A 72,089-nucleotide genomic window follows, 5' to 3' on the forward strand; every position below is an offset into this window, starting at 1 on the left:
CATCTGCCTAAAACTTCGCACACGTCTCAAAGGGGTCAAGGTCATCATATACACCAATATTTAGGCGATTCCGACAAATTTCGCCACAGACATCTATCCAAACAACATTTTTTCAAAATTTGTAACCTGTCGTTAGAGGGCGCTTGAAGATTGCATGACGTCATCGGTAGATGATTTGAAGAATAATATTGGCCAAGAGACTAACATTTTTAAAAGCAAGTTGATATCTATTACCACTTTCAAATAATAAGCCACCTCCGGTTTTGGCCTTTTTCGACCGGAAACAAGGGTCACGTGATTTCACGCACACTGAATGAAATAAAGACCTTAACCTATTCTACCACTTGCCGGCAACAGAATGCCGCGGACGCATACGCTTGATTTCTTATGTATTTTTAATTATTAAAAGTGTCACAATTTAATTGCCTTTAAATACACTCCGGATGACGTCATCATTACACAATGTTGTTTGAATTAGGGTCTTTGCTTGGACAAAGATTGGTGCAAATGAATTACTGGCAAAGAGTAAAAAATGCCCTTTAAAAATTGACTTTCTTTTCTTAATTTCTGTGTATAAAGTCTATGGGAAAAATTAAATATTCAAAAATTTATAATAAATCACTTTATGACGTTACCATGACGTCACTCTTCGGGCAACATCTTTGCTATAGGAACTATGCCTGTGGTAACTTTCAATGATGTATGACAATGATTAATGCCAAAGGTGGCACTTAGAAAAAACATGTAAAAAGTCTATGGGATTTTAGCGACAAAAAGAAATAAAACTAGAGGTCTATGTCCGTTTGCAACAGAACATAGGGCTTTTCCGCATTATTTTTTTTTTAAATTGAGGTCATGTTTTTCTGTTTTGTGCAAAACTGTGTGCATTTACGTTTTGTCTAACAAACCTCATTCAAATGGAAATTTGATTTTGGCATATTGCATTTGTCATATATAAAATATTTATATAATCACAAGATGACGTCATTATGACGTCAGCTCAAGATTAATTTGTGACACATCCCGGCCTTCCCCCATTCCAAGTTTCAACCCAATATAAATTACTGTTGATGAGATATAGGGGCTTAAAATATACAAAAAATGACGTCACATGTCTAATGATGACGTCATTGTAACAATACTTGGCAGTGCTCATTATTTTAGTGCGGTTTTAGTCTGTACCAAGTTTGAAAACAATCGGATTAATGAAAGTGTTAAATTTTGTAAGCAGAATAAAGTTGGCAATATTAAAAAAAATGTACAAAAATTAACTGACGTTATCGTGACATCATTTAAAATGTTGTGTACTAGTGCTATAATCTACCCACCCACCAAGTTTCATGACGATCGGACATTATCTTATATGTGTTTCAAAAAAGCGCATGTTTGATGACGTCATCATGACGTCACATATTTTTCCAAATTGTGTACATATACATATTGCCTAACAAACCTAATACAAAAAGAATTGTAAATTTATCATATTGGGTTCGTGATATATGGCTTAAAGGTCCAAAACTTCACAAATCTATATAAAATTACACGATGACGTCATGATGACGTCACCCCAATACATATTTGCAACACATCCCGGTGTCACGGTCTCACTTCTCCGGCGTGCTGGCTTCTCCGCAGAGGGAAATTTCGCCTCAACACGCATGCGCAAATTGCGCAGTAGTGTACATTTCCGCCAACTTTATTTGTGTGCTGAGTTATTTGGGGTTGTACTGGTGCACGTGAGATCTTAGGATATTTGTGTGTATACGTTACAAGCATGGAGGTAGGAAACATCCTCCATGTTACAAGGTACCAGTCGAATCCAGAATATTCGTGGCGCGCACAACTCCCAATACATGTAACCAAAAACTTGAAGGATACACTTTTACTTTAAATATAACCATGGTTGCAAAAATAAAGACAACCACGAACGAGCAAGGAACACAGACCTTGCACAGACCATGGAGCTCGTTCTTAATTATTCCTCCATGAACACACACACACGACGCTGGGTACACAAATCAGAGTGCTTGCAAGACCATGGAATGCAATGACCATACTCCTCTCTACTAAGTATAAGCTCAATAGCTTGACCCACAGGAAGTGTTACATAACACATTCTTGTGTGTCCCTCACTGTGTTACATATGGACTTGTAGACTTCAGAACAGCCCGAGGAAAAGTAAGCACAGCGGACACATGAGCATGTATCATGCTCATGTAACGTGCACTGTAACGTGCTCAATTATCCACCGCATTCACCCGGAGAATCTAGCACGCCGGAGAAGTGAGACCGTGACACCGGCCTACCCCCATACCAAGTTTCAACCCAATCGGACGTACTGTTCATGAGATATAGGGGCTTAAAATATACAAGTTAACGATGACGTCACATGTCGAATGATGACGTCATAGTAACAATACTTGGCAGTGCTCAATATTTTATTGTGGTTTTAGTCTGTCCCAAGTTTGAAAAAAATCGGATTAATAAAAGTGTCAAATTTTGTAAGCAGAATAAAATTGGCAATATTTAAAAAATCTTTAAAAATCGACCGATGACGTCAACGTGACGTCATTCAAGATTTTGTGTACTAGTGTTATTATCGACCTACCCACCAAGTTTCAAGACAATCGGACATTCCCTTATGTGTTTCAAAAACTCGCATTTTTGCTGACGTCATTATGACGTCACACATTTTTCCAAATTTTGTGCACTTATCTATTGCCCAGCAAACCTAATACAAAAAGAATTTTGAATTTATCATATTGCGTTTGTGAGATATGGCTTAAAGGTCCAAATATTCAAAAATCTATATAAAATCACACGATGACGTCACCTCAATTTTCGTCTATAACACATCCCGATCTACCTACATACCGAGTTTCAACTCAATCGGACAGACTGTTCTGTAGATATATGACTTTGTAATATGCATATTAATGATGACGTCACGTGACCCATGATGACGTCATCATGACGTCGCTCGTCCGCACACATCTATGCTGTATGGACTATGTCTATGCAAACTTTGAACGATATGCAACAAAGTTTAAGGGCAAAAGTGGCGTGTAGAATAAACGTGTACAAAGTCTATGGGGTTTTGGAAAAAAAAGAAGAAGAGGAAGAAGAAGAAGAAGAAGAAGAAGAAGAAGAAGAAGAAAGAAAGAAAACAATCAGAACAAAAAGAAAGGCTTTTCCGCAACAATGCGGAAAAGCCAAAAAAAAATCAGAACAAAAAGAAAGGCTTTTTCGCAAAATTGCGAAAAAAGCCAAAAAAAGAAAAAGAAAAAAAACTAGAGATCTATGTCTGTTTGCAACAGAACATAGGGCTTTTCCGCATTATGATTTTTTATCAATAATACGTCTCTGACTATGCATGAACATAAAATCTGTCAAAGTTAGCCGAAAATCGGCTAAAACGGTCACTATGATCAGGACTTGAAATCAGCAACACGTGCGCTGCGGGCTGACTGACATACGATGTATGTGCGTATGTACAACGGACATGCATGTACATGTACATTGTGGATGTCCTGTGCATGTTTTGTCAAAGTTAGCCGAAAATCGGCTAAAACGGTTACCATGGTCAGGATTTGACCTCAGCAACACGTGCGCTGCGGGCTAACTGACATACGATGTATGTGTGTATGTACAACGTACGTGCATGTACATGTACATTGTGGACGTCCTGTGCAGAGGTATTGTCAACCTGAAGTTTTAAGCGTGCGCAAGGCATGTTCGAGCTCGCTTATTGCCTCGAAGCTTTGATATGTTTTAGACCTACGCTTAAATCGACAATTAAAGTAAAAACTAATATAAAAACTGCCAAATTTGATTTTTCATGAATTTTCAAAGGAAAAAAGGTCTTCTCATTATAACTTCCGGTCTGATGACGTCATACGCCTTAAACTTCTCACACGTTCTAAGGGGGTCAAGGTCATCATATACACCAATATTTAGGCGATTCCGACAAACTTCGCCACAGACATCTATTCAAAATACATTTTCGAAAATTTTTAACCTGTCGCTAGAGGGCGCTCGAATATTGCATGACGTCATCAGTAGATGATTTGAAAATACTATCAGCCAAGAGACTAAAACCGTTAAAAGCAAGTTCATATCTATTACCACTTTTAAATAATAAGCCACTTCCGGTTGTGGCCTTTTTCGACCGGAAGCAAGGGTCACGTGATTTCACGTACTCTGAATGAAATAAAGACCTTAACCTATTCTACCACTTGCCGGCACAGAATGCTGCGGACGCGTACGGTTGATTTCTTATGCATTTTTAAATATTAAAAGTGCCACAATTTAATTGCCCATAAATTAACACCGGATGACGTCATCATGACGTCATCATCACACAATGTTGTTTGAATTAGGGTCTTTGCTTGGACAAAGATTGGTGTAAATGAATTACTGGCACAGAGTCGAAAATGCCCTTTGAAAATCAACTCTTTTTTTTTAATTTCTGTGTACAAAGTCTATGGGAAAAATTAAATATTCAAAAATCTATAATAAATTGGTCGATGACGTCACCATGACGTCAATCTTTGGGACACATCTTTGCTATAGGGACTATGCTTATGCTAAGTTTGAATGATGTCTGGCAAAGATTAATGCCAAAAGTGGCACCTAGAAAAAACGTGCACAAAGTCAATGGCATTTGAAGTGGAACAAAAAGAAGAAGAAGAAGAAGAACTAGAGGTTGTGGTTGTGAACAACCACAGAGCTGTTCCCAGTTTTGATTCTCTATTGGACCGTAAACAAAATGATTTAATGATTAACAAAAAATGAAATTAATAAATTGAAATTATTACTTTGAAAGATTCCACTTCCGGTACAACCTTTAAAATATTCATGACGTCATAGCATAACAATAATTATGTGCACAGTAATAATAATTCAACATAATTATCTGTTAATATAGCTTTGTATTAATGTGAAGTTTCAACCTGATCAGATTAATAATTCATGAAATATGATTTAGGGGTCTAAAATTACCACTTCCGGTAAAACTGGAAGTGAAGGTCACATGACGTTGACATATCAATTTTTATGTATAACACATCCCTGTCTGTATACCTACTAAATTTGAGATCAATCGGTCAAATAGTTCTATAGTTATAAGACTGTAAAGATTGTCTCATTAAATATTCATGACGTCATAACATGACATTAATTATGTGCACAGTAATAATAATGCAATATAATTATCCGTCAATATAGCTTCGTATTAATGTGAAGTTTCAACCTGATCAGATTGTCAACCTGAAGTTATAAGCGTGCGTAGGGCATGTCCGAGTTTGTTTACTGCCTCGAAGCTATTAAATGTTTTAGACCTACACTTCAATCGACAATTAAAGTAAAAACTAATATAAAAACTGCCATGGTTGATTTTTCAGGAATTTTCTAAGGAAAAAGGGTCTTTTCATTATAACTTCCGGTCTGATGACGTCATACGCCTAAAACTTCGCACACGTCTTAAGTGGGTCAAGGTCATCATATACACCAATATTTAGGCGATTCCGACAAACTTCGCCACAGACATCTATTCAAAATACATTTTTGAAAATTTTCAACCTGTCGCTAGAGGGCGCTCGAAGATTGCATGACGTCATCGGTTGATGATTTGAAGAATACTATCAGCCAAGAGACTAACACCGTTAAAAGCAAGTTCATATCTATTACCACTTTCAAATAATAAGCCACTTCCGGTTTTGGCCTTTTTCGACCGGAAGCAAGGGTCACGTGATTTCACGCACACTAAATGAAATAAAGACCTTAACCTACTCTACCACTTGCCGGCAACAGACTGCTGCGGACGCGTACAGTTGATTTCTTATGCATTTTTAAATATTAAAAGTGTCACAATTTAATTGCCTATAAATAAACACCTGATGACGTCATCATGATGTCATCATTACACAATGTTGTTTGAACTAGGGTCTTTGCTTGGACAAAGAGTGGTGTAAATGAATTACTGGCAAAGAGTCGAAAATGCCCTTTGAAAATCGACAATTTATTTTTAATTTCCGTGTACAAAGTCTATGGGAAAAATTAAATATTCAAAATTCTATAATAAATCACGTGATGACGTCAGCATGACGAAAAGTGTCGGCACACATCCTCAGATGATGGTTAATAACTATGCTGAGTTTAAAGTTGATCGGATTTAAAATAATTGCCAAAGTGGCTTGTAGAATAAATACGTGTACAAAACCTATGGGGAAAAGTGGAAAAAGAAAAAAAAAAAAAAACTAGAACTATGTGGTTGTGAGTGAACAACCACAGAGCTGTTCCCAACATGTTTTTGATTGTCTATTGCAGAGTACAAAATGATTCAATGATTTGTTCTAAACAAATTTTACTATTAAATTGAAATTATAATATGAATCGGTGATGGTCTTGTTCGGGACACATTTTCCGAAGAGAAGCTGGTTGGGTTCTGAAAACATAAAATTGAAAATATATCTTTGGGAACAGGTCTGTTTGTACGAGATATAGACATATAAGTAGAGATCTATGTCTGTTTGCAACAGACGATAGGGCTTTTCCGTATTATGATATGTTATCATCAATAATACGTCCCTGACTATGCATGAACATAAAATCTGTCAAAGCTAGCCGGAAATCGGCTAAAACGGTCACTGTAGACAGGATTTGACCTCAGCAACTCGTGCACTGCGCGCGGGCTGACTGACATACGATATGTACAACGTACGTGCATGTACATGTACATGTACATTGTGGACGTCCTGTGCATGTTTTCAAGCAGAAGTATTGTCAACCTGAAGTTTTAAGCGTGCGCAGGGCATGTCTGAGTTTGCTTATTGCTTCGAAGCTTTGAAATGTTTTAGACCTACCCTTCAATAGACAATTAAAGTAAAAACTAATATAAAAACTGCCATGGTTGATTTTTCAGGAATTTTCTAAGGAAAAAGGGTCTTTTCATTATAACTTCCGGTCTGATGACGTCATACACCTAAAACTTCGCACACGTCTTAAGTGGGTCAAGGCCATCATATACACCAATATTTAGGTGATTCCGAGAAACTTCGCCACAGACATCTATTCAAAATACATTTTTGAAAATTTTCAACCTGTCGCTAGAGGGCGCTCGAAGATTGCATGACGTCAACGGTAAATGATTTGAAGAATACTATCAGCCAAGAGACTAACACCGTTAAAAGCAAGTTCATATCTATGACCACTTTCAAATAATAAGCCACTTCCGGTTTTGGCCTTTTTCGACCGGAAGCAAGGGTCACGTGATTTCACGCACACTGAATGAAATAAAAACCTCAACCTAGTCTACCACTTGCCAGCAACAAAATGCTGCGGACGCGTACGGTTGATTACTTATGCATTTTTAAATATTAAAAGTGTCACAATTTAATTGCCTATAAATAAACACTGGATGACGTCATCATGACGTCATCATTACACAATGTTGTTTGATAGGGGGTCTTTGCTTGGACAAAGATTGGTGTAAATGAATTACTGGCAAAGAGTCGAAAATGCCCTCTGAAAATTGACATTTTTAAAAATAAATCTGTGTACAAAGTCTATGGGAAAAATTAAATATTCAAAATTCTATAATAAATCACGTGATGACGTCAGCATGACGAAAAGTTTCGGCACACATCCTCAGATGATGATTAATTACTATGCTGAGTTTAGAGTTGATCGGATTTAAAATAATTGCCAAAGTGGCTTGTAGAATAAAAACGTGTACAAAACCTATGGGAAAAGTGGAAAAAGAAAAAAAAAAAAAACTAGAGATAGTGATTGTGAACAATCACAGAGCTGTTCCGTGTTTTTATTGTTGGTTTGTTACCAAAAAGTAAATGATATATAAATAAATTCTATAAAACATAACAGACTTGGAAAAAGATACAAACAGTGCAGTAATTATATTAAGAATGATTTGGGCAATTATTTGAAGTATAGAAAATTTGTCAGTATGTCTGTACATCGTTTATCAGAAATTAACCAAATTATTCTCCTCTGATGTTGAAATTCAACAACAGTAGTTTTGCTGTAAAAATGCTTTTAAAAACATAACACATCAAATTTGTAAAAGTTTTTAATCTGTTACAATGTTAACAAGAACAGTGATTGATAAGTCATTTTGATTTATTTTGAAGTGACAAACATGAAAAACAATGAACAAGTTTTCATAATAAAGGGCACTGTTGTGATGATCAAAGCAGGTCTGGGCTGTACATGGACTTTATGACCTCTCACCCAGGGCATGCACAGTTACCCTCAACAGATATATTACAGAGGAAGTGCGTGGATGGGCAGTAACTGGGTTAGAGGTCATAATTCGCTGTACATACCGGCCACATGCTTGCTTTGATCATGACGATGGTGACCCTTTAAAAATGATTTGGGGCAATTTTTGGAAGCCTGGAAAATTTGTCAGTTTGTGTGTACATCGTTTATCAGAAATTAACCAAATTATTCTACTTTTGATGTTGAAATTTAACAAACAGTAGTTTTGCTGTAAACATGCTTTTGAAAACAAAACACATCAAATTAGTGTAAAAGTTTTTAATCTGTTACAATGTTAACAAGAACAGTGATTGATAAGTCATTTTCATTCATTTTGTAGTGACAAACATGAAAAACAATTACAAAGTTTTCATAATAAAGGGTACTGTTGTCATGATCTAAGCAGATCTGGGCTGTACATGGACTTTATGACCTCTCACCCAGGGCACGCACACTTACCCTCAATAGATATATTACAGAGGGAGTGCGTGGACGGGCAGTAACTGGGTTAGAGTTCATAATTCCCTGTACATACCGGCCACATGCTTGCTTTGATCATGACGATGGTGACCGTTTTGGAATGATTTGGGGCAATTATTTGAAGCATGGGAAATGTGTCAGTATGTCTGTACATCGTTTATCAGAAATTAACCAAATTATTCTACTTTTCATGTTAAAATGCTGCTGTAATAATTTTTCTTAGTTCAACCCCAAATTGTTTAAAATTTACCCAGTCAGATTCTCTTGTCGTTTTTTACTTGATAGATAAAATATAACAGTAGTTTTTTTATGAACTGGGCTTTAAAAGTTGTTTGAAAAAATCACATCAAATTTGTAGTAATGGTATGTACATGTACAATGTTTTACAGAGTACAATGTTTACAGAGGTCTTCGTCTGTGTGTTCTTCCTCTTCATTCCTGTATGGTAAAAGAAAAGAGAAAGAAAAAGAAACCAGTAACAAAACAAGTATTTACTATTTGAATAGAAGCAAGTGGGGGTTGTACTTGGGTTTTATTCTATTAACTATTGAATATTTGTTGGGGTCTAAACTTTGCATCACTGAAGCTGGTAAAAAGGGTGAAGACCTTTTTTTCTCTCTTTTTCTTGTAAATTTTCTTTGTTTTTTTGTTCCCCTCCAACTTAAGTCAAGACGTGGTATTTCAAGATTTGAACTGAACTGTACCTTGAAACTTGGCATACAAGTTGAACCCCATATATGAGGGCAGTACTTCAATATTTACACATATATGTGCGCTTACTAGATGACGCCGCTGTAATTATGTCATGTTGACGTCATTGGGTGTTGATATTTATGACAATTCAAGGTTTATTATTGAAAAAAAAATTGTATCTCCTGAACATAAGCTATTTTCACACTTTCTACTTCATAAATGAAAGGGCTTAACGTACTTCATGAAAGTTGCACTAACAAGACCCAAATTTGACCTTATCTTACAGTTGAAAAGAGAAGTTGGAGAGAAAAATATATACGCAGGACTTGTATTGAGGTCTGACAATATGAAATGCAATTTGGACATGGTCTCTGTGTATGAAATAATGTTTGATGCCTTGGCCTTTTCTACATCATGTGGACATTTATGCTACTGACCTGTCACATGTTTGAGTGATTGAAGTCACTTTGTTAGTTCCAGCAACATTTTGAAACTCTATGTCTAGAACGATGGGGAGTAGAGGGTGTGCCTCAGTAACTTCGGTAATATGGAGGGCATCGTTGAGAATATCTGGAGCTGTTACATACTCTGTGTTGTCATCAGTGAAGATCGTAATGTCGCCACTGAAAATATTTATGGTGAAAGATACAAGATTACTTAGCAAGTTAACTTACAGATTTTGTGAGATGGTAACTGTAGTTGTCAATTTTTGGTTGAATATTGGCAAGTGTTCACAAGACTTAGTTATAGACCTGAAATGTGATTGATATATTTTGTGGATTTAGGTGATTTAGGTAAATTTCTGAAGTTGCTTCACATGTGCATGAGTTGCACACAATTGTTTTTTGTACAAGTGTAACTTCTGTAAATAGGCTAGCATATAAAAAATATCATGATCATCAAACAGCATCATAAAATAACATTTTTGATCATGATTTATTGTACATGTTTATTTGCATAGCTTGGTGTTTAATTCTTAAGATCATGGAAAGATAAAAAAAAGTAAGGTTACTAAGTTAATGGGTAGAAGAAATGAGCACTAAGAGTCTTACTTCTGTTCTTCAGAGAATGCATTGACTGCCACCGTCTGTTGTGAACTTGGCTCTTCTCTTGTCTGCTTAGAAGGATGAAAGTTTAAGGGTGAACACATGTTTCTGAAGGAAACTAAGGAACAGTAGTGTGATGGGTTTTGTTTTGCCATGGAATTGTATCTAACTAGAAAATTGGGTCATTAAAAATTGTTTTGTACTGGCAGCTAGTTGGTTGTTGAGTAGAGTAGGCAGTATAGTGTTAGTGGGGCTTGTGAAAACAATATCAACAATTATTTTTTATAAAGATGTAAATGTTATAGTTGAGTTCATCATATTTAAGGGGTATCAAGGAAAAACATAGTAAGACTGTGACTAATATAGAACAAGATATGAAATATGACATTATGTATGTCATACAAAAGTTGGGGTAGTTTTGTAATTAATAAGGTGTACTAGGGGTACAGTTATATAAAAGAAATCTTACCACAAAGGTTGTTTCTTGTGTGGCATTGAGGACAGTGTCTTGTTTATATGAAGAAATTTCAACATTCTCCAGTAGAACTGGTGAGCCAACAGGTGGAACATGACTTTGGGATGAACTCCCCCAAAGATTCACTTGGACAGTTGTTCTTTGTTTCTGATCAGTGATGTCAACAGTTTTGAGCTGATAATTCTGTCCTTCCTTAACAGGAGATACCTGATTGCAATAAAGTCAAAGAGTTTCGTTGCATTTTACTATGAGGCAGTAGGCAGTAGGATGTTGTGTTTTGACATTTACAATTTCATCATAATTTTCTGTATATGAAAGTTTAACTTGAAAAGAAGAATGAGACATGTAATTTGTAAAAAAATGTTGTATTAATTACTCACATAATTAATTAAATTGAAATATTTAAAGACAAAATAGTAATATCATAAGTTTGTATGGTTTACTAACTGCCTTAATGATTCCTTCAACGCTGACTCTCTTTCGTTTTGGCAGTGTTGTTGCTTCTTGAATAGTGACAGTCTTTGCATGGTAGAACTCTTCTTCTATTTCTTGTGATGTTGGAAATGGTCCTGTGCAAATCACCTAAGGAAAGAAGTGTTTATCTTGTATAATTACATGTTTACAAATGTGTTATTATTGGAGGTCAGCATTCAAAATGAAAATGTTTCAGTTTGAGTTGATAAATACATGAACAGAAGTAGGCTATGTGGGGTTGAGGAGTGAAATTCAATATGTACCATGTATGGTTAATACAGTTTCTTTTGCATTTTAATGATATTATGTTACTTACTCTAGTTTTAGCTGTTGCTTTGAGAGCTGGCATATTTGTTGATGAAACTACGAAGCTATTGCATGCAACTAGTCGGTAGAACAGACCTTGTTGGAAATATTCAAGTAGCCTGTCTGTAAGGTACAACTCCTTGATTTCATTTTGGTCGGTCAGAACTTGAATTGCGTAGGCAAATTTTGTCTTGTATTTCTCTCTTGAGAGGACCTTGATATTGACAGTAGCCATCTGTATTATTTAGAACATAACATAAACATATACACAAACATAAACATATATACATGTAGTTTTAGAAATTGTCTGAAGCAATGTATTTTGTTGTTCGGGGGATGGTATCTTAGTAATTTCAAATGTTGGGTTTTGGTTAGTGTTGCATGAAGGAATATTAAATCAGCTGTAGACTTAATTAGGATATAGCTTTTTAAAAACTGTTTATAGTTAATTAGAAATAGAATTACTATTATAACTATTTGGGGAAATTGTATTTCTTTATTTTGTAGGTTTTTTTTAAGGGGGTGCCCTGAAAAATTGTAACTAAAGTTGGTGGATGATTGAAAAGCTCCCCGCTACCTCTCCCATGGCTGAAGTGAAGGTCTGCAAGGTTGCAATTTATACACACAGGCCTGATTATCATTACACTTGTATCATTACACTTATCTAAACACTTAAAAAAAGTCACTTCGCCCCCCCTCCAGCGGAGCTTGTTACTTTCTTAATGTATGTCATATTTTAGATTACAGTATGCAACTGGAAGCAGAATCTAATTATGCTTATTTAGACACCTCATTCATAACAAATGACCCAGTATTAATCAATCCTCACCTAGTCCTTCCTCCATGGTTGAACTGTTGAACAGATGAACCCCTGAATCTGAAAACTGCACTTACCGTAATGATAATCATAAGCATATCACACAAGAGGAAACAACAAAAGGATCCATGCGGACATGGTCGAACAGATTTCCATTACCTGTGAACAGGTTATGCTCAATAGGATTAAGTTTAAGTTAAGTTACCTTTGTTTACACTTCAAAAACACGTTGAGTCGACTGTCAGTGTCACATGTACTTGTACTGTCATGGTAATGCACAACGATAGTGTAATGACAGAGCTTGCATTGAATGCAAGGGCGCCACCTGTTGAACGGTATTATTGAACGGTGTCTATTAAACGGTATAAATTATATCATTAGGCCAAAAAAAAAAAAGTCTCCGGTTTCTGGTATGCGCGCGCGTCGCCGTAGCCATGCGCGTCGGCAAAATGAAAAAGTTTTTTTTCAATACAAGATGATGTTTCAAAACCGCCAAACTCACTGGTTTGACTGGAATTCTGCTGCTGCACAATTTTAACGTGTTTTTGGTTATGATCGAGAATAATATTTATGTGGCCTCTCTGGACTCCCATATATTTGCACTAAGTTTAGTCGGGCACCATTTGCAGTCATCAGCCGACATTTGAAGCCAAAAAAAAAAAAAAAACAGTTAAAAAAAAAAAAAAAAGCTGCGTCGCCGCACCACTTTTGGGGCAAGCTCCATACCAGAAACTGGAGACTTTTTTTTTTTGGCCTTAACAAACAACTGTAACTATTAATATTGAGATTCTAATCTTAAATAATTACACTTCCGGTACCACGGGAAGTGAAGGTCACATGACCTTAACATTCCAGCAGACACACCTTCAGACCATGATGTAATGTGCAAAAAATTGCAATGATGGGTTATTGTACACTTAACTGTTGAGATATGGTGGCAACAAATTGTCTCATTAAATATTCATGATGTCATGACAAGAGAATGACGTAATTTATCGTCACATTACTTGAAACATAAATTTAACTTAAGACTGTTTCTAGATATGCAACTTTTGATCGTCAAAAACAGTTGGACAGATATGAAGATATAGGACTCAGATCGGGCCTATATATTTTAAGTCACTATTATGTAACATATGATGACGTCATGATGATGTCATATCAATTTTGATCATGAACATTTCCTTGTTTACAGAAGTACAATGTTTGAGATTAATCGGTTTGACAGTTATATTTGTGATTCAAGATTTATTATTGTGCGCGCTTTTTACGTAGTATCTAGTACGCAGCAAGCTACAGGTGTTACCGATATGTGATATTTCTGGGCTGAACGTTTGTGAAGTGTTGACTATATTGAACAGCCAGCATTATTAAGGTTAATCTGTCAATATTTAATGAATGAATTTAAATGTTGTGAACAAAATTGTCGCAACAGAAGGATGGCAGAGAACTTTTCGACGCACGGCACGCTATATCGCGCTGCTAAACTGGTGAAGCGAGGTCTGTATTTTTATACAGTGCGCCCTCTATTTGAATCAAGTGCATTGACCTCCACCAGCGCTGGCAAGGTAGCTAGCTGTTGACGTATAGTATGGTGCCGCTACAGCCTGATGGAATGTGATTCGTTTTACAGCATCAAGAATTGGGAACAAGATGTGTATGGACATTTGCATTTGGAAGGTACGCAACGGTTGGTGATGATGAGAACTGATTGCTTTCGTAGTATTTTCTTATTATTTAGTGATGAAAATGAAGCAGTAAAGTATTGTATATTGCTTGACTATTAATGTAGAAGGCTTTGAGTTTCTCACTGTCGAGACATGTCAACTTTGTTTATGGTGTAATTGGTTGGTTCATGTTTCGTGTTATAATGGGCCTAACTGCCTAAGTAATGCCAATTCATTTGCCATGCCTAACGACTAAACATGTACTGAAAACTACATCATACATGTATGTAACTGTATTTATACTGTACATACCATCATGGGGTTATTTTTTATTCTGGTTCTGCTCAGTACTGTGCAAACACCTCCAACTTGCGGTTATCACGCTCCATGATTACCATTAGTTACGTAGGCACGCGAATTTATAAATTTAAGGGTGGATGTGGTACTGTCTCGTAAGATTTTACATTAACAGTCTTAGTAATAATTGCACTATATTTGGTAAGATTGTACTATACCTCTACTCTATTTTCCTTATTACAGCTTATCAACCACCAACAAGTGAATTTCTGATAAGAAATCATGAATTTAGGATAAAGAAAATTTGGAAAGTTCCATACACGGACACAAACCTTATGAGACTGCTCTGAAAAAATGCTGTTTTCTAAGTAAATGCTTTGATTTTTTCACTGCTAAATTCAACTTTTAAGGACATGTTATTGCTTTTCCTGGCTTGTAGGTCACAACAGGGAAAATTAAGCATTGTCCATGTATGGAACTCTTCCCGAATTTCTTTTTTTTTAAGTTCTTAGGAAAAACTTAAGAGGAGATCCATAGGTTCTGTGCATGGGGTTAAAAGTTAGGGGATAACTATGAAAGTAAGATCTTTCCCTATATATTTGTGATAACAAGCAAAAAGTGAAAGTCTGATGAGAAATCATGATGTTAGTTATTGTTAGTGTGGACATATTGAACAAATTTGAATCATAGGAAAATCTTTGATATATTCTTTCAGATGAGATACATCATGTAGGGGTTGTGCATGGGGTTAAAAGCGGGGGTATTAAAGTAAAATCTATCCGTGGAGGTGTCTTGTGTTAATAAGTAATGATTTACAAAGTACTTAGTGCAGGTACTACACAGCAGTTTTGGACAGTTGGGAACAGATATTAAATGAAAGCTGAAATAAATTCTGTAGTAATACTAGTTACACGTAGCTTGGCAAATGAGGTTGTAAATGGCCCTGTTTTGAAAAGTACCATAAGCTGTAAATCTGATAAAGCAAAAGTAATTTAGGAGTGAAAAAAATTTCAATTTATTCTTTGAAAATATGTTTTGTCATGGCCCATAGACTTTCTGCAGAAGGTCTGAGGTGGAGTCTGCATATGGAATTCATTCCTCTGTAGCCATTACAATGGCGACAGATTGAGATGAAATGCAAAAGAGAGCCATTTACAGCCCCGTTTGTAGGGTTACATGTAGTTTATGATTAGCCGGGGGGGGGATGTAGTATCCAGATGCCACTTCATATACAAAGTTTATCATTGTCAGTGGAGAGTCAAGATCTTATTTCCTAACAAAATCAAAAGTATTTCTTCATTGCAGATTCATCTCTTTTCAACATGCAGGCAATGACTGACCATTATTGAGATATCAAGAAAAAAGTGGCATCAGGTTGCAACATTCTTTCCTTTAGGGTTGAGAATTTAATTAGGAGCATGCTATTGGTTAATGATTTCTTAATAATTTCTACAGAAAACAGAGCTACCATGAAAGTGAAGAGGGAGTCTATGAGGTGTGTGCGAGGCCTGGAGAAGAGGAGTTCTCCATTTTTCATGTCTGTCCATGTTGTGTCTCATTTCATTTCCCAATCACCCATGCCAGCATTTCATTCCATTCCTTCTGCGTCTTCCCTCCCATCATCATCACTCATTCCATTACCCTCTGTATGCGGGGCTCACCAGGCCGCTAATCCTGGCAGAATTACGGAATGCGGGGCTCACCAGGCCGCTAATCCTGGCAGAATTACGGAATGCGGGGCTCACCAGGCCGCTAATCCTGGCAGAATGAATGAATGCGGGGCTCACCAGGCCGCTAATCCTGGCAGAATGAATGAATGCGGGGCTCACCAGGCCGCTAATCCTGGCAGAATGAATGAATGCGGGGCTCACCAGGCCGCTAATCCTGGCAGAATGAATGAATGCGGGGCTCACCAGGCCGCTATTTATCCTGGCAGAATGAATGAACATTATGATAACAATTATAAGACATATAGTAAATGTATGATGAACGAATGCGGGGCTCACCAGGCCGCTAATCCTGGCAGAATGAATGAACATAATGAAGACAATGAAATTTATGATGACATACTGAATGAAGTTGAGCAAGCAATGATCATGAGCAAAGAAACTGAACAAAGATATGAGCAAACAGCTGAGCAAAGTGATGAAGCAGTGATTATGTCAGTGCAGAAGAATGAGTGTATTGTGCAATATGCAGTAGAGAATATCACAGTTGAAATGAGTGCAGAAGGTTATGTTAAATGGAATAAGGTTAAAGAGAAGTGCGATGATATAGAGGCAAAAGGTGATGCTATTGATGAAGAGAAGGCCCAAAATGGTGGTATGAAGCATGAGGAAGATAATCTTGACAAAGACATGAAAGAAAAGTGTACAAAGATAATGGCAAGAAAGTTGAAAAAGGTCAAGAATGCAAGTGGCGACTTGAGACTGAAGGTAAAAGAAATGAGGAGAAAAAGACTGTTGAAGTTGACCAAGAGAAGAGTTCATGATCAGAGAGGTATGAGGAGGTTGCATGGTTACTTGAAGATAAAGCACTGCACCAGAAATAGTAATGGCAGTTGTATGCAAGATCAGCATGAGAATAGATCAAGAAAGAAACATATCAAAGTTAGTAGAAAGAGAAGAAGAAGAGATATTTGCAAGGAATCCTATAATAGAAGAAGAAATGGAATGAGGATTGAATTGTGGATGAGCAAGGAAGAAAAAGCAGTCCATGAAAAGGTTCAAAAAAGTGCGTTCCGTGAGACTAAGCGAAGTCTTTCATTTGTTTTGAAGAAGATGAAAGATGTCAGTACAGAAAACAAAAATAAGAAAAGGCAGAGGAGTAATGGAAATTTTGCAAAAGTTGTGAAGGAAGATGTGAAGCATACATGTGCTTCTGAAATGAAAACACCAGAAAGGAGGCAGACAATTCTGGACAAGAAAGTTGGGAAATCAGTACTAAAAAGCAAAAACAGTCAGACGTGTGATCGACACAGACATGATCAAACCGTCAAAGGAAATCAGTCCAATGAAGAGTGCTGGTTGTGTGATCAGACTATCAATGTGTTTGAAAGGAAAGTGCAATGTGATGGTTGTAACATTTGGTACCATGTCAAATGTATGAATTTCTTGAAGATGGAGGAATTGTTGGCAAACAGAGCAGTGGTATGGATGTGTCGTAAATGTGGTAAGAGTACTTACTCTCAATCTCTTTTGTATGATCTTGGTATTCCAACAGATGACAATGTATTTGAGATGACTATTGAGGAGACATGCACTATAGATGATGTAGTTCAGCAGACGTGTATTGGAACATGTGCACAACATAGCAACTGGGATGATGAGACAAATGATGTAAGTAGACAGGGAAGAAAGACAAGTTCAGTTGGCATTGAAGAAAGTACATGTACTGTAGGATTGATGACTAAAGGAAAACAACTGGTATGTCAGCAGACAGGTGGTTATTCATTAAGAAAGAAAAAAGGCCAGTCTTCAAATTCACACAATGTAGATGGAAGTAAAACTGAATTGGCAAAAACAGTTGAAAAGGAAAGTGGAAATTGTATTGCACGCAAACATGTCAGTGATGGTATTGGTGATGGTGTTAAATGTGATAATATAGAAAAGTCTGAAGCTGCAGATATGCAAGGTGATGACAAAGAGGTGTTACAAACAAAACGAAGCAGAAGATATGAAATGAGAAATAGAAAACGACAAATGTCACCTACTACTACAAGCTGTGAAGTGAAATGTAAAGAAATGAAAATGATGAATGTAGTTGAAGAGAAAAAACATGAAATTAAGAATAGTTTGAATAAGTGCACAGTTCAGAATAGTGGGAAATTGGACAAAATGATTGTGCAGGGAACCTTTCATCAAGGAGATCATAGATTTGCTGGAAACGCTGGTAAACAATGTGTTTCAAATTCTCTGTGTGCTGTTTTGATAAGTAAAATAAAACAACTGAAACACTGGTCTTGTCAAGATATGGATACTACACTGAATACTGGAAATGAATTGTATAGCCACCTGTCTCGAAGTTCTACAGTTACTCATGATTATTTGCTGGTAAATGAATTGCCAAATGAGTTAGACCTGCTGAATCATCATTTCAATATGGAGTTTCATGATCCTGTATGTGGTGCATTTGGAGATCAGTGCAATTTGCCTGAATTTAATATGATGCCATTGAATCGTGCACTAGAACAGACACTTCAGCAATATTATGCATGTTTCATATGTTTCCATGAAAATACATTTGTTGTGATTGCTCAAGATGGGATGTATTATGTTTTTGATTCTCACTCTAGAAATCAACAAGGCTGTATGGCTAGTGAAGGACGAAGTTTGCTGAAATGTGTTTCTGATTGGCAAGATGTCCACAGGTATTGTACTGATTTGGCAAGATCTATGTGTTTGTCTAATAATGAGCAGTTTGAAATTACAGGTGTATCTGTGTGGTTTGATGATGAGCCTAAGCATTACATGGATAGTATTTCTTGCAGTAGTAGTAGACTGGGGAATGAGCATGTGGACAAGACTGGTCATAGTACAGCAAAAGAGGTTGGAGGAATCGGTTCTGAAGCAAAGCTTGATCCTTGTGGCTTGTCAACTAGTTGTTCAAGAGATGTCACAGATAGTTGTCACATGATAAATGACACTAATGAATGTGATGAGACTAGTGATGTTGAAATCAAAGAAGTGATTCAATTGCACAATTTTCATTTTGCCGCTCTGACACATGCAAAGAAGAAGGAACTGTGTAAGATACATGGCTTGATGAATGCACTCCGCAAAAGTAATGAAGTTTCAGATTATTGTGAGGAGATGGGACCACCTAATTGTGTAAAGAAAATCAAAGGGGATGGCAACTGTTTTTTCAGGGCGGTTTCATTTTGTGTATCAGGAACTGAAGATAATCATTTGAAGTTACGGATGGCTACTGTGAATCACATGTTGCAAAATGGAGATAAATTTAATGGTGTTCTGCATGAAGGGTTTAGGAATGTGGAAGAATATGTCACCAGGCAGAGAATGTTTGTTTCTGGAATTTGGGCTACAGAAGTCGAGATTATTGCAATGGCACATATGCTATGTACAGATATATATACATATGATGATTTAAATAAGTGGTATGTATTTTCTCGGAGTATCCTAGGAAGAGAGACTTTGAAATCAGACCAAGGAATTTACTTGTATCATCAGCAAAGAGTTCATTACGATGTTGTTTTGTCAGTTTGTCAATCTACAAGAAAATCTGTTTCTGATGTGAATGGTCAACCAAAGGGAAATTTACAAGAAATCTCCAATAAAGTATCAAATGATGATGAAAGAGCGAAAACAAATATAACGTCTGACAAGATTGACAAGAGTGACCGACAGAATAAAGATACAAAGTGTAAAAGGTTGAAACGCTTTAATGTGCGATTGAAGCAAAAGATTGCAAGAGAAAAGGCTAGGGAGAGATACAAACAGAAAAAAAATGAGAAAAAGGAGGATGACAAAGGAATGAGGATTAGCAAATGTAGTTCTTATGATGGGACAAAATTGAGATCAGGAAATGCAGGAAATCCTAAGGACAAATTAAAAGATGAAAAGAAGTTTTGTAAAGATGATTCTAAGCAAAGAAAAAGAATCTATGGTCAAATGAGATACAAAGAAAAAGCTGACAAGAAGAAGAAAGCATTGAACATAAAGTATCGTGATGACACTGAGTATAAAACACAGCGACTAAAGGCTGAAAAGAGAAAGTATGAGACAAATGCTTCATATAAAAGGACCAAAATAAACGATGGTAAACTTAAGTACCATAATGATCCTCAATATAGGCAGACTTTAATAAACAGTCAGAAATCAAAGTATCAATGTAATGCTGCATATAGAGAAAAGGTAATTAATTCTGGAAAAACAAAATATCATGATAATTGTGGATACAGAGAAAGGTTAATTAATTCTGGAAAAAGAAAATATCGTGATAATTGTGCATACAGAGAACAGCTAATTAATTCTGGAAAAGCAAAGTATCAAGATAATTGTGGATACAGAGAAGGGCTAATTAATTCTGGAAAAGCAAAATATCGTGATAATTGTGGATACAGAGAAGGGCTAATTAATTCTGAAAAAGCAAAGTATCGTGATAATTGTGCATACAGAGAAGGGCTAGTTAAGTCTGGAAAAACAAAGTATTGTGACAATTCTGCGTACAGAGAACGGCTAATTAATTCTGGAAAAACAAAGTATCGTGATAATTCTGCGTACAGAGAACGGCTAATTAATTCTGGAAAAACAAAATATCGTCAAAACTCTCAATATCGAAGAGACCTAATTGAAACTGGAAATAGAAAGTATAGAAATGATGATGTGTACAGACAAAAGAAAATAAACAGAATGAAATGTACATACCATGGTAGTGCTTCATATAGAAAGAAGTTCATTGCAAGTATCAAAAAGAAATATCGCTGTGTTGTTTCATACAGAATGAATTTGATCAAGTATGGGAAAGAAAAATATAAGACAAATCATCAATACCGTAGAAACATGATAATCAACAATCACAGACGTGCCCTTATGGAAAAAGAAAACAGACGTAAAATGTGTATCGTGACAACAAAATTTAGAGAAGACACATCTAAAGGACCGGAATATGTCTGTGCGTGCTGTCAGAAACTTCTTTTTCGAAAACAAGTTTTGAAATGCAATAAATATAAATATGAAGACCCGGTGTATATTAGTGATGAATATCTGCACGTGTGTAGTGAAAATTGTGAGTTAAAATGTATTGTTGGAGAATCAAGTAGATCGCATTTGTGGATATGCTACACATGTCATAGAAAACTACTTGTGAACAAAGTACCTGCAGAAGCAAATCTAAACAATTTAAACCTGATTGATATCCCTGATGAATTGGCTCGTTTGAATACGCTAGAAGAACATCTAATTGCAATAAATGTACCATTCATGAAAATGATTGCATTACCGAAAGGTGGCCAGCATGGTGTACGAGGTCCAGTTGTATGTGTACCATCAAATGTAACAGACACAGTAAATGTATTACCGAGGCCCGAAAATGACAATCAGTTGATCCGAGTCAAATTGAAGAGAAAATTGACTTATAAAGGATATTATCAGTATCAGTTTATAAATAAGGAGTATGTTGAGAATGCCTTGAACTACCTCAAGCACAATAATAAATGGTACAGTGACATTGAAATAAATACTGAATGGGAGAATCCATTGTGTGAAGATGTTGATGAAATGGAGCAGCATGTAGATGATGCAAAAGAAGAGGTTAATAATGAAAGTGACAGTAAAGATGAAGAAAATGATGACGAGGAAACAGAAGATGATCGTTTGCGGGGTGTTGCATTGGACAGTTGTCTACAACCGAGTAATATAGGCCAGGAAATACTTGATCAGTACTTTGATGAAGTCATATGTGTTGCACCTTGTGAAGGTAATAGTCCAATCAGAATATTAATGGAAAAGGGTAATGAAGCAAAATGCTTTCCAGCATTATTTCCGATAGGTCAGCCTACATTTGATGATGATCGTAATGTGAAGTTAACTCTGTGTAGATACTTGCACAATCGACTAATGAATGTAGATAATAGATTTGCAAAGACTACACAATACATCTTTTATGCTCAATACTTATCCGAGATTCAGAAGGTTATGTCTAGTGTTTCTATTGCATTGCGTAAGAGTTGTGATAAAAAGCACAGTGGTGAGAGTGTTAATGCTTCCATGATCAATGACAGGGACCAACTACAAGATATTTTGAAATCAGACAGTGGATATAAATTTCTGAAACCAATTCGTGGTACACCACCATATTGGCAAGCAACACAGAAGGATGTTTTGGCTATGATCAGACAACTTGGAATACCAACATGGTTTTGTTCATTTTCTGCAGCAGATATGCGATGGCCTGAAGTAGTTAATACAATTCTGAGACAGCAAGGCGATTCTAGAGATGTGAAAGATTTGGACTGGAATGAGAAATGTACGATATTGAGAAGCAATCCTGTGACTGCTGCTAGAATGTTTGATCAACGATTTCATACATTTTTGAAAGATGTAATTATGTCTTCAGCAGAACCGATAGGAAAAGTCAAGGACTATTTTTACAGAGTGGAATTCCAACAGAGAGGGTCACCACATACACATTGTCTCTTTTGGATTGAAGATGCACCAAAATTGGGACATGATAGTAACAAGGATGTTGTTAATTTTGTTGACAAATACATCAGTTGCAAATTACCATCAGAACAGCAAGATGAACAGTTGAATGAAATCATCAGTCATGTGCAGTTACACAGCAAAAAACATTCCAAGTCATGTAAGAAGAAGGGTACTGCGTGCAGGTTTAATTTCCCCAGACCTCCATCTGAACGAACATTCATAACAGATCCTGATATGCCAATGGGTGATGAGAAAGAAAGTGAAGAAGATGACATAAATGAAAGAAATAAGGCCAAGGAGTTGCTGCAATCAGTTTGGACTGCAATACAGAAAGCTGAGAATGAACATATGACAACTACTGAACTATTTGGAAGCATAAATATTACACAAGCTGACTTTGAGAAAGCTAACAATGTCTTGAGCAGGAAGGCCAGTATTGTTCATAAGAGACAGCCACAAGATGTTTGGGTTAATTTGTACAATCCTGATTTGATACGTTGTTGGAGTGCAAATATGGACATTCAATATATTTGTGATGCTTATGCTTGTGTTGCTTATGTGGTATCCTACATGTCTAAGGCTGAACGTGAAATGGGTATATTGTTGTCACATGCTCAGGCAGAGGTACAGAGTGGTAATTTGGATGCAAGACAGAGCATGCGGGAAATTGGCAGTGTATATTTACACAATCGTGAAGTATCAGCACAAGAAGCAGTTTATCGTGTTTGTAATTTGAGATTGAAAGAAGGATCAAGGAAAGTAGAATTTGTACCTGTTGGAGAAAATCCAATCAGAATGAGCTTGCCTCTAAGTGTAATTCAAAACAAATGTGATGAAGATGATGATAGTATCTGGATGACCAGTAGAGTTGATAGGTATTTAGCAAGACCAGAAACTGATCAATTTGAAGCCATGTGCTTAGCGACATTTTGCTCAGACTATAGAGTGATATACAGCAACATGGCCAAAACAAGTCGTTCTCCAATACATGAATTGAAAAATGGTCTAGGTCACATACAGAAACGTAGTAGGACAGATCCAGCAGTTATTCGATTTCCAAGATTTTCAGTAGCAAAATATCCAGAGAAGTACTATCAAAGCATACTGCAATTATATCTACCTTATCGTATTGATGCTCAGCTTAAACCACAGCAGTTTGAAGCATATGAGGAATTCTATAAAAATGGTAGTGTTAAGTTGAATGGTGTGCTGAAATCTGTATTGAATATTGTTGAAAATAACCGGTCATTGTATGAGGCTAATGCTGAACCCATGGATGAAGCTGAAGAAATGTTAGAAAAGTTTGGTCCACTGGAAGATGCTTGGGCATTAATAGCTCCAGAAAGTGAACAGGAAAGACTTGAATGCAAAGCACAGAAACAACCACAAGAAGAAGATAGTGAGAATGAGTGTGATATTCCTGATTTGAAATCCAATCAAGACAGTGATATAAAAAGTACTATTGAACCACATCCACTGAAAGTATCCAAACAAGAAGCAATGAATATGTTAAGGTGTCTGAATGACAAACAGAGACAAGTGTTCTATAAAGTGAGACAGTGGTGTTTGGATAAAATCTCTGGTAAAAATCCAGAACCATTTCATGTATTTGTGACAGGTGGAGCAGGTACAGGAAAGAGCCATTTGATTAAATGTATTTACTATGAAGCAACAAGACTATTTGGAAGAATGATAGAGAGTCCGGATGACATATCAGTTCTGCTTATGGCGCCTACAGGTGTTGCTGCATACAATATACATGGTGCTACCATTCATAGTGCTTTGTCAATTTCAACAAATGTGAGATTGCCGTATCAACCACTGAGTGAAGAAAAGATCAGTACACTTAGGCATAAATTAAGGCAACTACAAATTGTAATTATTGATGAAATTTCAATGGTTGATCAAAAAATGTTGCACTACATTCATGGTCGTCTTCGACAGGTCAAACAATCTCGTAATCATAATCCTTTTGGGAATGTGAGCATACTTGCTGTTGGTGATTTTTATCAGTTGCCCCCTGTGAAAGGAAAATCTTTGTACCAGACTGATGTAACAGGTGATTTGTGGAATGATAACTTTGTCAAGGTGGAACTGACTGAGATTATGAGGCAAAAGGAAGATGTGCAGTTTGCCAAACTTTTAAACAGGTTGCGTGTAAGAAAGAAGAAAGAGCAGTTAGAAAGTGAAGATGTTGCTTTGCTAAAATCACGTGAAACTGGAGAAGATTGGACCGATGCTCTGCATATTTATCCTTGCAATAAACAGGTGGATGAGTATAATAGACAGACTCTTTTTGTGAAGTGTTCAGAATGTGTATGTGTTCTTGCTAAAGATTTCCAGAAAGATGCAAAAAGTGGGAAAATGATACCTGCAGTGAAATCAGTAAAGAAATCGTCACGTACAAATTTATCTGACTGCTTGTGGCTGGGTGTAGGTGCTAGAGTCATGCTTACAAGGAATCTTGATGTATCTGATGGACTTGTTAATGGAGTATTTGGAACTGTCTCTGATATAGTGATGTTACCGAATGAACACTCAGCAAAGATTGTGAAAGTTAAGTTTGACAATGAGAAGGTTGGAGCAAAATTGAAGAAGCAGTCCTCTGGTAATTCTACAGATGTAGTTTGTATTGAAATGGTAGAAGACAATGTGACTCAGGTCTTTGTGAGACACCAGTTCCCTCTTAAGTTAGCTTGGGCATGTACATCTCACAAGGTTCAAGGAATGACTACAGAAAAGGCTGTTGTATGTTTAGATCGTACTTTTTCAGCAGGACAAGCTTATGTTAGTTTGAGCAGAGTGGTGTCATTAAATGGCCTAATAATCGAAGGATTTGATGAAAAATTTATTTACTGTAATGAAAAAGTGGCTGAGGCAATAAGTGAAATGCCATTATATATTGATAATGAACAAAGCAATGATAGTGTTGATAAAATTGAACTTGCAAGGTCCGGTGGAACCTATTGTACAAGCATTGCAATGCATAACATTCAAGGTCTTCAAGCACATTTTGTGGATTTCAAGAGAAACAAGGAAATGTGTTCATGTGATTTCATATGTCTGACAGAAACATGGAGTGATGGAGACTTCGATTGTGAGATGGATTTGAGTGATTACAAATGGTATCATCAGCCAAGATGTATGTCGTATGATAACACTAGTCGTGTTACACATATGTTGAAAGAACAGTGCCATGGAGGTGTAGCTGTATGTGGCAAGAAAGACAGACTGTTTAGTAGGCTAAACTTACCAGTCCACAACCTAGAATACATTGCATTTCAGATAATTTCTAAAGTGTCAGTAGCCATTGTGATCATTTATCGACCAGCTTCATATGTTCTAAATGAATTTCTATCAATTCTTGAAATGTTGCTAAATGAGCTACATAACGTGTCAAATAAGTGCATTGTCATGGGTGATTTCAATGAAGATATCATGAAACAGTCTTCTGTTCAGAAAGTGATGCATGATCATGGATATAAGCAATGTGTGACTGAAGCTACTACTGAGAATGGCACTTTACTTGATCATGTTTATGTCAGGAACATAGACGTCATTGAAACTTATGTGAGCCCAACATATTATAGCTACCATGAAGCAGTTATACTTAAATTTTGAATTTCTTTTTGTGAATGTCTAGGCCTATTGTGTTGAAACTGTATTTGTTGGTATGCTACAATGTAGTTATTTGAGCATTTAGAAGTGTATTCATTGATTTTAAAATGACACTACGGGTACATGTACATACCTGCAGAGAGAGACCTGTATGTACTATACGGCCCAAATGACATTAATACATGACTTCTTATAACAAAAAAAAATGAGATGGGGTTTAAGATATAAATTACAAAAAAAATAAACTTCTAAAGTTGAATTTTGAAAAATGAAGTATGAACTTTTACTTAAAATAGAGTACAATAACAAGTGAATTATGGAACTGTATTTAATAATAAATAAAGACAAGAATGACACACAGAAACAAATATGATAAATGACACAAGAATGCTAGAGATACAGTGAAGTTATTGACCAATAAAGTAAATAAAAATTATAAGTAAAATTACATTATTGCGGTACTTGTAAGTGATCAATATGAGGCCCATGAACAACAGTAAAGCATTAGTATACATAATGTACATAATAACGAATGCTTTATAATAGTTTTAATAAAGTAGGTAATTCTAGCAGAGATTGCCATGCATACATTCAAATACATGTACATGTAGCTGTTTCTCTGATACATGTACACTACACAGAACATGATTAATAATGTCAGCCTGTTGATACCCACACTATCAAGGTGAGTGACAACATTTTCAACATTGTGTTATGATCTGATACTGAAACATGTTATAAAACATCTACACATACAATACATTCTATTTGTGTCATCAATCAAAAAAATGCGCTGATGTAACTGACCGATTGAACGCCTGTAGTGCTATAAGAAACATTGCTGTTATTATGTGAATTTAATGTCATGACGTAATAGTAACCATTAAATGTATTATTTTATAGAATATATACTTCATGTATGTACAGTGTATATGGTCTATGTGTAACCACACAAGTCCTTATGAATTGTCATCTGCAGGCTGTCAGCAATTCATTGTGGCCTGTGACTTTGGACAAGATGGAGTGTGATCCGCAACACTGCCTGCCAGGCCTCCAACACTTGAGGGTGAGTGTTGTCATCTGCAGGCTGTCAGCAATTCATTGTGGCCTGTGACTTTGGACAAGATGGAGTGTGATCCGCAACACTGCCTGCCAGACCTCCAACACTTGAGGGTGGGTGTTGTCATCTATTTTAAATCCTATATTTTGTCCTATTTTTAATTTGTACAGCGCATTGGGACTCCATGTTTAATGCGCTTAATGAGAACAGTTTTATTTTCATTATTATTATCTGCAGGCTGTCAACAATTCATTGTGGCCTGTGACTGTGGACAAGATGAAGTGTGAACCGCAACACTGCCTGCCTGGCCTCCAACACTCGAGGGTGGGTGTTGTCATCTGCAGGCTGTCAGCAATTCATTGTGGCCTGTGACTTTGGACAAGATGGAGTGTGAACCGCAACACTGCCTGCCAGACCTCCAACACTCGAGGGTGGGTGTTGTCATCTGCGGGCTGTCAGCAATTCATTGTGGCCTGTGACTTTGGACAAGATGGAGTGTGAACCACAACACTGCCTGCCAGGCCTCCAACACTCGAGGGTGGGTGTTGTCATCTGCGGGCTGTCAGCAATTCATTGTGGCCTGTGACTTTGGACAAGATGGAGTGTGAACCACAACACTGCCTGCCAGGCCTCCAACACTCGAGGGTGGGTGTTGTCATCTGCAGGCTGTCAGCAATTCATTGTGGCCTGTGACTTTGGACAAGATGGAGTGTGAACCACAACACTGCCTGCCAGGCCTCCAACACTTGAGGGTGGGTGTTGTCATCTGCAGGCTGTCAGCAATTCATTGTGGCCTGTGACTGTGGACAAGATGGAGTGTGAACCGCAACACTGCCTGCCAGGCCTCCAACACTCGAGGGTGGGTGTTGTCATCTGCAGGCTGTCAGCAATTCATTGTGGCCTGTGACTTTGGACAAGATGGAGTGTGAACCACAACACTGCCTGCCAGGCCTCCAACACTTGAGGGTGGGTGTTGTCATCTGCAGGCTGTCAGCAATTCATTGTGGCCTGTGACTGTGGACAAGATGGAGTGTGAACCGCAACACTGCCTGCCAGACCTCCAACACTTGAGGGTGGGTGTTGTCATCTGCAGGCTGTCAGCAATTCATTGTGGCCTGTGACTTTGGACAAGATGGAGTGTGAAACGCAACACTCCCTGCCAGGCCTCCAACACTCGAGGGTGGGTGTTGTCATCTGCAGGATGTCAGCAATTTATTGTGGCCTGTGACTTTGGACAAGATGGAGTGTGAACCGCAACACTGCCTGCCAGACCTCCAACACTTGAGGGTGGGTGTTGTCATCTGCAGGCTGTCAGCAATTCATTGTGGCCTGTGACTTTGGACAAGATGGAGTGTGAACCGCAACACTCCCTGCCAGGCCTCCAACACTCGAGGGTGGGTGTTGTCATCTGCAGGCTGTCAGCAATTCATTGTGGCCTGTGACTTTGGACAAGATGGAGTGTGATCCGCAACACTGCCTGCCAGACTTCCAACACTTGAGGGTGGGTGTTGTCATCTGCAGGCTGTCAGCAATTCATTGTGGCCTGTGACTTTGGACAAGATGGAGTGTGATCCGCAACACTGCCTGCCAGACCTCCAACACTCGAGGGTGGGTGTTGTCATCTATTTTTAATCCTATATTTTGTCCTATTTTTAATTTGTACAGCGCATTGGGACTCCATGTTTAATGCGCTTAATAAGAACGGTTTTATTATCATTATTATTATCTGCAGGCTGTCAGCAATTCATTGTGGCCTGTGACTTTGGACAAGATGGAGTGTGAACCGCAACACTGCCTGCCAGGCCTCCAACACTTGAGGGTGGGTGTTGTCATCTGCAGGCTGTCCGCAATTCATTGTGGCCTGTGACTGTGGACAAGATGGAGTGTGAACCGCAACACTGCCTGCCAGGACATCCAACACTTGACGGTGGGTGTTGTCATCTGCAGGCTGTCAGCAATTCATTGTGGCCTGTGACTTATCATTGTTCATCCCTTACTTTTGACTTGACTTGTGACCACATTTGTAACCATACATAACTGGATTTTTGTCCTCACTTATATATTTTCATAAACACTTTTAGATGTATTTATAAAAATATGTCGGTGAACGGCTAAACCCAATTTTGAATTTACATCACTTCGATGCAAGTTCAATGTGATGAATAGACTGCAGTTATCAAAGAACTTTTGAGTGAACTTGTGAAGGGATTTGTGATGGACTGGACTACAACATATTGCTGTGAATATTGGTTTACTAACAAAACTTTGTAAGGTCGATTAATCACACTGTCGTCCAACTTCCGCACCAAATAAAATGCACAACATTTCTTTTTCATAGCAATCTTCTCTTTCATGCTTTTTACAGAGTAAAATCCCATTGCAGTCATTGATGTGCTCTTATGACCTGCCATCGGGTGCGATGTGGATGACCTCCAATCATCTGCTAGGAGTAAACAACGCCATGCCCAGTGCAGTTTGTGTTCTACATTTGGTGTTTACTTGAAGAGTAATGAACAAATTCTAGTGTTCCAATAGCAATATGACCTGCCATCAAGTGTGATGTGGATGACATGTAGTCATCCACCAGCAGTGCCATGCCCAATGCTCTTTGTGTTCTACATTGGTGTTTGCTTGGAGAGTAATGAAGATGTTTTACTGATTACTAACTAATACCAACTTGGTTTGTTTTATCTAATAAACAACATTGCATAGGTTAACCCCATGCGTACGGGAAGCGGTCATGGCCACAGCTGCTATAATCCTCATTGGAATGCAGTTGCCAGCTGTGGTATGCCGTGGCACACTGCTAGTGGGTAGTTCCACAGCTGCTGCTTTTGTGCAGTCCCGCTACCACACAAAGGTTGTGCAGTCATGCGGGCCACTTGCTCTATGTGTGGAGGAATGTCCCCATTACACCCAGTCCTTAAGGGGTTAAGGAACAAATGTCACAAGTGTCAAATGAATAAAGATTCCAAGTTATACTTCAAAGATTTGACCAGGATCTATCTTATAACTCTGTCTCAAATGACATCATTTCCTACAGACCAGCCACATGTATCGGCATTTTTCCGTCATGACCATGGGTTATGTTGTATTTTGCACACATTTTGAGCAACAAGTGGGCGTGCTGTGTTTGAAACATTTTCTACAATGCGCAAAGCATGCTTGGGTGCATAGAATACGCAGATGCAGTTCTCCAACAGAGATGGCCATTTTTGACAGACACCTGTTATGCTTATTCAAAAGCCAAATTTTGGTTGTACAAGATCACAGATTGCACTTGCCAGCCTGCATAGCCCTGCATTAGTAAGCAGAAATGTGTCAGTTTGAGTGTCAAACAAGCAATGTTTTCTTTCCCGACAATATTTGGAAGAGAATCAAGCATACAGTATTTGGAGGTTATTTTATTCAAATTAGAATGACATATACTCATTTTAATTTGTGTTGATGCTTAGCCATAAACCATTATTATAAACACTGGTGAAGTCAACCTTCTGTCTTGGCATTGCAGAAAATGAAATTACAATGTGAAGTCATGTAAATAGTTTGTAGATTTATTTCTACAATTGAATTGAAAACTCAGCTTTTCACTTTATGCATGATACACAGTGACTTACAAAAATGGTAGGCAGTACAAAATAATTACTTTGTTAAAGAGAAAACATTGACTTGAATGTTCATTTTTATTTTTCACAAAGATTTGTTTTTAAATAACACAAAAACATATCAAGTACAATTTTCTGTTGTAGTCTCTACCAATTAATTATGTACATGTAATATGCAACTTTCACATATGCATGAATTGAAACGTCAGGACTTCAGATTTACTGCAGCACAATGCATGCACCCTACACAAATACATTGTACATGCATATGAGTATCTCAAAGTTGAAACTACATGTATGTCTGGGCTTGTTTCTATCTGTAATAAAAATGATTGTAATTTCCATGACAAATATGCTGATTTAAAGATGCTTTTCTAATTGTGTAACTACAATTTCTATGGCTTATCTCATAACTTAGTCATTTATCATTTATTTAGCAAAACCCGACTATTGATTGTATTTCTGGACTCTACTATGAAAAATAAATCCCAATACTTCAACTGGAATCACAGTCTCTGTACACGTGGATAATTTTGTTTTGAGATACAGCTGTGAACAATCAGATAAATAAGTATCATTTATTCATTATGTTACAGTCACTTAATCTTCGCGATCTTCAGCAAAATAAGAATAAGTGTGGGGGAACAAAAGGAACCTTTGTTTAAACACCTGTGATAACATTTGCAAATACACGATAACACAGTGGAGGGAGTTCCTAGTCTATCTGCCTTTGCGTGTAGTTCTTCAATTTAAAAGAAAGATTGCTGTAAATTGTAATACATATGGTAGAGAGCAGTAATCAATGACAGCGGTAGCGTCTCTACATTGTATTAGTTATACTGTTGGGCACTATATAGAGGGCAGTAGATCACCATTATGGGCCGTACACAACAAAAAATTGTCAACAGTAGAGGGCAGTAGATCACTTGCACAGTGCCAACGCGTACGGGGCGCACGCAAAGTCATCAGTGCACGCAGTAGAGGAAACATGTACATGTACATGTACATTGTGGACGTCCTGTGCATGTTTTAAAGCAGAGGTATTGTCAACCTAAGATTTAAGCGTGCGCAGGCCATGTCCCGAGTTTGCTTATTGCCTAGAAGCTTTGAAATGTTTTAGACCTACCCTTAAATCGACAATTAAAGTAAAAACTAATATAAAAACTGCCATGGTTGATTTTTCAGGAATTTGCAAAGGAAAAAGACTCTTTTCAGTAGAACTTCCGGTCCGATGACGTCATACACCTAAAACTTCGCACACGTCTTAAAGTGGGTCAGGGTCATCATATACACCAATATTTAGGCGATTCCGACAAACTTCGCCACAGACATCTATTCAAAATACATTTTTGATAATTTTCAACCTGTCGCTAGAGGGCGCTCGAAGATTCCATGACGTCATCGGTAGATGATTTAAAGAATACTGTCAGCCAAGAGACTAACACCGTTAAAAGCAAGTTCATATCTATTACCACTTTCAAATAGTAAGCCACTTCCGGTTTGGGCCTTTTTCGACCGGAAGCAAGGGTCACGTGATTGTACGCACACTGAATGAAATAAAGATCTCAACCTACTCCACCATTTGCCGGCAACAGAATGCTTCGGACGCGTACGGTTCATTTCTTATGCATTTTTAAATATTAAAAGTGTCAATATTCAATTGCCTATAAATAAACACCGGATGACGTCATCATGACGTCATCATTACACAAAGTTGTTTGAATCAGGGTCTTTGCTTGGACAAAGAGTGGTGTAAATGAATTACTGGCGCAGAGTCGAAAATGCCCTCTGAAAAGCGACATTTAAAAAAAAACACATTGTGTACAAAGTCTATGGGAAAAATTAAATATTCAAAATTCTATAATAAATCACGTGATGACGTCAGCATGACGAAAAGTTTCGGCGTACATCTTCAGATGATGCTTAATAACTATGCTGAGTTTAAAGTTGATCAGATTTAAAATAATTGCCAAAGTGGCTTGTAGAATAAAAACGTGTACAAAACCTATGGGAAAAGCGGAAAAAAAAAAAAAAGGAAAAAAAAAAACTTTAACGAAAACAAGAGCTGTTCCCAATTGAAATTGGGAACAGCTAAAAAGGAAAAAAAAAACTTTAACGAAAACAATAGCTGTTCCCAATTGAAATTGGGAACAGCTAAAAAGGAAAAAAAAAACTTTAACGAAAACAAGAGCTGTTCCCAATTGAAATTGGGAACAGCTAAGAAGAAAGAAAGAAAAAAAAACCGGAACAAAAACAAAGGCTTTTTCGCAAAATTGCGAAAAAGCCAACTAGAGGTCTATGTCCGTTTGCAACAGAACATAGGGCTTTTCCGCATTTTTTTTTAATTGAGGTGATGTTTTTATTTTTTTGTGCAAAACTGTGTACATTTACGTTTTGTCTAACATACCTCATTCAAAAGGAAATTTGATTTTGGCATATTGCGTTTGTGAGATACGGCAAAAGTCATATCTAATATATATATATAATCACAAGATGACGTCATGATGACGTCAGCTCATTATTTATTTGTAACACATCCCGGCCTGCCCCCATACCAAGTTTCAACTCAATCTAAATTACTGTTGATGACATATAGGGGCTTAAAATATACAAACGATGACGTCACATGTCTAATGATGACGTCATTGTAACAATACTTGGCAGTGCTCATTATTTTATTGTGGTTTTAGTCTGTACCAAGTTTGAAAACAATCGGATTATTAAAAGTGTTAAACTTTGTAAGAAGAATAAAATTGGCAATATTGAAAAAAAAATCGTAAAAAAATCTACTGATGACGTCATCGTGACGTCATTTAAGATGTTATGTACTAGTGTTATTATCTACCCACCCACCAAGTATCATGACGATCGGACATTATCTTATGTGTTTCAAAAAAGCGCAAGTTTGATGACGTCATCATGACGTCACACATTTTTCAAAATTTTGTACATATACCTATTGCCTAACGAACCTAATACAAAAAGAATTTTAAATTTAGCATATTGGGTTCGTGATATATGGCTTAAAGGTCCCAAACTTCAAAAATCTATATAAAATCACACGATGACGTCATGATGACGTCACCTCAATATTTATTTGTAACACATCCCGGCCTACCCCCATACCAAGTTTCAACCCAATCTGACGTACTGTTCATGAGATATAGGGGCTTAAAATATACAAGTTAACAATGACGAATATTAAAAAAAAATCTTTAAAAATCGACCGATGACGTCATCGGGACGTCATTCAAGATTTTGTGTACTAGTGTTATTATCTTCCCACCCACCAAGTTTCAAGACGATCGGACATTCCCTTATATGTGTTTCAAAAAATCGCACTTTTGCTGACGTCCAAATTTTGTGCATATATCTATTGCCCAGCGAACCTAATACAAAAAGAATTTTGAATTTATTATATTGCGTTAGTGAGATATGGCTTAAAGGTCCAAAACTTCAGAAATCGATATAAAATCACACGATGACGTCATGATGACGTCACCTCAATTTTCGTCTATAACACATCCCGGTCTACCTACATACCGAGTTTTAACCCAATCGGACTGACAGTTCTGTAGATATAGGACTTTGTAATATGCACATGCATGATGACGTCACGTGACCCATGATGACGTCATCATGACGTCGCTCGTCCGCACACATCTATGCTGTATGGACTATGTCTATGCAAACTTTGAACGATATGCAACAAAGTTTAAGGGCAAAAGTGGCGTGTAGAATAAACGTGTACAAAGTCTATGGGGTTTTGGGGAAAAAAGAAGAAGAGGAAGAAGAACTAGAGGTCTATGTCTGTTTGCAACAGAACATAGGGCTTTTCCGCATTATGATTATTTTTAATCAATAATATGCCCTGAATATTCATGAACATAAAATCTGTCAAAAGAATTTTGCATTTTGCATGTTGCGTTCGGGAGATATGGCTAAAAGGTCCAAACAAATAAATATTCATATAAAATCTCAGGATGACGTCATCATGACGTCACCTCATTTTTAATCTATAACACATCCTGGTATAGCCACATACCAGGTTTCAACCCAATCGGACTTACATTTCTGTAGATATAAGACTTCACAATATGTACGTAAATTTTCAAAAATCAATAAAAAATTAGGTAATGACGTCATCGTGACGTCATAGTCTAGGCAGAATTTTTTTATGAGGGTCTTCCTTGGCTGTAACTTTGATGACGATTCCAGATCGCCAAGTTATAAAAATGGTGGCTTGAAAACGTGTACAAATAAAAGTCAATGGGTTAAAAATCCAACAGCAGAAAAACTGCACCTTTAAATACGTGATTTGCCTTTAAACTGAAACATTTTTATCAAATATTACTTGATATTCTGACTCTTGGGAATATTTTCAATTAAATGACAGGCGTAAAAAAAATACGATTTCTTTTTCCTTCTCATAGTAATTCTCAGCTGAAGTCCAGAACTACTCAGTAAGATATATCAGTGTTGTATAGGAAAGGACTTGTGGAGAAAGCTGTGTACAAAGTCTATGAGAAAAATTAATTATTCATGAATCCATAATAAATCATTTGATGATGACGTCATCATGATGTCATAGTCTTGGCATAATTTTTGTATGAGGGTCTTCCTTGGCTGTAACTTTGATGACGATTCCAGATCGCCAAGTTATAAAAATGGTGGCTTGAAAACGTGTACAAATAAAAGTCAATGGGTTAAAAATCCAACAGCAGAAAAACTGCACCTTTAAATACGTGATTTGCCTTTAAACTGAAACATTCTTATAAAATATTACTTGCTATTCTAACTCTTGGGAATATTTTCAATCAAATGACAAGCGTAAAAAAATACGATTTCTTTTTCCTTCTCATAGTAATTCTCAGCCGAAGTTCAGAACTACTCATTAAGATATATCAGTGTTGTATAAGGAAAGACTTGTGGAGAAAGCTGGGTACAAAGTCTATGAGAAAAATTAATTATTCATAAATCCATAATAAATCACTTGATGACGTCATCATGACGTCACTCTTCGGGACACATCTTGGCTATAGGGACTATGCTTATGCCAACTTTCAATGATGTCTGACAAAGATTAATGCCAAGAGTGCTATAATACGTCCCTGTCTATGCGCATGCATGAACATAAAATCTGTCAAAGTTAGCCGAAAATCGGCTAAAACGGTCACTGTGGACAGGATTTGACCTAAGCAACACGTGCGCTGCAGGCTGACTGACATACGATGTATGTGCCTATGTACAACGTACGTGCATGTACATGTACATGTACATTGTGGACGTCCTGTCCTGTGCATGTTTTGAAGGGTATTTGAGGTATTGTCAACGTGAAGTTTTAAGCGTGCGCAGGGTATGTTCGAGTTCGCTTATCGCCTCGAAACTTTGAAATGTTTTAGACCTACCCTTCAATCGACAATTAAAGTAAAAACAAATATAAAAACTGCCATGGTTGATTTTTCAGGAATTTTCAAATGAAAAAGGGTCTTTTAATTATAACTTCCGGTCTGATGACGTCATTTGCCTTAAACTTCGCACACGTCTTAAGTGGGTCAAGGTCATTATATACACTAATATTTAGGCGATTCTGACAAACTTCGCCACAGACATCTATTCAAAATACATTTTGGCTAATTTTCAACCTGTCGCTAGAGGGCGCTCGAAGATTGCATGACGTCATTGGTAAATGATTTGAAGAATTCTATCGGCCAAGAGACTAACACTGTTAAAAGCAAGTTCATATCTATTACCACTTTCAAATAATAAGCCACTTCCGGTTTGGGCCTTTTTCGACCGGAAGCAAGGGTCACGTGATTTCACGCACACTGAATGAAACAAAGACCTTAACCTGCTCTACCACTTGCCGGCAACAGAATGCTGCGGACGCGTACGGTTGATTTCTTATGCATTTGTAAATATTAAGAGAGTCACAATTTAATTGCCTATAAATAAACACAGGATGACGTCATCATGACGTCATCATTCCACAATGTTGTTTGAATTAGGGTCTTTGCTTGGACAAAGATTGGTGTAAATGAATTACTGGCAAAGAGTCAAAAATGCCCTTTGAAAATCGACAATTATTTTTTTAATTTCTGTGTACAAAGTCTATGGGAAAAATTAAATATTCAAAAATCTATAATAAATTAGTCGATGACGTCACCATGGCGTCAATCTTCGGGACACATCTTTGCTATAGGGGCTATGCTTATGCTAACTTTGAATGATGTATGACAAAGATTAATGCCAAAAGTGGCGTGTAGAATAAACGTGTACAAAGTCTATGGGGTTTTGGGAAAAAAAGAAGAAGAGGAAGAAGAAGAAGAAGAAGAAGAAGAAGAAGAAGAAGAAGAAGAAGAAGAAGAAGAAAAAAAAAATCAGAACAAAAAGAAAGACTTTTCCGCAACAATGCGGAAAAGCCAAGAAGAAGAAGAAGAAGAAGAAGAAGAAGAAGAAGAAAGAAAACTAGAGTTTTGTCCGTCTTATGTACGGAGCAAATGGCTTTTTCGCTGTAGGTGGTTTTATTAGGCGTAGGAAATATAGTATACCTTACCTACCTAAATTTTAAAAATAGAAATCATCATCAAAAATTGTACGAAGTTAAACGTGTACACAGTCAATGGGCATAAAATCCCACTGCAGAAAAACTGCAACTTTAAATACGTGATTTCATGACGTCATACTCTTGGCATTATTTTTGTAGGAAGGTCTTCCTTGGCTTTAACTTTGATGACGATTGAAGATTGCCAAGTTACCAAAATGGTGGTTTGAAAACGTGTACAAAGTCAATGGGCTAAAAATCCCACTGCAGAAAAACTGCACCTTTAAATACGTGATTTGCCTTTAAACTGAAACATTTTTATAAAATATTACTTGATATTCTGACTCTTGGGAATGTTTTTAATCAAATGACAAAGCGTAAAAATACGATTTCTCTTTCCTTCTCAAAGTAATTTTCGTCCGAAGTTCAGAACCACTCAGTAATCAGTGTTGTATAAGAAAAGACTTGTGGAGAAAGCTGCGTACAAAGTCTATGGGAAAAAAGTAATTATTCATAAATCCATAGTAAATCACTTGATGACCTCGCCATGACGTCAATCTTCAGGACACACCTTTGCTGTAGGGGCTAGAGTTGTTCAACAAGGGACATTAATATTCATGAGTTGACAATGTGGCGCTTGGTCCGCGCCCTCACGACCACGTGCGTGTGTGGTGTATGGGAAGCATGCGATGCCGAATCTGGTCAATGTATACACGCACACACTTGCGGTATATGCTTGCTTTACATGTGGATGAGACTCTCTCTGCAGCAACTTGCGCAAGGGTATAATTTGCCGACGCCGCGTCAACTGTGTGAACAATTTCACAAGCTCGGAACTTGGCACTGTTGAGGCAAATGTTTAAGCTATCATTTAATGGGCAAATCAATATTATATCTGTATGGATTGATTTGTTAGCAATTTTTGAAAAAGGAAAGGTCTTTTCAACGGAACTTCCGGTCTGATGACGTCATACGCCTAAAACTTCGCACACGTCTAAAGTGGGTCAAGGTCATCATATACACCAATATTTAGGCGATTCCGACAAAATTCGCCACAGACATCTATTCAAAATACATTTTTGAAAATATTCAACCCGTCGCTAGAGGGCGCTCGAAGATTGCATGACGTCATCGGTAGATGATTTGAAGAATACTATCAGCCAAGAGACTAACACCGTTAAAAGCAAATTCATATCTATTACCACTTTTAAATAATAAGCCACTTCCGATTTTGGCCTTTTTCGACCGGAAGCAAGGGTCACGTGATTTCACGCACACTGAATGAAATAAAGAACTCAACCTATTCTACCACTTGCCGGCATCAGAATCCTGCGGACGCGTAAGGTTGATTTCTTATGCATTTTTAAATATTAAAAAGTGTCATAATTTAATTGCCTATAAATAAACACAGGATGACGTCATCATGACGTCATCATTACACAATGTTGTTTGAATTAGGGTCTTTGCTTGGACAAAGAATGGTGCAAATGATTTACTCGCAAAGAGTCGAAAATGCCCTTCGTATATCGACATTTTAAAAAAAAAATCTGTGTACAAAGTCTATGGGAAAAATTAAATATTCAAAAATATACAATAAATTAGTCGATGACGTCATCATGACGTCATTGTTCTAGGATCATCCTTGCATAAGGGTCCTTCATTGGTATAAGTTTGATGAAAATCCGAAGTTGCAAAAGCACTAAAGTCGTGTAGAGAAAAAACGTGTACAAATTGAATGGGCTTTTTGGAGAAGAAGAAGAAGAGGAAGAGGAAGAAAAAAAAAAAAATCAAGACAAAAAGAATGCCTTTTTCGCAAAATTGCGAAAAAGCCAAAAATCAGAACAAAAAGAAAGGCTTTTCCGCAACAATGCGGAAAAGCCAACTAGAGATCTATGTCTGTTTGCAACAGAACACGGGGCTTTTCCGCATAATTATGATCATTTAATGAGTTCATGTGTTTGTGTGTATATGTCCAGTCAGTTCAAAATACTTTCAAATTTAGAATTTCTCACATTTTTGTACAATTGTCTGGAAAAGTTCATAAAAGTAAAGCATGTATCTTAAAGCAGTATTCCAAAGTTTAATTGGCATAGTGTTCAACTTATCCTATTTTCGTCTATTAATGTGGTGTACGAACAAATGCTCATATTTTCAGTGATGTAGAGTTCATGGGTGGCCATGAAAGATGTTGCACCATACATGAACTCATGTGCTGGTCATGATAATTGTATATAAGATGATAATTATATATGTACGCAAAAGTATGGGGGTTGATCTATGGAAAGTTTTGTGGCAATAGTCTTTTTTTAAATCGACGTGCCATGAAGGTGAGAATGAAATTCTGGTGTAAAGTGCATGGAATTTGGAATAAAAAGAGACGGCAAACAGCATGCAATTTTTGTTTTTGTCAAAAAGGAAGTTTTTATTGACAATTACAGGATATAATATAACAAAAAATAAAAGGCATTTGAAATTACAGCATGATGAATATAAATCATTTTGGGGAATTTTTGCTGAGATTATAGTTTAACCCTAAAAGGGCCGGGGGGGCGGAATCCGCCCCCCCCCCTCAACATTTTCTGCGATAGCTTCTAAAAAAATTTTTTTTCGCGACCCGAGCTGTTATGACTTTTTAGCCTCGAGCTTTGCGCATCTTTTGATACCAAAAACATAAAAATCGGACCACGGGTTAGCCTGTAGCGAAAAATTTTCCGGCGCTACGCGCCGTAAAAACTGAATTTTCGCATATATGTCGTGTACACCGAGCAGAATTGCCATTCATACATATGAATAATTAATTAGCCATAACTCCAAAACCCTTTGACCTATAGTCATGAAATTTCTTGGGCATGTTTAGGAAGAGTTGCTCTATGCATGTGCTGAGTTTCAAAATTTTTCGTCGCTCGATGGCCGAGATCTTAGGGGGGGCGGAATCCGCCCCCCCCCCCCCCCGGCTGAGAGATGGTCAAAATAACCCGGCCCCTTTAGGGTTAAAGTGTAAATGATGGCATTTACAATAAAGTGAATATGGCAAAACAGTTCAAACTATGTTAAAACAAGAAGTATAATTAAAAGAGGTAGACATATATCTGGAGATAACGGAAAAATGTTAAGATTTGTTACATGATTAATTACATTTGGAGTTTTGGTGTTACTACTAAAATTAGGTTATTTGGGATGAGTTAAAGTGATTAATTGTAATATTGTCTTATACTGTGTTGACTGAGTAGTTTTTTTTTTCATGGGAGGGTGCAATCCTGATCCGATGGCTTTCAATAATAAAAAGAAATGATTTGGGGGGGAATGTGTTAATGATTAAAGATTGACGTACTGTTTATGTTGTAAAGTAATGTGGAGTTAAATAGTATAATGTGGGTTTACTGTAAATACTGACAAAACAGTTGAAATCTGATTAGAAAGTGAAGAAAAGGTAAACATTAATGTTTGGAGCTAATTTGTAAAGATTGTGTCAGGATGATCAATTAAATTTGGAGTTTTTGGTTCACTTGTAGATGGAGTATTTTGGTTGAGTAACACGGATTACTTACAATTTTCTATTGTGTTGATTAGTGGGTTTTTGTTGTTGCGGGGGGGGGGGGTGGAGGGGTGTCTTTCAACTGACAGGATGAACAGAAATGGTTTTGGTGAAATTTGTGTTTGTGATAATAGGTTATGTGATTGTATCTTGTAAAATTTTGTTATAGTAAATTACTTAGAGTAAATAACAGCTAAACGGTAACATATTTAAAAATAGGAACTTGGAAAAACTGATATTTGTAAAGCAATTTTTGAAGATAATAGTAATTTAAGATCAAGCTACATGATTAAATTTGGAATTATGGTTGTGATTATAGTTAAATATATAAAACAAAAGCCAAAGAGCAAACTGTGAAACTTTTGAATGGCCCTTTTTTTTGGTCCAAAGATCTGTAGAATGGAAAACTTTATTTAAAAACAGAATACAGGCTTAAAAAGGTTATAAACACTTTTGAAAGGGTACTTTTAGCAAACTGAGGACCTTTAAGACTCTTCTGTTGCTTCATGACCTGTGTTGGGTGGAGTTGCTGGATCAGGACATCTGTAAATGGTTAAAAATAGTGAAACATTAAAAAAAATAAAAATATGTTCAGTCTTATTATACAGTCTTATACTTGGTTATGTGTGCTCTTGAATTTGCTACCCTGTAGTGACGTGTGGGAAAAGGGAACAAAAGGTTCTGAAGGTCTTCGTAAGGTTTCACAAAATAGATATTTGGATGTTACTCAAAAAATAGAAAGTGTCAGGGCACAGTTATCCGTCTCAAAGTGTTTTATGTCAGGGACATTCGGTCCAACTTTGAACCCAGGAAATCATTTGAGGTTCAAATGAGAGAATTTTGAAAACTGCTTTTGACATGTATCCCAATTTGTTCACGAGAACAAAGTGATGTCTCCACAGGGATACAGATTCTGGTATGTGTATGTCATGCAGTGCATTCAGACATGTAAGACTATTGCATATGCAGGTTATACACAAATGACAAATATTTTCATTAGAATAGCATGGGTAATACCAGTTGTCAGAGATTATACTATAATTGTAAATGTAAGCATAACTTACGTTGGGTTAATTTCTGTGATGTCTCTGTCAGGTTGTTTGCACAATACAGTCACTGTCAGAGGGAGTGCTGCTTGCAATTCATCCAAGTCTGAATCCAAAGCTCTCAGGAGCAGGTCTTTTGGGGCTTTGTACTCGTGCTCATCATTGGCAACCACTAGCTCAAGCAAGTCACTGTGAAATATGGCATGTGAATGAAAGATGTGCAATTAATTGTAAGAAAATAAAGCAGTAAAACAAAGTGTTTGTGTGGTTGGAGTGAGATTTTTTTCATGTTATGTCTGTGATCTAAAAAAATAACTAAAACCCGCCCAAGAACTTGATTTCATGTTTACATAAAAGCAATTGGCAACACATATTTTGGTGGAAGTATATTTATGGGGTTGTGTGAACAATAATAAAGCAAGTTACATGTACCTTGTTTTCTCTGAAAATGCCTCTATGGGTGATAGTGACTGTTCAGCAGTCAAGACCTATATAAAAAGTGTGGTAGTAAATAACAATTATGTTTATTTTAGATTACTGTTGGTACGCTTTTATGAATACAAGGAGTGGGGAAATGGTGGTTATGGTTCCTTAGATTTTTGTGGTGATTAGTTCTTTTAAATAGGCAAAATATTGTGAGCATGGAAAAGTCTTTGTATTTTGACTTTGAGCTGCAACAGTATGTGTTTTGTTTGGTTGTGTACATTTTTGTAATATGGTAACTATGGACATTAAAAACATGTTTTTGTACCTGAAATTCTGAATATTGAGTGCTATTGTAGTTGGGGCTGTTGTTAAATGGCTTCGAGTAGATGTATGTGACTTTGACAACAGTGTCTTGGGCTGGCATGTCCAGAGAAGCTGCATCTTTCCATAGGTTTACGGAAACGCGCCTCTTGGAATCTCTCGTATCTTGAAGTTCTATAATGCGTCGTTTGGATCGGTCTGTTTCTTTCAATGGAAAAACCTGCAGAGAAAGAGCAATAATTGTACACAAATATAAGGTATCCATGTGAAGCATGCCGAGATGAACTACCAGAGCTGCACTCATCCTTTTTGATTTTCTGGACAATTGTCCCAGAACTGATCTATCTCTCAACTTCTATAAAACCTTTGCGTTTAATAGTTGGCAGACAATCTGCAAGATATTTAGATGTACACGTACATGTATTGGGAGTTGAGAGATGAACCAGTTCTAGGGAAGTCATCCACAAAATCCATGAGGGGGTCATTCTTCAGTAAGTGTCTACTTTCACGTTTCTGGAAAACCGATTTTAAAAACTTAATTTGTGCAGCTTAGAATATTTTTTCATATAGATTAACATCTCTGGCATGGTAAAATCATGTTTTGCGCAATCTTTAAAACTGTAGAGTATCGTCCTCAAATAAATCCAAATATTTTATTGTTTCAGTATAAAGTACCGATTTTAAACCCTCATAACAGTTTACTGCCTCAAAAAGTGGTGATTTTCAGCAAAAATGGGGACTGTGACATTATTTTTCACCAAATTCCTCCTAAACAACATAAACTTCAGATGAATTAGCAGATGCACACTGTTCATTTATCAATTACAACTGATAATTTTATTCACTCCTGTATTATTTCACACTTTATGGACATACAATAGTCATGTGACGGATATGACTATCCGTGACGGAGATGATCAAGTTCAGGAGTGTAATGTGACGGAGATGACTTCAACTGTCATCAGGCTCCAACAGTTTGTTATGGTTGAGAACAAGATGTAATACTCAATATTAAATTGTCAAAACAAGTTTATATATTTCCACAACTTATAATATGCCATTCGACCTTCTAGAATGCACAGATTTTGTATGTTTCAATGCTAAAGCTACGGTTAGTAAAAGTTTTCAATGCAACATTTTTCAACAGTATTCAATGCAACAATTTGAATTTCTAACAGTATTCAGTCATTGTGTTGATTCAATGCAACACTTTTCAACGGTATCCAATGCAACAATTTTCAACAGTTTTCAACACAACAATTTTCAAAACAATTCAACTCTATTACAATCAGCAGCACATTTCTGCATTATATTAAGTGTGAGAACTAGACCATTACTTTAAAAAATGGTCTCTAGGTGAGGTCTGGCTCGCATTTAAGGCATGTTTTGGGACTCGCCCGTTTAATAATGCGAGCCAGACCTTAGTTCTAAGAGACCATTATATCTGGTAATGCTCTAGTTTGAACCGTATACATGTATAAATCTTTCATACAGGTGGAAAACCAATTCTTGTATTGGTGTAAAATGTAATACATGTATTTCTTAATGTTACCGGAAATAAAGTAAGGAATACATTTTCATGAAACAAATCACTGGAAATATCAGGATGGTAGTCACATACATGTGTTTGCACACATTTTTGTTTTCAGCCTCGTTTTTCTGTTTTTAGCAAATTTCGCACCATTCATATTTGAGTCATTTGTTTCTACATTTACATGTATTGGATATAATGGCAACAACATTTTTTTTTAAATGGCTCAAGAAGACATTTATGTGTCTCCCAATAGGCCACACACATTTTGTTTTTCAGAGGAATTGCACTGCATCTTGTTTCTAAAAATAAAACCCACATGGATGTGTGTTTCAAGAAGCTAAATTTGTGCACACTTTGTTTTTAAATTAAACACAATTCATATTTAATTTGATTCATTTGTTTCTACATTTACATGTATTGGATATAATGGCAAGAAAACATTTTTTCTTAAATGGCCTAAGAAGACATGCTTCCAGTAGGCCACACACATTTTGTTTTTCAGAGGAATTGCACTGCATCTTGTTTAAAAAAAAAACCCGCATGGATGTATGTTTCAAGAAGCTACATTTCTACAATGCATACAGTCGAACACTGATAAGAAGAGCACTGTTAGTGTTACTACAACATCCCGCTTTTAAAAAGGTAAAGATTAGGTCCCAAGTTTTTATTTTTCTTTGTTTCAATACTGTTAATACAAGGTATAGTATAACAAGGTATTTGTAAAGTCCCAAGGACCTCTTCTTATCAGTATTCGACTGTATATTTGTTTTATTTCAATCATTCAACATTAAGGTTTACAATAATTTCTTTCCAGTAATCTACAGCAACCTGGTGATGCCTGTTAGTCACCTTCTCAGGTGGCGGTATCCAAGTAACGATATCGTCATATTCATACCATATCTTGTCTTCCCTCAGTGGCCAAAAAAATCTATTTTTCCCCACTCTTGCCATGGAACTCACTTCTATTGAGTCTTGATCTATATCACAAATTAGGCCCGGATACGGTTCGCCCTCATATACTACATTGCAGAATTCACCAATCTTGGCATTCGCGAATGTCACAGGCTTTATGACTCTGTTTTGTGGTCTTACTGTCCTTTGCTCGGTTGTCCTGTGCTCGGTTGTCATTTGCTCAGTTGTCCTTTCCTCAGTTGCCCTTCGCTCAGTTGTCCTTTCCTCGGTTGCCCTTTGCTCGGTTGTCCTTTGCTAGGTTGTCCTCTCCTTGGTTGTCCTTTGCTCCGTTGCCCTTTCCTCGGTTGTCCTTTCCTCGGTGGTCCTTTTCTTGGTTGTCCGTTCCTCCGTTCGTCTTAACCTCGCCTGTGTTGTTTTGAAGCAGGGCATGCCATTGCAAAAGCAACTAAGCTCTCGATGGTCAACTACCTCAGGATCATCGGTGAACAGGACCTTTGGATCATACACACAAAATGAAATAATCCAAATAATGTTAATATTATTAATGATGAAAAGTGCCATCTTGGTCATTGCGAAGAAACTATTAACCATAAATTTTGGGATTGTGCTTCAGTTTACGCCTTTTGGAAAACGCTTGAAAAGTGTATGTGTTGAAATTAACAGAAATTAGTTGTAAAGATGTGCTAATAGGTTTCGAAAATCACCCAAAGTTTCTTGTTATATATGATATTATTTTATGTGCAAACAATTCTTTATATAAAAACCTGGTTTCAAAACATATTCTAAATCGTTTTAAATGAACTTGTCAAACAACAACGCTTTTATTTTCTTAGAATAAATCAACTGGGTTCATTTAATAGAAATGGAGAGGTTTAGTTCAGTTATTGCAGTTCAGATACTTCACGCATGCCGTTTATGTTATCAAAAAAATGTAAATACATGTATTTAATAATAAAAAAAGCTCACCTGATGTACTTTCATAGTTCCGTTGACGCTGATCAGGTCTGTTGGTAGTTTGTCGTCAAACTTGTTGATTTCTTCCTCTTCCAACAGAATCAAATTTATATTTGTCACTGGCTTGAGGGACTCGTACAGTTCATGTGCAGTTGGGATGTCTTTTCCTTGTGACACAAGCGAGTCCGCAGTTCTCTTCAAAACACCCCCTACACCATCAGGTGCCCCCTTCCCATGTCCTGCTTCCATGAAGTTCCAAGTCACTTTATCAAACCCCATGGTCTTTGGGATCGTCGATCCCAGCCAGAAGTTCTTTTTGTTTCTATACTGTGTTGTGGGCCCGTCCGAAATGAAGTGCACTGTCGTTACGGCTGGGTATCGTTGTTTTATTTCCCGCAAGACTGGGACAAGATGTCCCCAAATCCCAGGGGGATCGTGTCTAGTACAAGCCGATATGGTGCAAAATGCATGGCATCCATCGTAAGTATAATAAACTCCAGTGTGCAATGACGCCTGTTGGTGGGATCCACCAAAGTGGACACTTTGGATCTCCTCCGAGTATTTGCAGCCATAATTTTCAGAGAAATCTATATGCACTGCAACAGAATTTCCATCCAGGTTAGCCTTCAATTTTCGCAGCTCTGCATACTGATGAAAAATGTTGAAGTGATGGGTTGTAAAGCGAGGCTTCAGCTCAGCTTCATATTTCTCGCACAGTGAGGAAAGACTAATCTCGAAAGTCTCTTTCACAGTAACATTGGTTGACTTTCCATCACCATACAGCTTTTCCTTTGTAACCCACTGCTGATATTTAACTTGCTTGTCATGTGCAGGCAGCTGGAAATTTACTCGTTTCCCCTTGCATGCTTCACACTCTCCATACATACATGCTTTGTTATGGGTGTCGCAAACGGCCGACTTCATTGATTCTTCAACAGTAGCTGTAATTCGTTCCGCAGCTAGTTTCTGATTCATAAGGTCCATGTTGGTGCATCTCTTACACATGCAAGAGTCCAGGTCGCTGAGCGTTGGTTTCACTACCCACCAGGGCCTAAGCCTACAGAACGAGTAATGCATTGTCATTGTTGAATTTTCATACAAGAACTTCGCATGAAGCACTGTCAGGCTGTCATTTAACAGCCGTTTCTGCTTCTTTACCTTGTGTCTCGTGATTGTGTCTTTCTTGCCTGGCATCTGTCGGCTGTTGTCATCGCGTTCAAAGAAGTCGTTTAGCAACTGCTTTGTTTCGTCGTTCACCCTGTCGCTTCTCTGGACCCTTGCATAGTTCAGGTTTTTGCCCATATCCTTCCGGATAAGGCGATGAGCATTAACGCCAAGCGTCGATGACAAGCGTTTGACCATCCTGTATTTCTTTACTATGTTGCTTGCGGCGACTCGTCTTATCTTCTGCTTATCTCGAAGCATGTTGTTCTGCCGATACTTTTCACGCAATTCATCAAGGAGAACATGGTGAAAGACAAGTTCTTTTGTGACATCTCTGTCCACTACACAATGTCTTAGGAGCTTCCTTGTTTTCGAGCGTGGCGAATCTCCCATCTCAAGCAACTGTTCTTTTATCCTGCTGTACCTCTTCTTCCACCTCGCAACCAGTCTTACTTGTTGCTTTAATTTTCTCTTTGAGGCTTCTACTTGTCTGTAGGCTTTCGCTCGATCTCTCTTGACCTTCTTACGGCCTCTGTCAGTCCTCCGATCAACTAGTCGTCTTGGAGTTGGTGGAGGCAGATTTGCAGCATTAGGGACCTCTGGTGTTGATGGAGGACTGTCTGGAAGCACGTCATGGACATCTTTCTTGGCATCACGATATTTCTTTGTACTCCTTCGCCAACTTCTTCTTGTTATCCTCTGTTGTCGCTCACTCCTCTCTGCCATAGGAACATAGTTAGTTTTCTTGCGAACCCGCTCTTTGTCCATGTACCGGGATTTCTGTATTGGGTCACTCTTCAGACGATTACGATATCGTTTGGCGCGTTCTGCTGCTGTAAGAGCCATTCTGTGATGAGAAATTAAATTGAAAACTTACTGTAATAACTTGCGTATTGCTAGAATTAAATAAACAATGAACAACATACAGTTATATTTATGAATTAATTACCAGACCAAATCCAAGCAAGTACCTTAAAATTAAACTTACAAAACAAAATAAATTTACATTATACTTTACAAGCATAGACTTTGAAGTAATTGAATTTGACATTTCTTTAAAATGTTGCATTGCAAATGTACCAAAGTGGCGGCGAAAGATCAAAATGGCCGCTAATTTGACCCAACTTAAGACTAAAATTAAATTTGGAAAGATTTAACTTAAGTTTAATACCCCCACTTTAACCCTATGCACAAACCCTATGGACCTCGTCTAAACAAATCAATTTTTTTCCTATCAAGAAATTTGTTAACATTTTTCCACGTTAAAATCATGAATTCTCGTAAAATGTCAATTGAGGGTGATAATAAGGAAAATACAGCTGGGGTAAAGTATAATCTTACCTTACAATTAACTATTACTAAACAAAACAATGACAAAAACAAGTAATAAGAGTATTTTCTTGAAGAAAAGTCCCTCCACCAAATAAATATAACGATCAGAATGTTTACATAGTGCGATCGGGACATGGGTTTTTCGGGGGTCGACATCGAACATCAGAAAATAAATAACATTGAACAATTTATTTTCTAGCTTTTTATGATGATTTATTGTATGAAATATGTTAATTAACATAAATTAAATAAAAAACACATCATAGAATAACGAATTTTCCGTCTATACGGCGTCAAAGTATCGGGACACGAAAGTAGACACTTACTGAAGAACGACCCGAGGGTTGGTAGCTCAGAGTTACGTAGCCCCATAAATGTGGCCTATATACTGGACTGCCTCCGTAAACATAGGCCACACGTCTACATGTACAAAAATTGTGTCGACTTTGCCAAATTTTGATTTTCACATTTAGGCTTAGTTTGTAGGATTTTTTTGCTTTAGAAGCATACTCACCCACTTTATAGGCTAATCAGAAAGTGCTGCCTTTTTCAGATGTATATTTTTCGTGAAATTTCCAGATTCATTTTTACACGTTTGCGTATCAAAATTTCAACATGAAATTTCACAAAAATTAGACATCTGAAAAAGGCAGCACATTCTGACTAGCCTATAAAGTGGGTGAGTATGCTTCTAAAGCAAAAACATCCTACAAACTAAGCCTAAATGTGAAAATCAAAATTTGGCAAAGTCGACACGATTTTTGTACATGTGGACGTGTGGCCTATGTTTACGGAGGCAGTCCAGTAAATAGGCCACATTTATGGGGCTAAGAGTTACGTTGTTAATTGTTACAAAACATATTTTTTTTTGTGTTACGTTTTCTTGTTTTACAATGACTGTGAAACATATGTGTAAAAGAAAGGGGAAGTATATTGTGTTAAGATGTTAAATTAATTATTGAAATGTCCAATAAGCACTGATGGATTTTTTTGGGTTAATAGTCAAATATTGATTGATCAGTATTTGTAGAAAAGCATGAGGAAAGTACCTCTTTAAAAAACAGTGCTTAAAATCATGCATTTTTTGGACCTTATTGGGAGTCTTTGAATAAGCAAACTTCTGTTTGGCTCACATACCATAGATAATTTTCTAAATAAACATTCACCAGTGATTCACGCAGCTGAATTTTTTTTTTCAATGTTTTGAGAACTTATTTTTGCAGTTAACTGAATGGCTGTTTCTTGGTAAATTTTTAAAAAAGAGAAAGTAACATTCTACATTTGTAATTTTTTTTAACACTGTTGTTGAATACTTTACACAATGAAATTTATTGCTGATAAAAGGGAGCTCTACCATTCAGCTAGGATAATTAAGAAAATTGTTTATAGGATTAGTGGTGATGACAATCTGAATTCTTCCATTCTTTAAAAAAAGGGTTTTTGAATTGAAGTAAGCTTGGTAGAGATTGTTCAGGTAAAAGGTCCATAATGCCATATGTAATGTAATTTAGCATGGAAGAAGAGTAGATGTTTATATACAGGGTGATCATATCCCCGAAAAATCTTCTTTTTTTTTTTACTAAAGATTAGCTTATATCTTTCAGTAGTTTTATAGAACAAAAGTTGTATGCAAAATAATGTCAACCACCATTGTATAATATTGAATATTGTATGCAAAGCACTTTGTATGCATTCTTTGTCTGGTATGCGGTCACTTCGGCACCTTGCCAACTCGGCACCTGCCAACTTGGCACCTTGGCAATTCGGCACCTGCCAACTTGGCACCTTGCCAACTTGGGACCCACCAACTTGACACCTGTACAAAAACCAACTCGGCACTTAGCCGACTCAGCACCTGACCAACTGGGCATCTCCCCATGTTTGGAACTGTTTCCCTTTCAGGCCTGACGTTATCAAAATACATGTACAATGGTCAATATAAATCATGTAGATGGGGTTGCTTGAACCATGGAGCTATAAACATTGTTTTTTTATAGCTCCTTACTGGAATTAAATCCTTCAAACTTTTGTTTAAATCGCCATCGCCACAGTGCACTGCCTGTGATAGTGCTGGCCTGGCCACACAGCCCACCGGCCATCGCCACGGTGCAAGGCCACGATGGTGCCGCGCATGGCTGCACAGTGCCACCAGTTCACCCCTCCCTCCCCCCCCCCAAAAAAAAAAAATGAATAAATAAATAAGTCTGTATTGGGGTATTGGTTGTGAATAACGGCAAAAGAGCATTTGCTTTTGGGAAGACAGGTGCCAAGTTGGTCAGGTGCCGAGTTAGTCAGGTGCCGTGTTGGAAGCTAGTTGTGAGAGAGAGGCCAAATTTGGGTGCCGAGTTGGCCAGGTGCTGAGTTGGCTAGGTGCCAACTAGGTGTTGAGTTAGCAAGGTGCCGAATGCCGAGTTGGCAAGGTGCCGAGCTGGCAGGTGCCGAGTTGGCCAGGTGCCGAAGTGACCGACATTCCTTTGTCTTTACCACTGAACTGGTTTTAGATGAAGATGACACATGCAAAAGCTGTGTGTTTCAAATGTAGATACTATTTAGGTTGCTGAAATAGGTATACTGTATTTTTTGGCAATGAACAGTCCTTAACTGTTGTTAAATAATGTGACTACATGTATGTATTCTTACAGTTTTCACCGTTCCCATCATGGAGAATCTGGAGAAGTAGTCATGGTGTTCTGCTTGTTCAACAGACAAACTCTTTGGGTTGTAGAACGATTGCATTGCTGGGCACTCTGTATCAAAGAGCTGTCCGCGATGAATCTGTAATAGCAATGCAAAATAATAAATAACACTGTATTGAGTTAAATTTAGAAATTTGTTATTCATGATTGAATATTTGAAATGTAGTAATTACATGTACATATGAAATGTGAGGTTTTTTCGAAATCAGACTTATGTGAGGAAAATCAGTTTTGTGATATTTGGATAATGTTGAATTTGATTTTTTTCTGTAAGTTGTACGGAAAAAATATACCTGTTTACGTTCATCATTTTGTATACATAAGAGCATATTGCATAAATGTGCATTACGTGTATTTAATAAAGTACACCACGGTCTTCTTTTTGTGGTGAAAGATTGAAGTGGATAAAAGTATATATATATACGTGTAAGTGGAAGTGAAATTTGTAGTTCGAGTAATAATGAACTAGTAAAATATAGAGAAAACTTTACAGAGATTTAAATTAAAGTATAAACTGTATAAGATAATATTTGTGATTTTGACATGTATTTATTCATTAGGTTTGAAAAAAGATCCATACAGCAAGACAGTGTTGTATTGAAATCCATGTCAAGTCCATCACAAGTCCATGACAAGTTCTTTCACAATACCTTTCACAAGTCCAGTCACAAGTCCTTTCATAAAGCCAGTCAGACATGTCAGCAACAGAGTGAACAATGACAAAGGAGTGCTTTTGTTACAGTTCATTTGAATATAGCTATTGACTTGGTTTAAGACTGGAAGACTTGTGCTAGACTTGTGATGGACTTGACTACAAGACTGCAGTGGGTTTTTTTTGTCTTAAGTATTTACAAAGAGAACAGTTTAGTTTCGTAGCCTTTGTGACAGGGTATCAAGTGATGTCCATATGGTTTTTTTCCCCGAAGTTTTAGACTGTACCTTGGACCTGTTGGTGAGTCGGACAACCTCCTGTCCTGTCGATGATGTCAGTATGTTTGCGTAGCTTGCACGCAAAAACATTCCTTTCTTTAAACTGGGAAAGTGCTCAGGAATACTTGTGTAGAGTGTTTTCACGTTGAGGTCTTTCATCAACACATCAATGCATTGATCAGAACCTTTTCTTGGTTCGAGGTGACCTAAAGTGTAGAATATGGTAGTTGTCATTCCGGTAGATCTGTCAAAAGAAAAGAGAATTTTATGCATTTAGAAATAAAGGTACAATGTAATGCCCATCATTTGCTCAACCATAATTGACATTCTTTTGTTGAAAAGATTTTTTGTTTATTTGTAGAGCCAGTAAAGAAAATTCGGTGGACGATTTATTTAAAGATTACCATTGTGTACAATTATATTAAGTAGAGTATAGTATTAGGTACTAAAGTTTTTATGTTATACTCAAAAATGTTGATTGGTAGAAAAGAGTTTTGAGTTTAGATTGTTGTGCAGAAAGAGTGCAGTACAGTGATTTCATAAAAGACAGGCATTGTTGAATTGTTTAACAGATATGAATGCTGAGATTTGTTTCTGTACATCATTGAATAATAGACAATGATAATGTTTTTGGATGTTAGTAGGTTTAGAACTAAATTGCAAAAGTGGGGTCAGGGTGCAGCATTCAAAAAGACTGTTGGATTAATACATCCTCTGTCCAATATTTTGGTCATATATCATTCCGATAAAGCTGATCAATTACCGAAGCAATACTGAAAACGGAAAGAGTTCCATACATGGACAATGGTAGACACTCTGCACAAACCCTATGGGACTGCTTGGAATTTTTAAGTGTTTGCTAAGTACATGTAAATGCAGCACAATTTTCACTGCCAAATTTGACTTTTTTGGCCATTTTGTGCTTTTGAAGACTCATAAACTAATATAGGGAAATATGAGCATTGTTTGTATATAAGTTACGCTGAAAAGATATGAAGATTTTTTTTGCTGAAATGGAGGCTGGGTGTAACCAAAAAAAAAGGACTCTGTAGAACATGGACAAATGGACATTTGTCATCATTTGACATTATTTTCATTGTGTTGCTTTTTAAAGTGATTAAAGAATACAGCCTACAGCCTAGGCTAGGGCTCATAGTATCAGAATGTCACTTTTGAGTGTCATTTAGCATGTTTAGTAAGCTGCTGTGGTGATGTGTATACCATATAATGTTGGGTCTATAGGAATAGGTTCTTAATTTTGAAAGTAAGGATTGCCTTTTTCTGAAATTGTATATGAATGGCACCCTGTTTTGGTTTTAGGAAAGAATTCTATATACCGCCACCTTAGACCTTGCAGTTGCATACAAATATATGGGCAGAGATAGAAAATGTACTCTAGAAAAACGTGAAATTTTCTCACTCTTAAATCGGTTCTTCTTCATCAGTTTTACACTTTACGGTAGCTGTCAATTCATATTAAGCCTTGTAAGGTGAAAAAAAGTGGCGGTTGGATATGGAATTCTTTCCTGGTTTTATAACATTACTCCATGGAGGTAGGAAAAGCATGAAAAGACTCCGAGTAAGTTGAACCATATTTCTCCTTGGTAAAATAATTGAACTTGAGTTGAGGTAAATTTTGTTGCCTTTCTAAAAAGATCAAGTGTTTCCTTTTATTTCACATAATTATAAACATCTTGGCATACATGGTCTTTCGAAAATACATAAATGTTTTACCTTGCTGTTTTGAGTACTTGTAGTAGTTGATAAGCTTCTAACCGGGCCACAAGTCGATGAAATCATAGAGATAGACCGTAGACGTAGCGCGTACATAAATGCTCCAAAACACACAATATCACATGTGGTGCACACTGGCTATGGATAATAGCGCCCTCAATTGTCATGATGCGCGTATTTTCTGCAAATTGCTTTGTTCTCATTCCTACATTCTTTTCTAGGATGTTCTGAACATTTTTAGGAAACTCAACATTTCGTGCTACATATGATTTAAAAAAAGAACTAACAACATTCTAAATACAGAAATACTAAAAAAAGATAGGTACAGTACCCGTTTAAAACAAAATATGAAGTACTTTTGGAAAGACACAGTAATGAACATTCATCATTACAAACCCTCCTAATTATGTCATCTTCTCAAATGTATAACACAATATGTCCAAATCTCATACGGTTACACTATATCAGAAAAAAAGAAGGAAATCGAACATTCCTAGCAATAATGACTTTGCAAAAAGTGTTACTATTACATTTGTTACAGGCCTGAGTGTGAATGACATTTGCGCAAAAATGGAATCCTAAATCATTCTCTGTTACAAGAAGTATATTACAAAATGACAAAACAATGCTCTCACAAGACTATAAATGTCAAATGTTTGAAAAATATCAGCTCTATCATAATCACAAAAAATCCAAAAAAAAAAACATCCTTCAATCCCTCCTTGCCTATAATGATATCTATACCTTTTGGCCTACTATGACGTTATATTTATAACACACCTGTTCCTGAATCTTTATATACAATTTGTGCACCATTTCCTTGGACTGGGTAATTTATTAGTATCGAGAGGTACAGCACATAACTGTATAACACACAAACATATTTCACATCAAAATATGTGAACCTTGTAGGAGACCTTACACATTTTGTCATAGCCTTTAAAGTTTTCTATCAACTCAGTTCAATTTTTTTACAGACAGCAACCAATGTACCCAATCATTTTTTTTTCAGATATTGCCGCCATTTATTCACACACAATTTTGTGGGGCCACAGCACACAAGCTTCATGAATCATAACAAGTCATTCCACTCACTTACCCGAGTACAATATAAATGACCTTGTTTTTGTAAAAAAAAAAAAAAATGGCTTGCTGACAAAGCAACGAAGGGAGACAAAAGGTAGGGTAGGGAATTGGCACGATGGATGGTGTGCTAAAGAATAGGGGTGTTTGTTTTTAAATTGCCACCATACATGTGCCATATCACCACCATCACAGCACTTCCCCCACCTGCACAGTCCTTAACCTCACCCATGTCCTATCCCCACCCTACCCCATCTCCATCCACATTCCTTACCCAATCCCCTACGCCCTACCCTTACCCACATCAAAGAGCACTTACACTGACATCTCCTCCACAATGTCTCTGGTCTTCAGAAAAAAAGCCAAAGGTACAAGTGAAGGGCAGCATTTTCTCAAACTTCATCACGTCTCCACCAACACAAGCCTTCAAAACTGGCCTTGTAACATACAACACGTTAACGGTATGTGGCCGTCACCAACTCCACAGGGTCTCTACATACATGACATATGAACAACAACTCAACAGCCACTTAAATACAAACAAAAACAATTTAATGTAATCCACATAACACAACCATTTAACCAGCCATCAAACTACGCTATCATTTCCAAGAGATTTTGCACTGAAAATACCTAAAACCTTGCATTTTCGCTGTCCCAATCCAAAACATTCTTATACTAGTAACAAAAACCATCCCATATGTTCCACTCGCTTTCCAATCTCAACAAACCCCATATGCTATACATGCTTAAAAGTCTACACAAATACTTGAAACCCGGAATATGATTGCTGAACATTTTCAATTTTTTAAACGGCAACCTTTTTTCAGCTATCCTCTTATATCCACCCAAACGCCAGACATGCTGATTCACACGAATGATTTATTTTTTTTTTTTACGATGTTTCTTGTTGAAACAAAATATTTTCCAACATCCCGGGAGTGCCCATGGAGTGATATTTGCTGCCACACACACCGATCCGCACAACCAAGTTCAAGTTTAAAACATGTTGCACCTTAAACATTTCCAGGACTTTGTATATGTGTACAAGGCACGAAGGATTGGCGTGCTTAGATGCCACCCTGTGTCAAGTCAAGCACATGTTGGTGTCTTATCCTGTCACCCCTGATAGTGTCTGTGAATAGAAACGATCACATCATGTTACACGCCTTCCACCGTTAAGTGGTTAACAGTGTTGTAGTCGAGACCTGGAAGTCCGAGACCGAGACCGAGACCGAGACCTTGAGGTCCGAGACCAAGACCGAGACCGAGACCTTGAGGTCCGAGACCAAGACCGAGACCTGAAGGTCCGAGACCGAGACCGAGACATCGAGACCACATGTGTAAATTACATACATGTAATAAAATTAGACACATAGTAATTGAAATGAAAGTCTTTTATTGATTTAAAACAAACTGAGTATGTCTTGTGCTGTTAGATAATTACTGTTAAATCCTTTGTGTACTTGTTTTACAATAATACTGTACTTGATAATACAATAGTTATTAACAACCATTTGTTCTGTCGGATTCTGGAATGTGCCAGAAAAGTTTTTTTTTGTATAGGTACAGGTCCCTTTCACAGAATATCTTCATTGCACTTCAGAAACATCAAAATGAACAGCATCTCTGCTGACAAACGTGCACGATGTGGGCGCATGATGATCCCTCCCCTGCTGAAGATTCTCTCCACAGGGGCAGATGATGCTGGCACTGAGAGAACTTTACATGCCAGCTTGTACAGGGTTGGAAGCTTTTTGGCCATGTCCTGCCAAACTGTAGGGCACTCACGATAGATTGAGATTCGCTGACCACCTGAAGATACTTCACAAGTTGCCGCCTAGTTGTGTCCTCTTGTGAAGGCCCCCCACTTCTGTGTCTGTGTCGGCTATATTTGGCGAGGAGGCGTGGAACTTTCGCAGGAACTTACTCTTCCTCTTCACTTGATGTTGAAATACCATGGGTATGGGGGGTGACATCTTCAGAAAGAGAGTTAGCATCAGCCTCAGTGATGACCAAATCTAATACAAACACAAAAGATTCATTCAGGGTAATAGTTATATTAGTTTTGGTTTCCCATGGTGCAGACAGACTGACGCATTTGTAGAAGCATTTTAAAGCCACAAGACAGGCAACTACCCCTTTTGTGCAGCAACCTCGAAATTGCAAACTTACATTTTCAACAGCCAATACAAAATCCATACAAGTTAAAATTAGTTTAACTTTAAATTACCTTGCAACATTTCTTTCAACTCTTCCCTGGTGTGTCTGAGGGAATATGCATCTGTGTCAATGACGACATCAATGTCTACCCACTGGTCATGGTCATGCATTGTTATTGGGGGTGTTCTTAATCATAATAATGAAAATTTAAATAATGTGAATTTGTGTTACTTACTTGGCTTTATGGGCACGACTTAAATGCCTAGTGAATGCTGAACTTGTCCCCGATCTCTCCGTGATTCGATTTGTGGTTGAGCAGAAAATGCAAACTGCAGAATGTTTCTTGTTACCTGCTTTGGCGTCCATGATCTCTTTATGGTCCTTAAAACCAAATCTTATCACAGCAGAATTACTGGACATCTTGCGTAAATTGTAAAAAAAAAAACCAGCGAAAACTTTATTTTATCGTGCTACTCTAGCGAACTCGTACTGTAGTGAATGCTCCTGTTTGCACCATGCGCCATGCACCTGTTTACCATTCACAACGAGTAGTTCGTGTTTTGGTCGTAGCTAGGAACTCGCTCCCAATTTTTATTGAACTCATGATGCACGCATGAAGCCGATGGCACAAGCACACACAAGATCGCTGCGTGCAAGCTCACACAACCAAAAGCGAGGTTGTCTCCACGTACTGCAAGTTTTCTAAAACTATTTGCTATCTGTTTATCGTGATAAATGATCTCGAACGAATACGGTTAATCGAATAAATTTGTGCAATGTATATATTGTACACAATGGGAAATATTTGCTGATCTCGATGTCGAGACCAGCAAAATATCGAGACCGCCCTGGTCCGAGACCAAGACCGAGACCACAGGGTACCGAGACCGAGACCGAGACCAGCAAAAAGTGGTCTCGAGACCGGTCTCGAGACCTACAACACTGGTGGTTAAGATATGCACATGTTTATTCATCCACAGGAATTCATTCTTACTCAGAAGGCATATATCCAGTGGCTATGACATCCTTATACATCAGCTCTGATGTCTCAACACTTTAAAAAATAATTACTACAATTTACCATAATCGTCACCACAAATTTTCTAATCTTATCCAACAACTAACCATCCACTTCAATATTCATTATATGCCATCACGTAAAAGAAAATAGAACATATTCAAACAACCTTAATACCCTCCCACATATCAAAGACCTTACTTTCCTCGACTGCTTTTGACATTTCTCAAAAACCAATTCAACACATTTAACCAATCATTTAAAACCAATGAAACACAATTGTGTTTCCATCAAACACACGTGTCATGCACGCCCTGATGGCCCAAATGAAACACAAGCAGCTTAGGTGACTCAGTCAATGGTAATGTGTGGAAGAATAAGAGAGACGGCTAGTACATCACTAGTGCAGGAAGTATTCTCCATAATGCTTGCAAGAAAGCAGGCGCACAGATAGCGTTTGAAGATGGGGATGTATTCTAGTGTTGGGTGAATCCGCCATTTCCGGACTCGATTCCGATTATGTCCAGGATTTGCAAATCCACTCCGAATCGATTCCAATTTTCACCAGCAAGAATAACATTTAAAAAAAGCGCCAAGTTGCGGGCCATCATGGTTAATCGAGCAGGCGCCCATAAGCTCACTGTACAACATGATTGGTTGATCATCTACCTTACAAACATGTTTTGCAATTTAAAATATAATGTTCAGCAATAGCACAGCAAAATAAACCCGGACCGTTACAAACTTCGACCGTTGGCCTAGCTAGAGCTGCAAAAGGCTGTTAGGCCTTTTTTCTGTAAGAAAAAAAAAAGCTGTTGAGTTTCATACTTCAACGAAACACGAATGATATGTACCTTCTTCATGGTTCAAGACGCCATAAACTTCAACGGGAAATATCACAAGCGTCAGTTTGCGTAAATATATGGCCACAGTTACTCAGGTTGGCATTTAATTCCATCACTGTACTTAAATCGGATGTAAAAATAATCAATAATTTTATCTGAAAAACTCAATTGATAATCACCCTTGCATGATTAAAATCAATTAGATTTGAGTGTAAAGTTGCAATTGCAAATATGACTTAAAGCCATTTAGTTACCTTGACATTCCGTGACACTAAATGCCTGCTGCAACCGAGAACTATCTGCTGAGCAAAAGACCGCTTGCTATACATGTACGTGCTGAACCAACGGCCATGAATGATTTTTTGCTCAGCAAAAAGCTCGCTTGTGTGGCAGGCTGCAGTCGTGCTTTTGGAGTAAAGCTCATGCTTTGGCATGCATTTAAACAATAATCAATGATATGTTTGATAACTGACTGTAGGTATTCACGGTGATGGACTTGACATGTTTAACTTGTGAATAAGTCTAAATGTGCATCTACTACTTCAGGCCCAGCCCCATCTGTATATTAAAGTACAACCTTTTTTTTTTATATAAGGTCCTTGACATGAACAACAAGGAGTTAACTGCAGTGGGTTTGCGAACACTTGAGTCACACCATGGACGTCCACAAGGCACATTACAGGACCCGGTCTGATGTTCTGGAACGTATCGAAATTGCAAAAATCTTGATAATGCAAGACAGGGGACTTGTGAACCGGTTCGTCGGGGAAAAAAATCGAGGATATTCAGTTCTCTGGTAGGTTAAGGACTTAAATAATTACTTGATTTCTGGTTGTCAGGTCATACAAATTTGCAACTTGGATGGCATGCACAAATCATCCCCTACATGTATGTAGGTTTAGGTATTGAACACATTACACCAGAGTGTCAGTGGATGCCCGCTGTCCCATAGGAGAAACTGTAGCAGCATTTGGCACTCGGTGCTAGTGCTCATTAAATGCGAGTATATTTGTTTTGCTAATTGGATTTTGACCCCTTTGGAAGTTTGCGATAAAGTGAAACTTCATCTTTTCTCAAAGCTGAAACTGTGCACAAGTTGGTTCAATGGTTCACGGCCAATTGTTACCAGCTGAGGGTTTCCAGTTGATGATATCTAGAAGTTTTTGTTGAAATCATATTTTGTAATTACTTCTTTCAGACATTGTCTTTGAGAACAGTGGAGTGGTGAGAAAGGGTCAAGCTCCTACCGCTCCTTCCTTTGATGACCAGTGTACTCGCAACATTTATGAAAACCTGAATGATGACGACGGTGATGAAGATGCTGTCCTCGCAGGTAGTGATGATGAAGGTAAATATTTTGCTGTTTGTAGTGGAGTTTTCTCAGCAAATTTAAAGAAAATCTGTGAGATTGATGCCGGAAAGTATTTGATTAGGCACGGAAGGACCCCCAAGGGGCCTGGGCTCAGATTGTTAGCATAAAAGGTCGCTGTTTGGAGGGTGCTGGCGTAAATGAAAAAATAAAAATAAAATGCCTGGGAAATGCACACCCCCTCCCCCACCACCCTGACAGTGTACATGCAGTACCCAGCTCTACATACTCTACAGTCCTCTGTGTCCTTAATAAAGTGATTAATAAAGTTATTAATCCACAATATTTCCAAAGATAGATTAAAATCAATTAAAACTTGAGGTTGTAGGAACAACCACACGGTGTTGGGCCATTGTTGATGTTGACGTTGACTGTTGATGTTGATGTTGATGTTAAGGGTTGAAGGTTCAAAAATAACACGTGTAGTAATTTTACAGTGGATAAAGAGTCAGGTGAGGATCTGCACGTGCATATGCTGCTGTAGGTACTGCAAACTTATAGGGTACAATTGTAACAAAAACCCATTAAATAGCTCATATCTCTCAAAGTAATGGTCGCACACCATTACAATTAGCTCGCCATACACTCTTTACCCCAATGCGCATGTTTTTAGAAAAAAACGCCCAATTAAAAAAAGTGCCCAATCGACACTCAATTTTATTTTGAGCCTCTTATGACGTCATCAAAAGTCAAAAATATGCTACCGTTAAGAAGTTGTCATAAACGTGTACAAAACACAGGTAAACGCTTAAAGTGCATTGGTTCATCAAACAGCCGTTACATGTTGTTCAAAAGCTTACATAAAACAGTCGTAATACCAGAGACTGGGGAACTGGGGGAAACCCCTTTTGTACGCAATCATCCCCAATTTGCTTTACACAGGCCATATAGTACAATGTACATATAGATGTACATGTACATGACATTCAATGAACGTTTAAAGGCGTAGCCGTTGGCAACTTCGAATTTCAAGGGGGCTGCAGGGCAACATGTAATTAATTTATTGTAACAAAACCTGTGGAAATTTTAGACCTATTATTAAAGTGCCATTTAAAGCACAAAACTTGATTATATCACTGAATGTTGATTTTTTGGCAATTTTCATGGGAAAAGAGGTCTTTTGATTGTTTCTTCCGGTCTGATGACGTTATCAATTTTTTTTTTCTGCGCACAGGTGTTGCCTGTATTAAGGTCGTCATTTACATGAATTTTGAAGCGATTACCGAAAATTTCGCCACTCACATCAACTGAAAATGCGGATTGGACATTTTTTAACCTGCCACTAGAGGGCGCTCCAACACTTCATGACTTCACCGATCTTTTTTTTGAAAGGTCAATCCAGGCAGACACTAGCATCGTTAAAAGCAAGTTCATATCTTTTTCCACTTTTAAATTATAAGGCACTTTCGGTTTCGACCGGAAGGAAGAGTCACGTGATTTGACGCACACATGATAAAATGATCATATATTATCATGTCAATTTCCGCAAAATTCAAGTTCCGGTCTCTCACGGTTGATATTATATTGAATTTCAAAGATTAAATGTATTATTTTTTGAAGTGACGTCACGTGACCTATGATGATGTCATGATGACGTAATTGCAAAAAAGCACATGTTCAGTGGGTTGTGCATTCGTGTATTGACAATTGAAGTTCATATATGTATTCAATTTGACAGACAGTTCTGGAGAAGAATATGCTGAGGAGAACATTAATAATAACTAGAGTTTGAGGACAAACACACGGTGTTGGGCTAGAGGTTTGACTGTTGATTGATGTTGATTATTAATGTTTATTGTTGATGTTGATTGTTTATGTTGATGTTGATTGTTGATAGTTGATTTTGATGTTGATTGTTGATTGATTTGACGGTGGTTGTTCATGTTGATGTCGATTGTTGATTGGTGTTGTTGGATAACGATTATTGATGTCGATTGTCGATATTTGTTGATGTCGATGTTGACTGTTGATGTTGATGTTGGTTGTTGATGTTGACTGTTGAGTGTTGACTGTCATTATTGTAGATGTAAATTGTTTATTGCTGATGCTGTGTTGATGTGTAGAAATGTGCCTGTTCTGTAAACAGAGCACAGAGCTTTTCCGCATTTTTTGTTTTGTTGAGTCTGTGAGTCTATGTGCATGAAATGAAATCTAAAATCCGCCGATGCACGAAGGATTCATGGATGCCTAAAAGAAATGTTAAAAATATGGACATTTCACAATTTAAAACCCCGTATATAATCACACGAAGTTATGAGATTTCCTCAATTTTCATATAACACATGTTTGCCAAAGCGTCAAATATAATTTGTAATGTAATTTGTAATTAAATTTGACTTATAATTTTCCAGATACAGGACTTTAAAAATGCGCCTTTAAGCGACAGGATAGGTTCTATTATGGCGTCATCATTACAGAACTTGTCAATGCACACATTTTAAGTGGTCTTTATCTTAATGAAAGAAGGTGAGAAATTTTGTAATATATGAACATGTTTACGTCAAAACACACTTGGAATGCCAACAACACATTAATATGGAGGCTACAAAGCATTAGTACAGTTTCATTGGCTTATAACTTCCAACATTTATTGATGCATATGCTTTGCATATTTCAAAAAGTCACAAATGATTTGTAATCGCAAATTATTAAGAAGAAAATGTTCAATGTTCAATCAGGAAAAGTTTATATATATAAGTCTATATATTCGTGGAAAAAATTATTCAGCTTGGGCGATTCACAATGCAGTGTGCCATCCTTTGAAAAGTCCATTTTTTAAGTTTACGGTTGACAAAACATATGCCCATTTCAGTGAACGAATGAGTCGTTAGACAACTTGAGCTAATTAAACATTTGTTATAGATTGGGGCATAGCCATTCTGCCGCGTTGTAAGAAACGAACAGGGCAAACATTTTGCTCGAATCGTATACGCTTACGAAAAAACTGGCCGGAAAAAGTAACAATTTTAAATGTCCCGTGCTCGGAATTTGTGGACGGTCTCCCACAATGCACTGGGGGAAAGAACTCCCCGGTGTATGAACATTGTGAATTTGTTTTGCGATGTCGTGAATTACGACCAGTCATTTTGTTGCAAATTATTTTAGTCCGTAGTCTGGTTCCCTGACCCCACACTAAAAGATTCAATTTCTGATGAACCAGAGTATGTTCAGCGTCACACAGGTCAAGTTTATATCTGCACTGCTATCCCATCATGCACACTGTAGAACCCTTCAAGACACCGTATTTTAGGACAAAAACATACACGACTAGTCCCAACAATATCGACGACGTCGTAGAAAATATTCATGACGTCGCAAAAACAAATTGCGGAGAATGATCGTGAATTCATTCACGACTAATCCCAAAAAAATTTCAAAACGCCGCAAAAAAATTCACGACTAGTCGCACAAATATTCATGAGATGACGTCGCAAAAATATTCAAGACTTGTTGTTAATATTTTTGCGACTAGTCGTGAATATATTGGCTGTCGGCTGATACTTTTGCGATGTTATGAATATTTTTACGACTAGTAGTGAATTTGTTCAAGGCTAGTCGCAAAAATATACACGTCCGGTCTAGTCTTGAATAGGTACACGACTAGTCGTGATTATGTTCACGACGTCGCAAAAAAAATTCAAGAGAATGTTGTGTCCCTTCAGGGCCACCATGCTTCGTGGCAAACTCTTGGCGGCGCACTGCGTTGTGAATTTCCCGAATTGAAGCTGATTCATGCACATTTTAACTTCTGTTCACTCTTGATTTAGGTACTACTACTAGAACGAATCATTTCGTGATGTATTACTTGTTATCGGGAAATATTACAGGCACAATTGCAGAATACCCCGCCACTCAATCTATATCTATGCACTTCGTAGCCGGCTACGGAGTCATGGTTGAGGCGTCAATGAACCTTCTCAGCGCCAGTTGTATGTAATAGTGGTCATGCACCCTCCACTGCACTCCCACTCCGTATCCGGGTAGCTGCCAACAGGGTAGTTGGTCTGGACTCCCATTCCTTTTGTGTTGTTTCATTCTCAAATAATGGACCCCCATTCAGTATCCGCATAGCTGGCAATGCACTTGAATTGCTTCTTTTCCAGTGATTCCATTCGCGTAGCCAGTGATTTTAGGGTTGTATTTCCAGGTGGCGGGGTATTCTGCAATTACTCCCAAATACAAAAGTACAAATGGTCGAGAGAGTTACAATGTATGATAAAACTTTGGGCAAGTTTGCGCAAGAACTATTGTTGACCGGGTTATAATAACCTAATTAGTTCGACTAAGTTAGCCCGAACACTGTCTAGTCGCCTCTACTGAGCCTGGTTGCATAGTTGGCCTGCCGCTGTAGCCCCATAAATGTGGCCAATTTACTGAATTACCTCCGTGAATAAAGAGGGATACTCACCCTCTGTATAGGCTAATCAGAAAGTGCTTCCTTTTTCAGATGTCTATTTTTCGTGAAATTTCTAGATTCGTTTGCACACATTTGCGTATCAAAATTGTAACATAGAATTTCACCAAAATTACACATATGAAAAAGGCAGCACTTGAGGGTGAGTATGCTTCTCAAACAATAATAAACTACAAACTAAGCCTAAATGTGAAAATCAAAATTTGACAAACTTTGACATGTTTTTGTACATTGTGGAAGTGTGACCTTTATTTATGGAGGTAATCCAGTTAATTGGCCACATGTATGGGCTAACTTGGCTGGGTACATTCGTATAGTACAGCAGAGAGCCAATATCCAGAAGTCTTGCGATGATATTGACCAATTTCATGGAGCTTCTAAGGCAGCACAAAAATTTGCTTAGGATGAAAAGTCTGCCTTTTTGCAAAAACAGGATCGATTGCCAACCAAATGTCCATTTGGTGTATTTGCTTGTAGTTGGTATTCAGCTGTTGTTTGCTTAGCATGAAAATCACAAGGAGTTTTGGCTGGTAACTTGGTTTTAAAAGCCCTACTTTTTATGCTGAACAAATTTTGTGCTTAACAGCTCCCAGGGCCCAATTTCTTGGCTCTGCTTAAGTTAAGTTAGCGAAAAATCGCTGCTTACTCTACCAGAAAATGTTGTGCTTACGGTAAGCGTTTTTCACGCATTAGCGGCAAAACTTGGTTTCAGCGCATGCCTACATACTGTAACTATAAAGGATTGTGTGCTTACAGGGATAGCACAGCATTTTTTCTGCTAGTGCAATAGCATAAAATAAATTGTGATCGTTAGTGCAGAATTATGTTGTTAGCAGAGGCTGCAAAGCCAAGATTAGAGATGTTCGCACAGGCGTAAGTTATGTCACAAATCAAGCACTATTTTTATATAGTCAACTATTGGCCCTTTCTGGAACGTGCTCATAATTATGACTTACAACTAATTTACATACAGCATCTAATTCTACCACCAATACAGCAAGTAGCTGAACATTACGGCTCAGAGAGTCACAGAGAAAGTGAGAAACGACAAAGCCAGGATGCTCCCCACTTGGAAGAGGTTGGCACTTGAATGGTATCTTTGCACTCAATTCAAGTTATTTCGTCTGCATCGACATTGAACACTCAGTATCCAACTGATATCATAGGTCAGATAACCATGTTGATCTGAAGTTAAAGGGAATTAAGATACACCATTTGCAAACGTCAAAAAACGAAATGATCAATTTATCACGAAATACTTTACTAGCATCTGTTAAAATCTTGGCTCCTGGTGTGCTGACATTTTCAAGAAAAACTGTATTTTTCCAACGCCGGTCGGCTGACCAGCGTTGGAGAAAACTGGCTTTTTCAAAACTATTCATAATTTTTCAAGACTTTTCTTTGCAGTCAGATGACTAAATTAAAAAAAATTTAACATTTTTTGAAAAACCAGTTTTCTCCAACGTTGATTTGCCGACCAGTGTTGGAAAAATACAGTTTTTCTTGCAAAATGTCAGCACACCAGGAGTCACAATTTCAAAGGATGCTTTAGACTTTTCCTAACAATCCAGTAAGGTATTTTGTGATAATGTGATCATTTCGTTTTTTGATGTTAGCAAATGTTGTATTTTTAATTTTAACTTGTTTTCTCTCTGGATTTAGGTCGAATGAATCATTTCGAGAGATGTTACAGCTCACAGAGAATGTAAGAAACAACCAGGATGTTCTGCACTTGGAAGAATTTGGCACTTGAATGGTAATGTTGTGCTTAATTCAAATATTAGTTTCTTTGTATCGACATTCATGTAAACTTCGGTCCTACAAAAATACATCAACAAGCTTCAACTGGTGTCAATAAGTGTCAACAGTCATCAACCCAGTGTCAAACCATTTTGTAAAAATTTTGGAACATCAAAAAACGTTTTATATTGTCGAAATAGCAACAAAGAACACGATCAGCATGTAAATAAAAGATAAAATTTCAAATGTTTTTTTTTCCAAAGCGAAATGTACGACGAGTTTGTGTTTGTTTGTGTTGGATGCCATCTCGTTTGTATCTAGCCATACTCTGCATGCATGAAGTGTACGGTGCCATCCAAACAATGATATCACAATGCTTATGGATAGAATGCTTTGTATGCCAACAGGCAGCAAAATAATGGAGGCTGCAAAGCATTGATGTGATCAAGCTAAATGAATCGTTTGTCGGCCCTGGTAAGGTTTTTTTACAGATTTAAAAAGAGCACAATATCAGCATTTCTGATGTGAAAACTGCATGGCACTGGTCCCATATTTCGAATGGAAGTCAGAACACGAAGAGATGTGATGAAGTTATGTAATGAAGTAGACCTATTTTGGCCTGAATCTCAAAATGTAAGTTTCATTGGTTTCTAAAATGACAATGGTTTAATTGATGCATATATGATTTCCATTTTTTTAAAGGTTTTTTCAAGCTGGTTTGAAATAAAACTATGATTATCAAATGTAGGATTTTCCAGAATATTCATCAAGTACTATCTACTTAATCCCGCCAAGTGATTTGTAATCGCACACTATTAAGACAAAATCAGCAAAAAGTTTGAATATACATGTCCATGTAAAACACTTTCTTCAATCTGGGCGATTCACAATGCAATGCGCCACCGAGAGAGTCCATTTTTCAAGTTTACGGTCGAAAAAACATGCACATATGAACGAGAATCAGTACACAATTTGGGCTAATTTGTTACAGATTGGGCCCTGCATGGCCATAAAAAAGTCTCCGGTTTCTGGGATGGAGCTTGCCCAAAAAGTGGTGCGGCGACGCGGCTTATCTTTTTTTTTACCTGTTTTTTTTGCTTCAAATGTCGGCTGGTGACTGCAAATGATGCCCGACTAAACTTCGTGCAAATATATGGGTGTCCAGAGAAGCCACGTAAAGCTTATTCTCGATCATAACCCCATCAAAAAACACGTTAAAATTGTGCAGCAGCAGGATTCCAGTCAAACCAGAGAGTTTGGCGGTTTTGAGACATCATCTTCGTTGAAAAAAAAAACTTTTTCATTTTGCCGACGCGCATGGCTACGGCGACGGAGACTTCTTTTTGTTTGTCCAAAAACATAACATTGATATAAAAAAAGGACCAACATGCTTAGGAAAATACTGGCCAGAAAAACTAACCATTCCAAACGTTTCGCACTGCGAATTTGTCAACTATCTACCACAATGCAGTGGGAAAAATGAACTCTTCGTTATGGTGGCCCTATAGGGACAAAAGACGTCGTTATTTTTTTGTGTGACGTCGGGAAATTTGTTCACAACTATTCGTTAATTTATTCAAGACTAGTCATGGATGTTTTTGCGACTAGTTGCGAATTTATTTACGACCGGTTGCGAACATTTTTTTCAACGTCGAGAATGTTTTTGTGACTAGTTGTGAATGTTTGTGTCGTAAAATATTCCAGTAACTTGAAGGGTTCTACAGTGTGCATGATGGGATAGCAGTGCAGATATAAACTCGACCTGTGTGACACTGAACATACTCTGGTTTATCAGAAATTGAATATTTTGGTGTGGGGCCTGGGAACCAGACTACGCCTGTATAAGCTATAGCTAACTAGCACCGAGGTAGTGAGTCTATTACCGGTTTGAATACACCCCAAGCTACTGAAAAAAATATTCACAACAAAATTTGTGAATATAGTCATGAATTTGTTCACGACTAGTTGCAAACATATGCATGACTGGTCTTGAATAAATTCTTGTCCACCGTGAATTAATTCAGGAGGGCCACCATACTTCGTGGTAAAATGTTTGTGGCGCACTGCATTGTGAATTGCCCGAATTGACGCTGATTTATGCAAATTTGAATTTTGTTTCTGTCTGAATTTAGGTAGAACGAATCATTTCGTGATTTATTACATGTTAACAGAAAATACAAAAGTAAATAGTTAAGAACGTCAAAATGTATGATAAAACATGTATGACCAAGTAGCTCACAGAGAAAGCGAGAAGTAACTTGGATTTTCCCCACTAGGAAGTACTTGGCACTTAAACGGTATTCTAGTACTCAATTCGAGTGTTACTTCCTCTGCGTCAACGTTGAAGACTGCCTTAAGTGTATCCAACTTGATGTCATACGTAAAGTAGCCATCTTCATCTGATGTTAGTTTCAGGGTGTCACCGAAGTCCTCGTATCCGATGACTGTAATTTCTGCAGCTGCATCAACTGGGCCATCGACGTTCTGTGAAGTTGTGACAACATGTACATGGATTTTATGGTGAAACAAATATAAAGGGTGAGTAAAAACAATTGAAATGTTGACTGATGACCTTCGTTATTTAAATTTTTATACTAACGACCTCTTACCGGGAACTTTCCAAGCCTTAAACATATGCTTAAGCGGCATATTAAATCCTTACGCCCTTTTTCCGGAACAATATTGGCTTTGCGTACCCGCTTGAGTGGGATGTTAGCGCGCTTCAAACATTTTTGTTACATTAGTAATACACGTTAACGTCATTTTGCCGGGTACAAATAATCAAAATCCTCCTTCCGTCTTTTCTTTACTGTTCATTACGTCAGAGTGAGGTAGCCCCTTGAGACAATATGTATATCAAATGAAAGATAATTCCAAGCTCTATCGATCATCCACAAAATCTGAATTTGACCTTTTGACCCATTTTCGCCCTTACGACCTTCTTCCAGGCACCCGACGAAATGTGGTTTCTTACGCGTCCGCAAAAGACGTGTATTTACGGCTGGAATCATAACTAGCATGAACAGGCCGACTTTCTGGTGTCGCAAAAGTGGAACCCGAAAGTCGTTCTCGCACACATAACACAAGAATAGTATAAAGGATAGGTATGTGGTTTTTTATATCCAAGTCTGTTCTTTCGAGTTAACAATATTTCCTTAATAGCTCGTTTTGTAGCCCAAGTGGGCTCATTCCTTAAATATGTTTTTGCTTTTTTTGTCATACGCAAGGAAATTTATTTTTATTCATATGTGTCTAGTTTGTTATGACAGGAAAAAAGGTTTGCAGTTTCGTCGTGTGACAAAACTGTTGTTAGTTTCTTTGGTTCTGAAAAACAACTAGGGAAAACCCTTTTTTTCATGATGTTAATAAATGTACCTGAATTTCACTATCTCTTGTTGAAGACACGTAGATGTCATCCTGAAACTGACAGGTTAGCACATTGGTGATCTGGAGGTAGTCTCCAACATTGATGTCCCGTTCTGTCTTGTCTCGCCATAATGCAACCCTGCATTTGTCCCCGCCACCACGCACTGAGATGTTCTTCACAACAGTGTTTCTTCTTTTTGCCTGTACTGTCTGGGGTATTCCTTGCTAAAGACAGATAATATAAAAATGAATATTAGTTTATTCAGGGAAAATATTTCATTACTGTAACATGGAGTCAATGTTCAATTAAATTTTCATTCATTCTATTTTCCAGTGTACACTGACTAAGAGAAGCAATATCGTCTCCAAGTGCAGGCATCGAGATAGATGTGTTCTTACTTCAGTGACGTAAACGCGTACTAACTTCAATGACGTGACATATATGGAATGTATACATGACAAGATCAGTTTTGTGTTGTACATTTCTTTTGAAATTGTCAATCACTCAGGGTTCACAGTTCTTCATTTTTAAGGAGCGTGATCGTGCAGGCACTCCTACTGCGCTCCTCATCTGTCCCAAAGGAGTGTAAAAAATTGCAAAATTGTGTGATTTGCTTTTGATAAAGTACAAACTCACATGTATCCCACCGAAAATTAAAATATACACATTGTACATAATACCATGAGTACTTGCAAGCCAAACACACACTAGCAATAGCATAGCTCACAGTGTAAATAGCGCACAGCATAATTCACAGCATGTTTGTGTTGCTGGCTGCAGAGATCAGATGGTAATTTGCAACATGTTTTCTTGGCCGGCAACAAGTTTTCGGTAACAAAAGAATCTTCAATCATCTTATATTAAACACTGAAGATTTGTGTAAATATTACTGTGCCGCACAGGGGGATGAAATATGTGAAGTGATACTCACGGCAACAACTTGTCCCTCTACGGAGACTATTTTCTTCAGTGGAGATGTTTTGATATTGCGAATAGATGTGAAGTCAGCTCTGGAAGGTAGAACCATCTGCATGGCTTCACATCTGAGGGCAGGAGTAACGTCAATGGTTCCCGTATTGATGACTTTGGTGTTCTTGCCTATTTGAATACACTTCCGTGGATGCGTCTTTACGACAGCATTGATGATCAAGACCGAATCATCCACTTTCAGTTTGCTTGTCTTGGTTTTGTCGTAGACTGTGCAAAGTACTGCAGCAGAGGAATCTGCAACAGCAAACTACATTTCGTGGTCCCCAGTACCTTGAGCGATGACACGGACTCTGACTGGATGAATATATCGTTTGTCATGTTGCAATATTTCTCGAAGAGTCAACTGTTCAACCCCGATCAACAACTTAGTTTCATGAGAATGTCCTAGCTTGCTGAACTGTTGGAATCATGAAATGATTTAGAAGCCGAAGGAACTAGCCTTGGTTCTTTATATCGGTAAGATGTTTTGATTGTTATTCAGAGTGCAAACAGAAATAAACTTTAATAGAATATTCAAATTGAAAACCTCTTGATATTGCTTTGGAAGCTGAAAAGGTTGGTTCTCAATAGCTACCAATGTTTACATATTTACAGTGGAAGGCAAAACGATCGGGCACGTGATCTTTCTAGTAATTTAACTCTAGATTGAACAAGTTGTTTTCTTTCTTCTAAAGCACATCCACAGTAATCATTGTTTTTGATCGTCAGATACTAAACCTGTCTATATTTTACTATTTTTTTTGTTTACAGAACTGATAAGTTGACATATCGGCTTAGAAGAGAATATCCACAGGTCTCTTTCCTTGAATATATGCGACATCATCTACACCGCTACTTTATATGCTGGATGTGTGGTTGAATCTCTGGGGACTTCAGAACTGAAACTTAGGCTTAGAAAACAAGACATACGCTCCATCCTGTTGTTATGCCGTTACTGCACACGATTTGATGAGAACTTTGATGTAGTGATAACATTTACTGGAAGTTGAATC

General features: G+C 37.5%; 4 protein-coding genes and 3 long non-coding RNA genes across 8 annotated transcripts; 3 read left to right on the plus strand and 4 right to left on the minus strand.

Annotated features, from left to right (window-relative positions):
* Window positions 1–9,938: 9,938 nt before the first annotated feature.
* LOC119734064 lies at window positions 9,939–11,172 on the minus strand. The gene is made up of 3 exons (XR_005272024.1): window positions 10,966–11,172; window positions 10,503–10,564; window positions 9,939–10,073 (listed from the first exon to the last, which is right to left on the minus strand). It is a non-coding gene; the product is annotated as an uncharacterized LOC119734064 (long non-coding RNA).
* A 265-nt stretch (window positions 11,173–11,437) lies between these two features.
* LOC119734065 lies at window positions 11,438–12,923 on the minus strand. The gene is made up of 3 exons (XR_005272025.1): window positions 12,774–12,923; window positions 11,762–11,986; window positions 11,438–11,553 (listed from the first exon to the last, which is right to left on the minus strand). It is a non-coding gene; the product is annotated as an uncharacterized LOC119734065 (long non-coding RNA).
* Window positions 12,924–16,082: 3,159 nt separating this feature from the next.
* On the plus strand, window positions 16,083–28,557 carry LOC119733975. Of its 2 annotated transcripts, XM_038207354.1 has the most exons (4): window positions 16,084–17,870; window positions 18,827–18,901; window positions 27,295–27,488; window positions 27,720–28,557. In XM_038207354.1, exons 1-2 carry the CDS (start codon window positions 16,110–16,112, stop codon window positions 18,848–18,850), a joined length of 1,785 nt encoding a protein of 594 aa, XP_038063282.1. In that variant the 5' UTR covers window positions 16,084–16,109; the 3' UTR covers window positions 18,851–18,901; window positions 27,295–27,488; window positions 27,720–28,557. The 2 variants fall into 2 exon arrangements, with proteins under 2 accessions (XP_038063283.1, XP_038063282.1); XM_038207355.1 differs by lacking the exon at window positions 27,295–27,488 and having other exon boundaries at window positions 16,083–17,870.
* On the plus strand, window positions 24,387–26,817 carry LOC119733720 (ATP-dependent DNA helicase PIF1-like). The gene has a single exon (XM_038207103.1). It carries the CDS (start codon window positions 24,387–24,389, stop codon window positions 26,316–26,318), a length of 1,932 nt encoding a protein of 643 aa, XP_038063031.1. The 3' UTR covers window positions 26,319–26,817.
* A 9-nt stretch (window positions 28,558–28,566) lies between the features above and the next one.
* On the plus strand, window positions 28,567–30,201 carry LOC119733976. The gene is made up of 3 exons (XR_005271997.1): window positions 28,567–28,983; window positions 29,108–29,302; window positions 29,741–30,201. It is a non-coding gene; the product is annotated as an uncharacterized LOC119733976 (long non-coding RNA).
* A 15,391-nt stretch (window positions 30,202–45,592) lies between these two features.
* On the minus strand, window positions 45,593–48,184 carry LOC119733721. Its single transcript, XM_038207104.1, has 2 exons — window positions 46,265–48,184; window positions 45,593–45,790 (listed from the first exon to the last, which is right to left on the minus strand). The coding sequence occupies exons 1-2, from the start codon at window positions 48,182–48,184 to the stop codon at window positions 45,593–45,595; spliced, it is 2,118 nt and encodes a 705-aa protein (XP_038063032.1).
* A 20,791-nt stretch (window positions 48,185–68,975) lies between these two features.
* On the minus strand, window positions 68,976–71,415 carry LOC119733722. Its single transcript, XM_038207105.1, has 4 exons — window positions 71,368–71,415; window positions 71,039–71,233; window positions 70,116–70,331; window positions 68,976–69,224 (listed from the first exon to the last, which is right to left on the minus strand). Exons 1-4 carry the CDS (start codon window positions 71,413–71,415, stop codon window positions 68,976–68,978), a joined length of 708 nt encoding a protein of 235 aa, XP_038063033.1.
* Window positions 71,416–72,089: the final 674 nt, after the last annotated feature.

The sequence above is a fragment of the Patiria miniata genome, unplaced genomic scaffold, assembly GCF_015706575.1.
Source record: "Patiria miniata isolate m_02_andy unplaced genomic scaffold, ASM1570657v1 HiC_scaffold_26, whole genome shotgun sequence".
Taxonomy (NCBI): domain Eukaryota; kingdom Metazoa; phylum Echinodermata; class Asteroidea; order Valvatida; family Asterinidae; genus Patiria; species Patiria miniata.

Excerpts from the sequence above, each read along its gene's own strand:
- LOC119733975 (XM_038207355.1), top strand. The coding sequence starts at position 16,110 with ATGCCAGCATTTCATTCCATTCCTTCTGCGTCTTCCCTCCCATCATCA. Across the intron at positions 17,871-18,826 it reads GGGATGATGAGACAAATGAT|AAATCAACAAGGCTGTATGG; the intron begins GTAAGTAGACAG and ends TTCTCACTCTAG.
- LOC119733720 (XM_038207103.1), top strand. The coding sequence starts at position 24,387 with ATGATAGAGAGTCCGGATGACATATCAGTTCTGCTTATGGCGCCTACA.
- LOC119733721 (XM_038207104.1), bottom strand. The coding sequence starts at position 48,184 with ATGGACAAAGAGCGGGTTCGCAAGAAAACTAACTATGTTCCTATGGCA. Across the intron at positions 45,791-46,264 it reads GAACTATGAAAGTACATCAG|GTCCTGTTCACCGATGATCC; the intron begins GTGAGCTTTTTT and ends TATGATCCAAAG.
- LOC119733722 (XM_038207105.1), bottom strand. The coding sequence starts at position 71,415 with ATGACAAACGATATATTCATCCAGTCAGAGTCCGTGTCATCGCTCAAG. Across the intron at positions 71,234-71,367 it reads AGTCCGTGTCATCGCTCAAG|ACGCATCCACGGAAGTGTAT; the intron begins GTACTGGGGACC and ends GCTGTCGTAAAG. Across the intron at positions 70,332-71,038 it reads TAGAGGGACAAGTTGTTGCC|CAAGGAATACCCCAGACAGT; the intron begins GTGAGTATCACT and ends ATCTGTCTTTAG.